This window comes from Ictalurus punctatus, chromosome 10, assembly GCF_001660625.3.
Source record: "Ictalurus punctatus breed USDA103 chromosome 10, Coco_2.0, whole genome shotgun sequence".
NCBI lineage: Eukaryota > Metazoa > Chordata > Actinopteri > Siluriformes > Ictaluridae > Ictalurus > Ictalurus punctatus.
The window spans coordinates 6,331,560-6,403,648 of NC_030425.2; the positions used below are offsets into that span (position 1 = coordinate 6,331,560).

The following is a 72,089-nucleotide window of genomic DNA, read 5'->3' on the forward strand; positions in this document are numbered from 1 at the left end:
TGACAAAATTATCTTTAAAAACCCTTTTTTTCTTTTTGTGCAGGACAGACAGAGTTTGTGTATGCTCTGAGGGCTTACAAAGTTTTTCCATCTACCAGTATTTTTTTTTTTATTGTTTTGGATTGACCAGAAGTAAATTTACAATGACCAGAAATACAAAAATAAAAGTTTAAATATCATAAAATCCATTTATGTTTGGTTCACGTGGAAATGATTTTCCATCTTAAGGAAGCTCCGATAAAGGGTGAAGGAAATCGATTTTACAAATAAGAATTAAGAAGTATTTTAGGCCATTTTTATTTTCTATTTTAGTCTCTGTGTGTGTGCGTGTGTGTGTGTTTGGCTGTCGGTGTTTTAATTATATCATCTTGTTCCAGTTTATATTTGTGCACTGAGTAGCTAATGGAAAAAAAGAATTCGCACATCTTTTTAACGCGAAATTCACTTAAAATTTTGCCAAAAAAATAAAAAAAATACTTTGAATGGGAACAAAGTTGGAGTATATAAGTATATAGCACTTGCAGACTGTACTGCCAGAGGCATTCTTGCTCTGAGGTGCCTTTTCACTGAGGGAAAAAAAGAGAGTTTAGCATAATGCCTGACAAACAGGAATAATAGCTAGCACCTTATCTGTGCAATCAGGAGAGAATAGATGGTGTTGTCAAATTCCAGCCAGAGAAGTACACAAGGACTTTTACCCAGTGGAAAACAGCCCGTGCTTATTAACTCTGGTTCATACAGTCAAAGCACCGATACATGAGGCTGAAGCAGTTGGTCCTAATCAGTGAGAAATAAATACAGTGAAATAATGTCAAACTGTGGAGAGCTGGGAATCTATTCAGCCTGGAATTACTCAATACTGATTATGAAGCACACTGGATGGAGATTATAGTGTGTGCTCCAGTACATTAACCTATACAGACCTATTGTAAGAATGACGATACTTATATCCATTATGAAACAGCACTCATACTCGAGTACTCGAATCAGTATTCGTTTAAAAAAAATCTTCCATGCAATGTTACATACTGACTCTTAGTCATTTCCTGTCTAGGATGCTGGTATATTTAGCACCCAGGTCACGGTGCATCACGACAGCCGTTTGGAGTGGTAGTTCTGGAGACGAGGAGCCGAGTGACATTGATGTACGATCTCTGTTAAAGCAGTGTCTTAGTCTGTTGATTACCATGGACTGCGACTCCTCAACTGTTTTTGCACTTGGGAAACACTGATAGTTTTTTTCTAATTAGCCTTAGGAGCATTTTCTGCTCACTGGCAATACAGAAGAAGAAGTTTATTTAATATATGCTTTGCTTTCTATTGCATGGCTTTTTAGAGGACGTCACTGATGGCTCCAATGGCTGTTACAACATAAACGGATTTTTATATCAAAGGTTAGATTGTCTCATTCTGGTCAATGGGCTCAGACGTTCACTTCGTTCTAAAGGTTATCACCCTTTGCAGAGGACATTTGAGAACGTCCTGCACCATAAACTCAACATTGCTATAAAGATGTCTTCACATGACACGGAGACCCACAGATCAGCAGTCCAAGCTGGCCGTTTCCAGGTTTTTATCGGAGCTCACAGCAAGCCCAGCGAGGACGTGTCAGGATGTGCTTCTGCACTCAGTGCATTTACAGCGTGGTATTAAAAGAGAAATGTTCAACCACTGAACATCACCCAGAGCAAAACCATCAAATCTCTCAGGAAAGAAATGGATCAAGTGAAATATAATGTGGTCGCAGCCTCCCTCCAGGCAGTTGCACTTAAAGCCTCGCATTACAAAGTGGATTGCAGCATGGTGCTGAATTGTGTCTGGGTTAGGGAGATGATGAGGTGCTGTGCCAGGCCAGGCCCTGAGCACCGAATGTGACATAGAGAGAGAGAGCGAGAGAGAGAGAGAGGGGACCAGAGTAATTCTGCCTGCTGGAACGAGTTTTCTCTGCCTGAAGAGCCTGGGCATGTGTCCATCGTCTATCTCACAAAACAGCATTTACACACTCAATTTTTACCCAGAAGTCCCATATTTCGGAGAAGTGTTTCTTTTTCACTGACTAAATGAACGAGTATAGGGAGAACGGGAGATAGAGAAGGAGAGGGAGTTAGAGTGTGCATTTGGCAGTGGCGATAAGACGTCAGAAGTGGGTCAAGGACTTTCGCGGCTCGACAATTCTCTTTAATTACAGAACTCCCAGCACCATAAGCGGGAAGATCAAATCCGACATGCGATTTGGGAATCCATTGTGTTCCCCCTTCTCTCTGTTTCGCTCGTTAGCCGGGCTTTTTTTTGCTGGATTTATTTGCATAGCCATTTGTAGCCAGTTTGTGTAATTTAGACTGTGCAATGTTCTAAATATAATAAACAAGTCTTCAGTTTTGCAGGGACAATATAAATTCATGGAACCATCCTTTTCATAAATAATAAGGAATTTGAAGAATAGTCTTTTTATTTTTTATTATTTTTTTTGTTTTTAAATGGCCATCAACAAACAGTTCAATTTTATGAGCCACCTAATTCCCACTATTTGAAGCTGAATAGCAATGGCACTAAAGCTCAATGACGGAACACTGTTCCACAGGTAGGACAGCATTAGCTACTGTAATGCTTCCCTCTGGCTCCAGTGCAAGGTTGTTGCCTTGACAACACTATTGGCAGGTGGAATTGACAAAGAGGCGTTCAAGCATTAAATGTTACACGTGCAACACTTCAGAAGTTATTGAATATAATACCTGCACGTGATGTGCTGCCTGGGGCTTTAATTACCACTGTGCTTCCTTCAGAAAGCATTTGCAGACAGCTTCGTTATTTTTTCCCCAGCCACAGTCCATTGTTCCGACCTTTGTGGTAGGGGATTTGAATGACAATCACATTTGTGAGTGTGGATATTCAAGCTGGTGATTTATATATATATATATATATATATATATATATATATATATATATATATATATATATATATATATATATATATATATATATATATGTATGTATATTCACTCCCTGGCCAATTTAATAGGATCACCCGCACTCCTGCTCATTCATGCAATAATCCAATCAGCCAGTCATGTGGAGGAAGTGCAACACATAAAATCATGCAGATACAGGACATGAGTTTCATTTAATGTTCACATCAACCATTAGAATGGTGGAAAATGATCTCAATCATTCTGACCGAAGCAGAGTTGTTGGCACCAGACTGGCTGCTTTGAGTATTTTATAAACTGCTGATCCTAATGGGATTTTCCATACATGACAGCCTACACAGAATGGTGCGAAAACCAGAAACATTCGGTGAGTGTCAGTGATGTGGCTTGAGTGTCAGAAATGGCTTGTTGATGACACTGGCCAGAGGAAAATGGCAAGAGTGGTATGAGCTGATAGGAAAGCTACAGTATTGGAAATAACCACTCTTTATAACTGTGTTGAGCAGAATAAATTGCACTGCTGCCACATGACTGGCTGAGTGGATAATTGCATGAATGAGCACGTGTAAAGGTACTCTTATTAAAGTGGCCAGTGACTGTAGATTCATAATTCAAGCAGAATATTTCCATTTAAAAAAAGTATTTGTCATTTGCAGCTGAGGTCTTGGCATATACAGTTGAAAAAAAGAAAAAAAAAAGTGAATCCTTTTGATTTCTGCATTAATGACTTTTAGTGTTGGTGTGTAGTACCTTTACACTCCAAATATAACATAGTACATTTCTGTCAATGTTTGGAACTTTGTCCCAGAATCATTAAGGAACATCAAGGTCTTCTTTTGCAAACTTAACATACACAGAATTGTTTTCTTTTTCTTTTTCTGTTGGTGGTATTGGTTTACTCTGTGGTGTAATTTCATCTTGAAGTATGGTGGAGTTTCAAAAAGTGTGGGGCTAATTTTGGCGCTGCCTGGACCGCTTTCAAAAACAGGGGAACAATGAATTCAAAATTGTAACAAGAAATTTTACGGGACAATATCAGGGTAGTGGACCGTCACTTCAAGCTTAATAAAATATCTGGAGGAATGGCCTTAACTTACTCCTTACCATTGTCTAGCAGCTACAGGAAATCTTTGGAGGAGATTTCTACTGCAAAAAATGTTTCCCCTCAGCTAGAGTAGGATTCTCAAACACTCTGAATCAACGTGTTTGATAAAGATCTAAAAATTGTGTTATTATTTGAAATCCAGGTAGATTCACTGTTTTTCTTGCAGCTGAATATACAGAGAGACGCAATGTGCGTTATGTTTTGAGGAAACAGTAAGGCTTGAAAGTGCAGTAACTGGAAAGGTATAAAGATACAAAAGCATATTTATCAGTCCCTCCAGGATTTTGCTATTTTCTGAACGCAGAAATTAACACAAGATCAAGATAACCCCGCAATATTTGGAGGAGCTTGCAAGTGATCAAAATTACAGCAGATTTTCTGCAGATTTGGCCCAAGACGCTTCATGTGATGTCATCACAACGCGTATTCAGCCAAAGCCCTCTTTGATTCCCATGCATTGAACATGAGTACAGCTAAAAGGTATCATTTACTAACAAACATCACTGTGAAAAACGATTTCGTGCGTTTGCGATTTCGCAGTAGTTTTCCGCAAAAAAAGCACAAAAATCGAAAACCTGTATCGACTCATTTATTAAATAAAAGGATGAATTTTGTTTACCTTCTCACAGGTGATCGGACCATCATGAATGGGAGCAGGAAGCATTTCTGTAAAGTCTACTAGAAGTTTCTAATACAAGAAAATGTGTTCATTCCCTATGAATGTGAGAGGTAGCAGAGATAACAATGAATGAGCAAAGGATCTAAAAGGTTAACTTTTGCATGTTTGTACCTTCCATAAATATGCTTTAACAATCAGCAAAAACCTAAAGTGTTCTACAGAATATATTGGAAAGGGCTCTGAAGCAGAAGTGTAACCAAGGTTTTAAAAAAAAACAACAAACCTTCATTATGAGGATGACAGAAAGCAGCTGTCAACATTTGTGTGAAACATACTCGAGCAAGTGCCATCATTTCCATGACCTGTCCTGGTTGGACAGAAAACCCACTCATAGCCAGTGCTGGCTATCCACCACGCTGGATTGATAATGCCTGTCTGACTCTGCATGAAATTCAAAAGGTGCCCGGCCGCCTCCTGGTGCAGATGGATTCAGAGAAAATTAAATCGATTGGGTTGTGCAGAGACAAGTCGCTCCAATGGCCTCTATCGCACTTTTGTCAATAGGCCTCTACCTTTATTGATCCTGAGCGGGAAAACTTCTGCTGGCACGCTCACCAGTCTAGCTGATTAAACTGCTGTTGAAAACAAATGAGAGATTTGATTAGAAGAGAAAAAAATGCTGAGGTTTTAAAGCAACCAGTCACTGAGATAAGAGATCTCTTATTTATGATTCATGGGCAAGAGTGGTTCAGAGAAGTTCTTCTGATGCCAAAGATGTAAATTCGGGGACAGACTCACTTTTGCGACAGAAATGGCACTGCAGAAGCACAGGTCACTTCCAAGGGCAGCTATTTTCTCTGATGCCTCTTAGTTATTTTAATATCTCTCCACTAATATTAGGCAATTAATTATTCCAGTTATTACAGAATTGTGTTCATAATGTCCAGGATGGAGACTCTCCAGGACCAGGATTGAGAAATTTAAATTACATACAGAACATGTTCAAAATTCTAAATGATGAGGGTTTTTTTTTCTCAGTGCTGGCAACTATACATTAGGGAAAGTTATTCATGTTCAGACTTAAAGTTACACAGGTGCTTAACTTGATTGTCTAGTGGACCATTCAGATTCACTGCACTTGGACAGATCACGCTTCCAAGGTTTGCAGCGTCACACTGTACAGATTACATGCTGGTAGGTGAATTGAATATCTACTAATGCTGCAGAGGATATGCTTGTTCTTCAATAGAAACAGAGTTTTATGCACATAAGCTAACTCTCCAAAAGTTATCATTTTCCTCAACAACAGCAAAAAGAATCATAGTTAAAATCTTTGCTTAACTCTGAGTAAGAATGAAAGCTGGTGATCGCATGTGAAAAAGAAAACAGCATGTTTGTATGTGTCCCGTGTGTGTGGAACGAGTACGTTGTTATTAGGTGAAGAAGGCGACTCGTCTTCCCTGTGGGTGAGTACTTTAAATAGTGTAGGAAGTGGCAGACTTAATTTCCCATGCACAATTACACACACCACCTCTCACTGGAGCCATCAGGCAAAAACAGAAGAGGTAGAAAAGAGGCTTAATAAAACTTTTTTTGTTTTGTTTTTTAATCCCCCATCGTTTTTCTTTGTTGGTTTACGCTGCATGGTGGTCAGAGTAGAGTTATGTTGGTTTAATGTAGCTCAGGAGGTGAGTTGAAATCTTTTACAATGTACTTCTCACAAAGAATAAAACACATTTGCAGTTTCTGAACAGTGTTTAATAGATTTTGGTTCTGGTTGTGCCCAGCAGTGGCTCATTTGAAGCAGTTTTAGAGGTGCCTTTATACGTTCAATGAAGATTTGCCATTTTGTTCAGAAAACTTCGTAGCTGAACTACATCCATGCCACAACCCCACAACTGAAAAGTTGTAAAAAAAAAAAAAAAAAAAAAAAAAAATCAGGCATGAGACACAAAGTCACCATGGTGCAGACGTATTACTGATGTATGTGTGTACAGACAGTATCCACTCCATAATCCCCCTTTCCCTCTCCTAATCTTTGCAATAGACTGTACTTTAGAAATGTTTATTTACGTCATAGACACTTACACTTTGCCTTTGTTTGCAGAAATTTATTTTGATTTAATTTGTGACTGTTTGCTATATAACAAGATCTTAGTGTGAGCAGGGTATTTTTTTTAAATAGCGTAATTTGGAGTAAAAACTGCAACCCTGTCATTAACTCTCTTATCTTCTGCTTCCCCTCACAAAGGCCGCATGATTCTTGCCCAAATGTGCTTGCTGCGGTTTCCATTTTGTATGGAATTATATGGGGGCATGCTGCCCAATGATTGCGCAACATCTAGAAAGGCAAGCAAATGAATGGAACACCTGCTGTTATCTTATCTTATATCTGTCAAATAGCAGTAAAAAAAAATATTTGTCAATCAATAGTATTAATATTTCAACAGAATTTAAAATGAGTTTATGACTTTATGAAGATTAACATTTGTTGAAAGGTTGATATACAGTGTCCTCTACTAATATTGGCACCCTTGGTAAATATGAGAAAAGAAGGTCTTTATTGTCTCTATCAAACAACTGCAAACACAATACAGGTTTATAAAAAAAAACAAAAACAAACTTACAAACCTCAATTATTGGCACCCCTATGAATTCATATGAGAAAAATATACTGCAAGTATATTCCCATTGATGTTTTAATTTTTTTTTCTCTAAACCTGTGGTGATTAGGAACAGGAAATTGTTCAACCACAACTTCCTGTTTCACAGGGTATAAATATAAGGTAACACAAAGGCCAAATTCCCTTAGTCATTCATAACAATTGGTAAGACCAAGGAATATAGCTGGGATGTGCGGCAAAAGGTTGTTGAGCTTCACAAAATGGGAAGTGTCTATAACAAAATAGCACAAGCATTGAAAATGCACATTTCCACCATCAGGGCAATAATTAAGAAGTTCCAGTCAACTGGAAATGTTATGAATCAACCTGGAATTGGATGTGTGTCTATATCGTCTCAACGCACTATGAAGAGGATGGTTTGAGTGGCCAAAAGATTTCAGAGTATCACAGCTGGAGAATTACAGAAGTTAGTTGCATCTTGGGATCAGAAAGTTTCCAAAACTACAAGTCACCTACATCACCACAAGATGTTTGGAAGGGTTTCAAGAAAAAAGCCTCTGCTCTCATCCAAAAACCAACTCAAGTGTCTTCAGTTTGCCAGACACTACTGAAACTCCAAATGGGATCAGATTCTATCTTCAGATGAAACCAAAATAGAGCTTTTTGGCAATAAACACCGGAGGTGGTTTTAGCGCACACAGAGAGGTAGCCATATGGAAAAGTACCTCATGCGCATGGTTAAATATGGTGGTGGCTCTTTAATGTTTTGGGGCTGTTTTTCTGCCAGAGGATCTGGACATTTTGTTAGGATACCTGGCATCATGGACTCTATCAAATATAAACAGATATTAAATGAAAACCTCACTGCCTCTGCCAGAAAGCTTCAAATGGGCTGTGGTTTGATCTTCCAGCAGGACAATGATCCAAAACATACATCAAAATCAACACAAAATGGTTTACTGACCACAAAATCAAGGTCCTGCCATGACCATCCCAGTCCCCTGACTTGAAACCAATAGAAAACCTGTGGGGTGAACTGAAGAGGAGAGTCCACCAGCGTGGACCTCGAAATGTGAAGGATCTGGAGAGATTCTGTATGGAGGAATGGTCTCAGATCCCTTGCCATGTATTCTCCAACCTCATCAGGCGTTATAGGAGAAGACTCAGAGGTGTTATCTTGGCAAAGGGAGGTAGCACAAAGTATTGACTAAAGGGTGCTAAGATTTTTTATTTATTTTTTGGATAATCCTGTGTTTTGTTTGCAATTGTTTGATATCCATAAGAGCAGAGTATTTTTTTAAATGAATTTTCTAACGAAAGACAGTTTTTCACAGACTTCTTTGCTCATATTTACCAAGGTTGCCAATATTAGTGGAGGGCATTATATATACACCAATTAGCCATATCATTAAAACCACCTACCTAATATTGTATCGGTCCCCCTTGTGCAACAAAACAACTCTGACCCGTTTAGATATGGACTCCACAAGACCTCTGAAAGTGTGCTGTGGTATCTGGCACCAAGACGTTAGCAGCAAATCCTTTAAGTCCTGTAAGCTGCAAGTTTGGGCCTCCATGGATCAGACTTTTTTGTCTAGCACATCCCACAGATCTGAATCTGGGGAATTTGGAGGCCAAGTCAACTCCTTGAACTCTTTGACATGTACCTCAAACGGTTCCTCAACAATTATTGCAGTGTGTCAGGGTACATTATCCTGCTGAAAGAGACCACTGCCATTAGGGAAGACTGTTGCTGTAAAGAGGTCTACTTGGACTGTAACAATGTTTAGGTAGGTGGTACGTGTCAAAGTAACATCCACATGAATGCCAGGACACAAGGGTTTCCCAACAGAACATTGCCCAGAGTATCACACTGCCTCTGTTGGATTGCCTTCTTCCCATAGTGCATCCTGGTGCCATCTCTTCCCCAGGTACGCGACATACACGCATGATGTCCACATGATGTAAAAGAAAACGTGATCCATCAGACAAGGCCACCTTCTTCCACTGCTCCATGGAACAGTTCTGATATTCACGTTCACAATGTAGGCACTTTTGGCAGTGGACAGAGGTCAGCATGGGCACTCTGATCGGTCTGTGGCTATGCAGCCCCATACGCAACAAGCTGCAATGCACTGTGTTTTCTCACACTTTTCTATCATAGCCAGCATTAACTTTTTCAGCAGTTTGTGCTACAGTAGCTCTTCTGTGGGATCGGACCAAAATGGCTAGCCTTTACTCTCCACGTGCATCAGTGAGCCTTGGGTGCCCATGACCCTGTTGCCGGTTCACCGGTTGCCCTTCCTTGGACCACTTTTGGTAGGTATTAACCACTGCATACTGGGAACTCCCTAGAAGACCTGCTTTTTTGGAGATGCTCTGACCCAGTTGTCTAGCCATCATAATTTGGAGGATCTGGAGAGATTCTGTATGGAGGAATGGTCTCAAAGTCTCTGAGATCCTTGAGCTTGCCCATTTTTCCTGCTTCTAACACATCAATTTCGAGAACTGACCGTTCACTTGCTACCTAATACAATATATTCCACCCCGTGGCAGGTGCCATTGTAATGCGATAATCAATGTTATTTACTTTACCTGTCAGTGGTTTTAATGTTATGGCTGATCAGTGTATACATCTTGTGAGTACTTGTCTGCTGGGAAAATGCTACTTGAAAGAATTTCCCTAGAGTGTTGCAATGTTGTCCTCAAGTGAGTAAACCCTGGGTTTGATGAAAGAGCTAGTTTTGTGGTAAGGTGCGGCATGCTGTATAGGAATGATGTATGGTCCTGCGGCTGGATGATGTGTTTGTTTGTTCAGCGCACACGTGAGAAGAATCTCGCTGCGCTAAGACGCTATTAGGACCCAAGCTCACAGTCTTATCTCATCTGATAAGACACACACTGAGCAAGAGATTGCTTCCTCTCAAATGCGGCGCAGACAGAGGAGAGTGGAGTGGAGGAGTGGAGTGTCCTAGAAGATAGGACAGGTGAAGGAGAAAGGCAGCTCTAAGATGGGGTGAATCTCTCTATGATGAACTGTATGGTGAAATGCTTGACACAATCCTGTAGGCTGTTGACTGTCTATCCCAGGTATCGAATTTTACACCTTATAGCGCGGACTGGCATAAAGAGAAGAGTGTGTTCATATACTTGATGACAGAGCAGGATGTGTATGAAAGATAAGTGCAAGTATTTTGGAAATAAGTGAATTATTAATCTTGTGGTGAACTCATTTAGAGATAAAATGATTCAATGTCTAAATACGCTTCAGTATTATCTTTTTGGAGCACAATAGGTTCTTTTTAACTTGAACTCATAAATCAATGTACCCAATTTCATATCTGTATGTGGGCAAAGCTTATCGCAGACCTCCATTGGTGCGTTTTGCACTGCTGGAGAATCAAACTACCTGAGGAGTGGAGTTGATTCAGACCTCTCCCAATCTAAAACTCTGCTTCTCGTTATTTGTCTCTGTTGATGCCCTATGTGAACAGTGTGCAGAATACAGATGAAGGATGAAGTCATATTTTTAGCCAACCTATCAGTTTATTATTTACCAGATACAGACTTGAAAACTGGACAGACTGACCCATTGTTGTAGTAAATGTAGACCACTTAATGTATTGTCTCTGCTCATAAATCCAGAATCTGGTTCCCATTCCTTGATCCTGAAGCCGATGTGATGACGTTTGAAGCTTTTCTATGGACTTATTTCCATAGTTATTTCAGTTTGCATTATATTACCACCTACTGTCTCTTCTATGCTTGTGCAGCCTGCCGATGTAGCTGATCCGGCATAGCTAGTCATAACGATTGTACTAACTCTATGATGCTACTTGTACTCAGCTTGATATAAGTTTGAGTTTGGTCCTGTTCAGCTGGTTGGGACTAATAGAAGATGACAGAACAGCTCAGTTGTGGGGCAGCTCGCACAGATGTCAGTGATGATTTCACTTAATTTCAGACCAGACAGAATAGAATCTGACAGATTAAATGACTAAAATGAATTAGCAGAGGATGCAGCTGGGTTTGGGTGACTTAAGCCGGCCCACATTGTTGTCGCCCTGTGATTTGATATCCGCTCACAAATTCTAGGCAATTCACGATACTGTACATCACTGAGGTTTATGACCAAAATGTCTGCACGATTCTCTGTTCTCGGAAGATTTTAATTTATTTACAAACCATTCAGGACACAGTTATGACCTACATATCACAAAATAGTTATATAACTGTTGCTGATCCTCATGAGGCAATTTTTTTCGTGTGACTGAATTAAGCCACACACAATGTCAGTCCAATGTCTGGATTTAAACAAAATCCAATGGTAGTCAGCCTCAAGAAGAGTGATGGGCCAGCGTCATAAAATAACCAACAACACCAACATGTAAGTTTACAATATAGACAAAAAAACCAAAAACTTGATACTGCACTAACATAGTGCATAAATGGACTTTTGTCTGTTTTGACCCAAATGAGTTCACTTAATCCGTTTTCAATTTTTCATTTTTCCTGTGACAGTTCTCTAGCTGTTTTTAGCCCATTGTACATTTGTTCTGTAAAGATCAAACCACAAAAGCACACACACTACATGTAGACGCGCAGGGCTTGGTTTGAAACAGCACGGCTCTTGCAGCTGGAATGACCTTGGTTTGTCTCAGGAGGTCTCTGAGTTGCATAAACTGGAGTTGTAGTCTCAACGGAAGAAAAGTCACATGTCTGCATCTCCATCATAGGCCAGTGCTAAAGCCCTTTGGGTCCTGCTGGAGTTTGGATCATCCTTTGGGTTTTTGCTGGTAGAATACAAACACATGCACACATTAATCAAACAGGAAAGAGTATTGCATGCACTTCCAATTTACACCACTAGAGGGTAGCACTTTACTAGGAAATGCTGTAAAATGATCCAGGACTATAACAGGGTCTCATTCAAGTTTAGGGGTTTATTGCCACATTTAGCTTTAAAGTCTATATAATATACCTGCCAAAATGTACGGCAACATTTTTATTTAGCCCTCTACTGCATGAATTTTTACATTTACATAAAAAAATGTTTTTTAAAAAAATGGATTTATTTTACTTGAATAAAAGCAGCTGGGGGCGGGGTGGGGTAGGGGTAAATTATTGGTAAATTGTTGCAAACAACAGTGTGCAATGGTGGAAAGTATCATATAGTCAAAAATAACACAAAATATATGAGATTACAAGTCCAATTACTGCATTTTCCAGACTCTAAGTTGCAGAGTTTTTTTTTTTGCCACCTAGTAAGGATGTAAAAGTGATATCTTCTAGAAAGGAATCACAGTTGCAAAAAGTATGTGGATGGATTTACTCACTCAAAATACATAGAAAAATAATATCCAAACATGTTTGGGTGAAGTATCTTTTTAATTCTTTCCCTTGAATTTCTTCTTGTGAAACCTAAAATTTAGAACAAAAGGTGCAGTTGCAAAATGTCAATTGCAACATTTTTTCTATCTATGAATGTGAAGAAATGTAAATATGCTATTAGGAAAACCTAGTGTCTTTACTATGTAGGCCTGTTTCAATTCATGAAACCACAGTTCCATTATCGCATGTTGTTGCCATATGGCAACAATTACGTTTTACCACTTAACAATATACTCAAAATATATAAGCTTGTATAAATGACAAAACAACAAAGTTAAATGTCTCAGATAGTGTTAATTTTTTTTCCTTTAAGTGGTTTTGCTTAAATATTGAACAATTAACCAAATTTTGAGAGCCATGCCATGTGATTGCAGAAAAGGTCATCTGACATGGCATTTTTTTGTTATGTCAAAGTTAAAACCCCTTTTTCCAGTTACATAGGAAAATAGTGGTTTCCCCTCAACAGCCCATAGCGTGACACCACACGTTCCTGGTTGTCAGTGACAGTGACTTTGTTTACAGTTACACATGTGTTTTGTTTTGGTTTCTGTCCTGTCTACACCCATGGTATGCTATTGTTATTATTACTATTGCTATTCTTCCCTAATGTCTCAGCTGTTTTATGTTATCCTTCTTTGATTACATTAATTATTTAAACCCCTTGTGTGTCTTTGTTCGGGGCGAAGTATTGTTTCTGTGTTTTCCGCCAGACCCGTACTAAGCCGTTCATCCTCACTTCTCGTTCCATGGTTTTTGATTCTGTTTTCGTCCGCATGTTTCTGATTCTTATTTTTGTCTAGTATACCCTGTTCGCCAATCTCCTGACCTTTTGCCTGTTTTTGACCACGAGTTTGCCATATGATTTGGATTTGTCTACATACCTCTCTTCTAATAAAGCTCTCAACTGCACTTGCATCTGTCTGCACTCGTGTTACATAACAGTTGGCATACAGACGCCGCCTCTGACAATTTTAATGTCTCACTGATATAACAAATGACCTGATATACAGTATGTCACAAAAGTGAGTACACCTCTCACATTTTTGTAAATATATGATTATATCTTTTCCTGTGACAACACTGAAGAAATGACACTTTGCTACAATGTAAAGTAGGTAGTGTACAACTTGTGTAACAGTGTAAATTTGCTGTCCCCTCAAAATAACTCAACACACAGCCATTAATGTCTAAACCGCTGGCAACAAAAGTGAGTATACCCCTAAGTGAAAATGTCCAAATTGGGCCCAATTAGCCATTTTCGCTCCCCAGTGTCACGTGACTTGTTAGTGTTACAAGGTCTCAGGTGTGAATGGGAGCAGGTGTGTTAAATTCGGTGTCATCGCTCTCACACTCCCTCATACTGGTCACTGGAAGTTCAACATGGCACCTCATGGCAAAGAACTCTCTAAGGATCTGAAAAAAGAATTGTTGCTCTACATAAAGATGGCCTAGGCTATAAGAAGATCGCCAAGACCCTGACACTGAGCTGCAGCACGGTGGCCAAGAGCATACAGCGGTTTAACAGGACAGGTTCCACTCAGAACAGGCCTCGCCATGGTCCACCAAAGAAGTTGAGTGTGAATGCTCAGCGTCATGTCCAGAGGTTGTCTTTAGGAAATAGACGTATGAGTGCTGCCAGCATTACTGCAGAGGTTGAAGGGGTGGGGGGTCAGCCTGTCAGTGCTCAGACCATACGCCGCAAATTGGTCTGCATGGCTGTCGTCCCAGAAGGAAGCCTCTTCTAAAGATGATGCACAAGAAAGCTCGCAAACAGTTTGCTGAAGACAAGCAGGCTAAGGACATGGATTACTGGAACCATGTCCTGTGGTCTGATGAGAACAAGATAAACTTATTTGGTTCAGATGGTGTCAAGCGTATGTGGCGGCAACCAGGTGAGGAGTACAAAGACAAGTGTGTCTTGCCTACAGTCAAGCACGGTGGTGGGAGTGTCATGGTCTGGGGCTGCATGGGTGCTGCCGGCACTGGGGAGCTACAGTTCATTGAGGGAACCATGAATGCCAACATATACTGTGACATACTGAAGCAGAGCATGATCAGTATGCAGTATTCCAGCATGATAACGACCCCAAACACACCTCCAAGACGACCACCGCCTTGCTAAAGAAGATGAGGGTGAAGGTGATGGACTGGCCAAGCATGTCTCCAGACCTAAACCCTATTGAGCATCTGTGGGGCATCCTCAAAAGGAAGGTGGAGGAGCACAAGGTCTTTAACATCCACCAGCTCTGTGATGTCTGTGATGTGAGTGGAAGAGGACTCCAGTGGCAACCTGTGAAGCTCTGGTGAACCAAGAGGGTTAAGGCAGTGCTGGATGAAATAATGGTGCCACACAAAATACTGACACTTTGGGCCCAATTTGGACATTTTCACTTAGGGGTGTACTCACTTTTGTTGCCAGCGGTTTAGACATTAATGGCTGTGTGTTGAGTTATTTTGAGGGGAAGCAAATTTACACTATTACACAAGCTGTACACTCACTACTTTACATTGTAGCAAAGTGTCATTTCTTCAGTGTTGTCACATGAAAAGATATCATCAAATATTTACAAAAATGTGAGGGGTGTACTCACTTTTGTGAGATACTGTAAATAAGCTATACTTTTTAAAACTTGATTATTTATAACAAATTATTTATGATTATTATGAGTATGATTAGGGCAGTGGCAGCTCAGCGGTTAAGATGTTGATCTATTGCTCAGAAGGTCAGGAGTTCAAGCCCCAGCACTGCCAGGCTGCCACTGTTAAGCCCTTGAGCAAGGTCCTTAACCCTCAACTGCTCAGTTGTATAAATGAGATAAAAATAAAACACTCTGTGTAAGGGCGTCTGCCAAATGCCATAAATTATTATGATTTTATGAAAACCTTTAATAATGCTATGCCATTTATTCATCATTCATCTTCAGTAACTGCATTATCTTGACCACACACACTCAGTCACACTTAATTCACTAAGGTCAATTAAGAGTTGCCAATCTACCTACTGGAATGTTTTAGAGTCAAAGTATCACTTTTGTGTCTTTTTCAGTTGTCTTGTTTTTGTGGAGCAGTCACGTTTATTATTTAAGATAAAAAACATTACAGTCTACAAGCATTGATAGCCCTACATACTGTTAATACAGATTGTACTACTGTATATACTGCACTTACCACAGTAGAAAGGACATTGCGATGATGAGGAGGGTCATGATGAATCCACCTGCCATTAGCCCATACACCCACAGCCTGACTCGCCCATCTGGTATTTAACAAAAAGAAGATCACCCTTTACCTGCTGATCATCTGATACTGAGCAAATCTATGCCTTGAATAGAGAAAGCTGGTTTTCTAAGACAAGAACTCAGTGGTTTGCAGTCCCGATACTGTTTTCCCCTGCAATAGCATGAATGATTTAAGAGGATATTACACAGAACTTCCAGAACTCAGGATGGTGTGTATAGAGCAGGGAAATCATAGAAATATGCAGTGCTGAACAATGAATGAGAACCACTGCAGTAGTATAAGGAGATAAATGCAGCTTTTTCCACCTGGGCCGAGAGGCTGCAGAGTCCAGGCTCTGTTCTCGTTCTGTTTGTGCATGCGCCTCAGACGTCCCCCGCTTCTCTTCACATTTGCTTTCTTATAGTCTGACCCTGGGGTTCTCATACAGTAATCCAAGAAACCATTAGAAGTCATGACCTCTGTGAAGCCCTTCTCACAGCCACACATCCCACTCTGACAGAAAAAAAAGCAGAAAGAAACTGCTGTCACACTTCTGTGTTGCAGCTGTGATTTTCTTGTGTGTCAAGTATTGTGAGGATAATGCTCAGATGTGTCCAGTATTAATGTAACAATGAGAACTGAAAAAAAGGTGTAAGTTATCACACCAGATGCTTTACAGATGTAAGATGATTAAAGTTTAGTGTGCTTAGCAATGAATACAAGTCATCTCTAACTACTGTGAGAACTGCAATATACTGATGTGTAATGCTAAAACATACATGCCTGCTTGTTCATTGATAAATGAATCAATATGCGTATTTATCTTTATATATCAGCAGGACTATGCAAACAATGATGTGGGCCATTGATGCCAAAATATGTTGGAAACGAAGTAATTGGTTAAGTGATAAATCTGTCACAGTGCCACAGTATTGGTTACCTGTGTACAGAAGGAGAAGGGCTTGGTACATGGTGGATTGCACTGATGCACAGTGGAGGGTTTAGTCTGAAGGAAACACCCCCCTAACAAGAAAATTACACGTTATCATAATCATTCACTCATTCATCTTCAGTAATCAGAGCCACAGTATGTGTTTGTCTGTTTTTTATAGTAATATGTAAAAGATTTTAATCTAGAGATGCACCGATGTACGATAAAGGCAATTTTTCACCCTTTAAAATCATATGATGATCAGTGCCAATTATATCCTTTCAATCAAAAGAGGGCGGGAACACACATCAAATTTGTGCTGTGTGTAAAGAAGATGTTTCTTGTGTGGAATGATGACAAAACTGCAGTTTGTAATCTCTGTAATCTCTGCACTGATAAAATTTTACACCGGATGCTGCAGCAGTGAAGCGGGAGTTTCAGTGTCGAGTCTAAATTTATTTTTGCTAAGCAGATTGAGCTGAATTACAGCTCCAGTACACTGCTGAAAGATTTAAATGAAGAAGAGTTGACAAAAAAATCATATAAATATGCTTTACAGAAAAATATATTTGTAGAGTAGTATATTTCATATCCAGTTAATGTTAACATGAAAAAACGTTGATATTATATATTACCAGTTTGATGTTAATGATGAAGTAGAAATGCTTATGTTTGTGGTGGGTGATTGTCATGGTCTCCCCTTTAGGCAGTGTGCTTGGAGAGCCGCAGGGCATGCGTGTGCACGAGCAAGGTGCGCGAATGCCCGCTCTTCGAATGTGGACAACCGTGACATTATTTACTATGGACATGTTTGTTTTGTTTCTGTTCTGTCGCCCCCATGTCCTGTTATTGGTTGTTGTTTGGGGGTGTGTCTTCATTGTTTTCAGCTGCCAGCGCTTAGCGCTGATTATGTTCGGGATATATACCGCTCGTGTCCCTGTACACCTCGCGGAGTATTATAGGTAATATGGTTAGATAGATTTAGTTAGTTTAACGTTAGATTAGTTTACCTAGACCACACTGGGGTTTTCTGCTCCCAGTTCATAGTCATAGTTCATGTTTCTTGTTTAGTGTTTTGACCCTGTTTTCTGTGACCGCGACTTCAATTCCTGCTTTGCCCCACTTATACCTGTTTGCCGATCGCCTGACCCACTGCCTGTTTTTGATTACGCATCTGTTTCATGTTTTGGATATGTCTGTCTGCCTCCTTTAATAAAAGCTCCTAACTGCAATTGCTTTCGTATCCTACTCCCTTACGTCTCACGACGTGACAGAATACTCCACCTAAACATCGAAGCAGCAGGAGAATGAGGAGAGCATCACGGCAGTAAATATACGGATTACAGGCCATGTTTCTTATCAGTCCAGTTTCCCCAGAGGACTGCTGCTGAACTCCCATTGGAGACGTATGGGTTGGAGAGCTACCTGATACTGTTCCTTTTCCACAGCCAGGTAAGTGAAACTTACTGCCACAGCCAAACTGTCACTCAGTTTGTGGAACTTTTTCTGGAGGAGTTCACGCAGCCTGGGCAGCTACACGACCTGGATTTACTGGGGGGAAGAGTCAATGGGATGACCCAGGCTGACCCGCCATTTCACCTCTATTACAAGTGGATGGACATGGTAGAATCCGCAGCTTCACTTCAGGTTCCGGCCAACGTGGTGGAGGTGACACCGATCTGCATGGCTGAGGGTTGCTGGAAAGAGGCTCAGCTGCGGTGTCCTACATGCAAGAAACTAAGTATCCCGGAATCATTTTTCTACACAAGAAAGTACCTGCAGAGCTCCAGCCAGAGATCAACGTGGCAACCTCAGAGCTCCAGCTTGAGACCCTTGAGGAAGTCTCGCATGCTGAGTTCCAGTCAGAGGTCAATGTGGCGACCTCAGAGCTCCAGCTTGAGACCCTCAAGGAGGTCTCCCACAACTTCGATTCCTGCTTTGCCCCGTTTATACCTGTTTGCCGATTGCCTGACCCACTGCCTGACTACGCATCTGTTTCATGTTTTGGATTTATCTGCCTGCCTCCTTTAATAAAAGCTCTTAACTGCAATTGCTTCCGTATCCTACTCCCTTACGTCTCACGATGTGACAGTGAATGTTAGACTAACAGGAAGTTTTTTTAGAATTCAGTCAATGGTAATATGAATTAATAACATTCAGTAAGTTAAGAAATCTTACTTTAATCTTCAGAATTTAATTCATTTGTTAATGTTAATAAGAGTAATATGTTGAAATGGAGAGAAAAAAGGTTTTATTTGCATCTCTTTCAGAATTGTGGAAAAAATTATTATTAATTTTAAAAAAGGCATAAAAGGCAGAATCGGTTATCGGTATCGGCCGATATCACTCTGAATAATCGGTTATCGTATCGGCTGAGAAATTTAGTATCGGTGCATCTCGAGTTTAAACATTGACAAGCCTTCCCCCACTGAACCCACCACACCCTCTACAGCAACTACATACAGAGCATTGCATAACTAATCAGCTCTTTAGTCATTAAGAAGCAAGAGACCAATATGATGCTACTATCACCATGCTTCACTGTGAAGATGGCGTTCTCGGTGTTTTGAGTGCTTTGAAACTGTATGACTCATAGTTCTGGAAACACATTTAAAAATGACACTCTGAACATTTTAAACACTTTAAGGCTGTCTAACAGTAGGATTTCACTGGAGAACGTTTCACTATATACAATACTATAATAGTTCCTACTGCAATGCCTGCTTAAGAATCATAAGCTCACATGGACCGTCTACAGGGAAAACTACTCCGACTGGCACTATATGATACTTAAATAATGTACAAATAGCATTACTACCAGTGACATTAACCCCGTCAGAACGCTGACACCACACTGCTCTCTGATTATCTTTCCATTCGCCTGTGACCCACTCATAACTGAGACAGGTTCCTCCTGCACATGGACACACACACACATACACACAAATGTTAATAAGTATGCATTACTAATTTAATTTCATGGATATCCAGCATTGACTGGCAGCTTGCATAATGCCATCATGGAAATGCAACTCTAGTGCATTAGCAGGCTCATGGCTGCCATCTGGCTGATGCCACTAACCACTCACGTTGGCACGGTCGTGTTTCATAGACTTGACTTGGACAGGAGGCCTTGTTCTCTGGGACCTGGACGATCACAGCTCTGGATCGAGCCTGGTGCCCCAACATCTCAAAGCTCCGGCCGTCCAGACAAAGCAGCTGGCACACACTCCATGGTGACCAATTGGTCAGATGACAGTCTCCTGATGAGATGTGACAAGCACGGAATGTGATTAAAGTTTATGTTCAGGGTAAAATGAAAGCTTCATTAAATTAAATAAGGTGATTTAACTCCCATATGACATCAATCCTATATCTCCACATCCCCAAGAATAGAGTATATGTATGTCTGTATATTAAAGTAATAAACTGTCTGTTTATTAACTGATCCTCTATCACTGCTCGACTGGTCTTTCAGGGTACAAGGAAGGCGTTAATAAAGACTCTTCTCTTTTCTGACAACTAGGTGGTGGGATGAACTTCCTCCAGATGTTGAGTCAAATGACAACTAAAAACCTACCTCTTCCTAAAATACTTAAATTACTACTTTATTTAAAAAAAAATCTTATGTTGTCTGTGTGCTTTTCTTAAGATATTACCTCCCAAAAGAGTTTTTTTTTCTTTTAGATGGATAGTATTCTTAGTCCAGGATGTATTTATTGATATGGAAAAACTTCAATGCACTTCTACTCTGGATAAAGGCATCTGCCAAATGTCATAAATGTAAACGTAAATCTAAATATTATTTAGACAGAGACTATTTGCACCTGGGTGAAACTAGAAATATGTGCTGTGTTTTTTCAGCCTAGTCCCTCAGTTCCATGTTTTACCATAAAAAAAGACACACTGTTAAAAAGACACACTACCATAAGGTAACAGAGGTTATACACGTAAATAACTATTGTAATTAGCCATATTTATTTAATTGCGACTACACAATACTCATGTGTTGGAACACTGTAGTACTTACAGTGGAATAAGGGCACTATAACATAAAGTGGTAATGGACTTTAATGGCTAATGTAAGAAAAAATATTTATTTATTTATTAATTTATTATTATTATTATTATTATTATTATTATTATTATTATTATTATTATTATTATTTTACAGTTTTCTATTCATTAGTAGAATACATGTTGGCTAATATCAACAACAATGACATTAGAAGTGTCTTATTTGGTGAAATGGTGAATATTTAGGTGGGACACAATATCGAGTACTTTATTATTTAACCACAATCTCAATGAAAGTATTCTCTCCCCCCCCAACCCTTGGTTATGTAACTCGGATAATACTGATTTTGCCTCTAGTTGGGGTCTATTTCCATCACAAAACAGCACCACTCTGGGAGTGTGAGTGCTACTCTATTGTTAACTAGTTTGCTAGCAAACTATGCTAATAATTTGTCTTATTAATATCAGTTTACCTTAATATAAGCAAACTTGTAATTTAACTTGGCTACTGGTTCACACAATATAATAGGTAAATATTTCTAGCTTGCTAGTAATTTGTTTTAAACATAATGTAGCCTAAGATCACCTACTGCTCGAGCGGTAACATTAGCTAAACCAACTAGTTTTTTGTTAGCTTGCTACTGTAGCTGACATGTACGTTTTGTTACAAGGTTGGGCTTTTTTGGTGTTTCATGATGATGCAAATTGCTGTATTGTGTGGCCTTCTACAGTAGGTGGCAATAATTGCGATAAAGAGAACCTTTTGAAATATTAGCCTTGTCATCAAGTAATAATGAGTCTTCATTAATCACATATACATTACAGATCAGTGGAATTCTTTTCTTCGCATACCCCTGCATGTTAGGAAATTGGGGTCAGAGCACAGGGTCAACCATGATACAGCACCCCTGGAGCAGAGAGGGTTAAGAGCCTTGCTCAAGGGCCCAACAGTGACAGCTTGGCAGTGCTGGGACTTGAACCCCTGACCTTCCAATCTGTAACCCAGAGCCTTAAATGCCAAGCCACCTCATATGTAAACTGCTCAGTCTTTTTTTTTTTCCAGGATAATGTATAAGTAGTGTAGGTGAGTTTTTGACCTGGGCAGGGGATGGAGCAGGGCTGATGTAACTCTGTCCCGTTCGCTTTGCTTAGTCCGTTCTCCACGCAGTGCTCCTCCTTCACTGCTTTGGGATGAGGAGGCTCGGAAATGGAACCCCAGTGCACTACACACGACACATTCCTCTCTCTCACCCCGTCACCACACTCCGCACCCTAAATATGTGCATACACACACTGGCAGGTTTATTATGGTAAAAGCTTCATGATATATTTGAAATGGTTATCTGGACAGTATATTGGAGGAGTACTATGCACAAGGGTTTATTAAGGGTTCTGTGGATAATTAAATGGTGTTTTACACTCGCAGAACATAAGAGTGATAATCTGTACACTTTGTGCACCCTTGGTATGTATTTTACCAATGTAAGGTGCACATAGTACTTTCAAACTAGTACCCTTTTTTCTTAGCGTGTACTTGGAACACTTTCTGAAAGTGAAATCCTCTGCTGTAGGATAGAGTTATTACACATTATTATGAAAATATTTCATCACTGACACACCAGTTTACATCCAGAGTTATAGTAGTGTTTACTGACACATTCTACTTTGTTTCACATTTGCTATTTTCTCATTTTGGACTTTTATGTCTGCAGTGGGCTCGTATGAGATTAGAGCTGGAAAAATTTACAAGGTACATATACTTCAGTAGTGCACTTAAGGGTATAATCTGTAATTTCTTAACTTGTTTGAAACTCACAACAATTCCAGCCCATTCCTTCAGAATGCCGCCAAAGCCATGCAACCAAATCACATGCAAATCACATAGTTAAATAGGCAACATTTTTGTGCAACATGTAATTTTTCATAAAGATATTAAACAGAATTGAAAAATAATTATGAATTTATAATGTGCACATTAGGCTATTTAAATTTGTGCTTGAACTCTTGGACATCGTATTATAATCGAAGTATTGGACGAAGTATTTTAATCTTTGATTTGCAAAGATTACATATAAAGGTGTAAGATTTATTATTTGATTCCTAAAGGCACATGAAAAAGGCCATGGGTCGTTGGTTTTCTCATTATCGGAATCAGTCACCATCTCCTGCTCTATCATGGATAATAAGGATGAATAATCAATACTTCTGATAGGCCAATAATAATACATGCAAGGATTAATAATAATAATAATAATAATAATAATAATAATAATAATTATTATTATTATTATTATTAGTAGTAGCAGTTTCTTATTTTTTTCTCTCACACTAAATGTGCTGCTCCTCTCTGCCACTCACTGAACAGAGTAGCCGCAGAGAGAGCTGCACCTGCGGCAGGTAAACAGGACCTCACGGTCGTGGGGCGGTACTGGTGACTCTCATCTACAGAAAGTAGCTAAAGATTGTAAAAAAAAAAAAGCTAAAGGAGTCCGGAACTGTCTTATTCACGATGAGTAAGTGAATAGTGGAAAGAGAGGGAGGGGCTGCATTGAGGAGTCATATTTTGAGTGAAAGGATCGTATTCATGTTCTATCGAAAATTAACACTTTAAAGTTTTCAGCGATTTCGTGTTTATTGACTTTTTATAATTCAAACACTTTTTAAGCACCACTAGATAAACAAATGGCTGTTTTCCAGTACTTAAATTTAACAAAGCCAAATTCAAGTACTTCGAGGACTTCAAGCACCTTGTACGAACCCTGATTTAAGCACTTTAAAATAGACGGAGTTACTCTGCCCTCCACTAATATTGGCACCCTTGGTAAATATGAGCAAAGAAAGCTGTGAAAATTGGTCTTTATTGTTTAACCTTTTGATATTTTGTTCAAAAGATTCATAAAAATACTCTACATGGATATCAAATGATTGCAAACACAACACAAGTTTATCAAATTATTGCAAACACAACACAAGTTTTATTTTTTTGTTAAACATAGGTGTGCAACAATTATTGGCACCCCTATGAATTCATATGAGAAAAAATATATTTGAAGTATATTCCCATTGATATTTAACTTTTTTAATACACCTGGGTGACTTGGAACAGGAAATTGTCCAACCATGACTTCCTGTTTCACAGGGGTATAAATATAAGGTAACACATAGGCCAAATTCCCTAAGTCAGTCATAATAATGGGTAAGACCAATGAATATAGCTGGGATGTGCGGCAAAAGGTTGTTGAACTTCACAAAATGGGTCTATAAGAAAATAGCACAAGTATTAAAAATGCCCATTTCCACCATGAGGGATAATTAAAAAGTTCCAGTCAACTGGAAATGTTACGAATAAACCTAGAAGAGGACGTGTGTCTATCTAGTCTCAATGCACTGTGAAGAGGATGGTTCGAGTTGCCAAACAAACCTCAGAGAATCACAGCTGAACAATTGCAGAAGTTAGTTGCGTCTTGGGGTCAGAAAGTCTCCAAAACTACAATCCGAAGTCACCTACATCACCACAAGTTGTTTGGAAGGATTTCAAGAAAAAAGCTTCTACTCTCATCCAAAAACACACTCAAGCATCTTCAGTTTGCCAGACACTACTGGAACTCCAAATGGGATTGGGTTCTATAGTCAGATGAAAGCAAAATAGAGCTTTTTGGCAATAAACACCAGAGGTGGTTTTGGCACACAGAGAGGCAGCCAAATGGAAAATTACCTCATGGCCACGGTTAAATATGATGCCGGCTCTTTAATGTTTTGGGGCTATTTTTCTGGGATTTTCTAGGATACATGGCATCACTGATATCAACAGATATTAAATGAAAACCTGACTGCCTCTGCCAGAAAGCTTAAAATGGGCTGTGGTTTGATCTTCCAGCAGGACAATGATCCAAAACATACATCAAAATCAACACAAAATGTGGTTTACTGACCACAAAATCAAGGTCCTGCCATGACCATCCCAGTCCCCTGACTTGAAACCCATAGAACACCTGTCGGGTGAACTGAAGAGGAGAGTCCTTGACATTTGAAGGATCTGGAGAGATTCTGTATGGAGGAATGGTCTCAGATCCCTTGCCATGTATTCTCCAACCTCATCGAGCATTATAGGAGAAGACTCAGAGATGTTATCTTTGTAAAGGTTAGCACAAAGAATTGACTAAAAGGGTGCCAATAATTGTGGCACACACATATTTAATGAAGATATTTTTTGGATCAATCTGTTTTGTTTGCAATTGTTTGAAATCTATGAGAGCAAAGTATTGCTGTGAATTTTTTTTTTTTTAACAAAAGATCGAAAGATTATACAATAAAGACAGTTTTTACCAAGGGTGCCAATATTAGTGGAGGGCACTGTATATTAAATAAGACTTATACTAGTCAAGTGTAAATCTATCACCACTTTACACACTCACTGGCCTCTTTAATAGAAACACCTTCTTCTCAGCCAATGCAGATACAAGTCAAGTTTCAAATACTGTTCACATCAAACACCAGAAAACAGGGGAAGATGTGATGTCACTGATTTTGGCCATGGAATGCTTGTTGGTAGCAGTTTGAGTATTTCAGAAAGTGCTGTTTTCCTGTGATTTTCACACACAACAAAAAATCTCTTGAGTTTTCACAGAATGGTTCAAAAACAAAACATAAAAAGATCCAGTGAGTACCCCTCCCCTGTATCTGCATGATTTTATGCATTGCGCTGCTGCCACATGATTGGCTGATGGGATGACTGAATGAATGTGCAGGCGTTCATTCAATAGGACTTCCTATCAAAGTGTATGCTGAGTGTAGTTCGTTATTACTATTAACATCTGTAAACGGTGACTTTTACAACAAGGTGTAAACTGTTATTTCCTGTGAGTGTGTATGTGTGTGTGTGTAAACAGGAATTGCACTGGTACCTCCACCCTGCAAGAGTTCCAGTCTCCCAGCATCCAGCTGTAGCAGGGCCTAATGGGACACGGTTTTGTTTGAGAGAGCTGAGAGGAACAGGGCCTACCACCTTCTCCTGCCTGGTGTAGAACTAATCTGGAGCGTGCCATCTGACCTGAATAACCACACACACACACACACACACACACACAAACACCATTATATTCCCAGAAGCAGCATCATTATTTATGTAGTTAGTTGTAATAAGCACCTGGGGAAGTTTCCTCATTGGAGTGAATCGATGGCCCACATGAGTCGATGCTTTAAAGGATTATGAATCTATGTGGCATTAAAGCTAATACTGTTTTTAAAAAATATCCTTAAGTGCATACACATGCTCAGCCAGATAAAAAAAAGAGAAACATTAATAGATTTTAGTGCCATATAAGTTCACATTATTGCAATGATTTTAACACAAGCTCATTTTCAATGAGAAGGAATGCTTACGTGCACCGTAAACTTGTAGTATATTTTAAATTGTGAATATTTTAAGTATTTGCAACACTACAAACAATACTTAACCCAAGCATTAGCTTTTATGCACAATACACTTTTTAAATACTTTTGACTAAGCAAGAAAAAGACCGAGCATTTATATTTATATTAATATGCTATGTTTGACTAGTTATCCTCCCAGAACAAAAATCACACAGTTATTAAATAAAATACAGGTATGACAGCTGACAGTGCTGCTTGAAAGTTTGTGAACCCTTTCGAATTTTCTATATTTCTGCTTAAATATGACCTCAAACATTCCACACAAGTCCTAAAAGTAGACAGAGAAAACCCAATTAAATCAAATGAGACAAAAACATTATACTCGGTCATTTATTTATTGAGGGAAATGATCCAGTACTACATATCTGTGAGTGTCAAAAGTATGTGAACCTTTGCTTTCGGTATCTGGTGTGACCCCCTTGTGTAGTAATAACTGCAACTAAACGTTTGGGGTAACTGTTGATCAGTCCTGCACATCGGCTCGGAGGAGTTTTAGCCCGTTCCTCAGTACAGAACAGCTTCAGCTCTGGGATGTTGGTGGGTTTCCTCACATGAACTGCTTGCTTCAGGTCCTTCCACAACATTTATTGGATTAACACCAGGACTTTGCCTTGGCCGTTCCAAAACATTAACTTTATTCTTCTTTAACCATTCTTTGGTAGAATGACTTGTGTGCTTATGGTTGTATCATTGTTGGTTGATCACTCCTGGAGAGGGTAACAGTGGTCTTGAATTTCCTCTATTTGTACAAGATCTGTCTGACTGTAGATCGATGGAGTCCAAACTCTTTAGAGATGGTTTTGTGACTTTTTCTCACCTGATGAGCATCAACAACTTGTTTTCTGAGGTCCTCAAAAATCTTGTTCATGCCATGATACACTTCCACAAACATGTGCTGTGAAGATCGGACTCTGATAGATCGCTGTTCTTTAAATAAAACAGCGTGCTCACTGACTCCTGATTATCATCCAATTGATCGAAAACACCTGACTCTAATTGCACCTTTGAGTTAAACTGCTAATCCTAGAGGTTCACATACTTCTGCCACTCACAGATATGTAATATTGGATCATTTCATCCTTAATAAATAAATGACTAAGTATGATATTTTTTGTCTCATTTGTTTAACTTGGTTCTCTCTGTCTACTTTTAGGACTTGTGAACAATCTGTGAAAATCTGATGATGTTTAGGCCTATTTCTGCAGATATATAGAAAAATCTAAAGAGTTAACAAAATTTCAAGTACCACTGTATGTGTTAGACTGCTAATTTTTAATATGTGCACTCTATTCAGCATATGTTTAATGACAGATGACAGAAAATACTCATTTCTGATTGGCTGGGAGGTGTCCATTATTATCTTATTTTCTTAAGGAATTCCTTTAACAAATATTTGGTCAAAAATTATTGCATTTCAAGTAAGTGCTCCTGACAGTCATTTTCTACTATACTGAAACGCAACCAAGACAATGAGCACAATTAACATCTTGGGCTGGACCGATATTTCTGTTTGCCTGTTCAACCACTATATGAATATTAGTAAAAAGGAATTTCAAGGAAGTATACAGCAAGTAAGTATGTAATAGTCTAAAGCAGATGGAAATGTTTTAATTAAAAGTAACAAGAACAGAATGACATAACACTCTTTGTAACCACAACAGCTGTACAGAAAAAACAGTATGTACTGATGTGGCAGTGGATGTGAAAGCCAGGTAAATAAAATAACACAGAGTTGCTCTTTTAATTATGATTAATTAAGTGAAACATTAATTAATGTTTGTTCATTTAAATGATGGTAAGTTACACCAGCCAAAGCATCAGAACATAATAAGTTGCTTCTTTGCCATTGCCTCATCTGTTATTTTCTATTTTTCATAATTATTGGGACACTATGTTGGCTGTTCATCATTTACAGTATTTATACTATAGTATTGTTAAATTCTCCAATCTGATTGGTTTGTCAGTTTTCTATGACAGCAGCTCTGACAATATTGTGTGAACAGATACATGTGTAATTGTTCATGTGGTGGTTTTCTGTGAGGAGATGTTTATTTAACAGTTTTGGAAGACGTCTTATGAACTTTTAAAGACAAATATTAGGCTGGTGAGACTGGGAATGACTCTTTGTAATGGTTCCACAATGTCAAATGTAACTAGACTATACTGCCAAACATATGTGGACACCTGGCATACATATGTGCTTGCTAAACATATTATTATAGATTTGGTCCCCCTTTAATAACCTCTAATTTTCAGGGAAGGCTTTCCACTAGATTTTGGAGCATGCCTGTGAGGATTTGTGCTCATTCAGCTACAAGAGCGTTGGTGAAGTCAGGCTGATGTTGGGTGAGGAGGTCTGGGGTGCAGTCGGTGTTCCAGTTTATCCCAAAAGGTGTTCATTGGGGTTGAGGTCAGGTCTCTGAGTTCTTCCACTCCAACCTTGGCAAACCATGTTATCATGGACCTTGCTTTGTGGACAGTAGCACTATTTTGGGCCTCTTATTTCCAGTAAAGGAGAATTCATAATGCTACAGCATACATATACATCCTATATAATTGTGTGCTTCAAACTTTGTGGCAACATTCATCCTTCAATCCATTTTCCATACCACTTATCCTACACAGGGTCACAGGGAGCCTGCAGCCTATCCCAGGGAACTGGGGACACAAGGCAGAGGACACTCTGGGGTGGTGGTGGTGATGGTGGGGGGGGTATGGACCCATCAAAAGCCACAATCGCACACACAATCACACACCCATTCACAGACTACGGACAATTTGGAAATGCCAATCAACAGAGTACCTGGAGGAATCACCAAAAGCATGGGGAGAACATGCACACAAACTGCATGCACACAAGGCAGAGGCAACATTTGAGCCCTGACCCTGGAAGTGCAAGGCACACATACTAACCACTAAGCCAACCTGCCTCCCTTGGTGACAACACTTTTGTTTTGTTATGGACACATATGGGTGTGATGATCAGGTGTCCACATACTTTTGGTCATACAGTGTATAAATGGAAAAACATATAGAGAAATAAAACACAATGGGCATGCGGTTACAGGAGAATAATCAATGGTGGTGTGGTGTGATGCCACCCTGAAGCTAAAAATCTTTGCTATAAAATCTATATATAAAATAATAATTATAAATAAATGATAAATACTAAGTGTGTAATAAAAATAAATAATAATAATAATAATAAAACATACACTAGAGCATACAGCAGTGTCAAGTGCCTGACAAGCAGAAATTAGTATGTAATGTGAGAAGACAATATGGCATCTGTCATGACAACAGCAGGACAGTCAGTGCCATACCAAAATCTGTCAAAACAACACTATATTTGAAGTAGGATAGGATTAGAATAGCAATAACATGACAAGGAGCATTTAAAATAAATCTGCTGAATTGTGTCATCATACTTTGCGCTCCACAGGTGTGTGAGCACTCGGACCAGAGTGACCAGTCAGACAGCAGACAGTCCACAGGACAGCTCACTTCACATGGAGCAGATAGCTTCCCTCGTGAGGGACCCCACTGGTGTTAGATCACAGACAGGAATTGTATAGATCAGTGTTTAAAATTCCTCACATAGACACATTGGCAGAAATGATTTAGTAGGACGTAAGAACAAAATAATGGTAGAATACTGGAATGTAATGTGTTCGTCACCTCCTTGCACATGCTGAGTTCCACAAGCTTTCCATCACTATCGATGCAGTTCAGCAGGCGCGTCTTCGTTCCTTGGCCACATACTGCATTGTCACTGAGCTGACAACTGCTCCAGTCTTTGAATCATACACACATATACAGTATAGTACCTATAACGTTATATTATAATAGTTTATAACACTATTAGAATACTACTACTATAAACACTACCATGTTCAGTGTTTAAGATGTTGGACTTCTGCTTGGAAGGTCAGGAGTTCAAATCCCACCACTACCAAGCTGCCACTGTTGGGCCCTTGAGCAAGGCCCTTAACCTTTGACTGCTCAGTTGAATAAATGTAAGGTTCTCTGGATAAGGGCATCTGCCAAATGCTGTAAATGTCCTAATTTTATGGAAAGAACAGTGTGTTTTTGGGTACAAGTACCTGAATAAGCATAGGAGTATGAGAAACAGGTAGTGTTGGTACAGAATTGTGTCTGATTCAGCTCAGGGCAGGTGTGTCCTCTTCCTGGCATCCTCAGTACTCTTTTACTCCTCCATCTTAATTCCTTCTCATTACAGCCCTGCAGACACACACACACACACACACACACGGACATATGTCTTAATAAGCTACTTAATGCTACTCTACACCTAAATCTAACCACAACCTTAACCTCAGTAACCAAAAGGAAACCTTTTCAGCTCTTTATGTTGTTGTAGTTTTTGTGAAAAGGCAGTTTTCAATGTGTGGACCCTGCTAAATCACGCCACAGAAGTCAAAACTGTCAGACATTCCCTATCCTTTCAGAGACGTTGATATAAGAACATCAATCGGTCACTCACCATAGGGCATTCATTCCACGGGCTCCATTCTGATGTAACGCATTGGCCAGGGCAAGGCAGGTAGCAGGCTTGAGCAGTGATTGGCCGATCATCCTGGCCACACAAAGAGTCATTCACACTGCTGCGTCTGTCCTCTTCCTTCCTCACACACCTAACGATCCCATCATGCAATGGAAGATTCATGAAACTTTATTCATGAGCACAAAGGTTTGTCTTCATCAGTGGTCACCAAACACTTCCTTGAGATCAACTTTCCTGCAAGTTTCTTCTCTAATCCAAATCTAATGCAGCAGTTTTAGTTGATCAAGAACTTCTAAAGACAAAGATGTTAGGTGGGCACCATTATGGTTGGAGCTAAAGTCTTCAGGAAGGCAGATCTCCAGGAACAGGTATGGTGACCACTGGTCTAGGCAATATAATCATAAAGACAACAAAATAAACATTCATAGAGTGAGTTGTTCCTCTTATAGCAGGTATTTAAATTAAAGATTTGTGATACTACAAATATCTGCTACAAATACCTACTTAAATTATCCTATGTCTTATGGAAACCTAAGTCGCATGCTAAATAAGTCTCAATGTCATAGATGTTGTAGCAGCAGTTGTAACCTTAGTCCTTTGTGAAAAATAGGACTTTGTCCTCATCAATCTATTTGTCAGTGTTATATCCTGTTCTCCATTTTGAACACAGATTTATGAGCCTATCTATTCATATGACATGGACAGGATGTCTCCAGTCTTTAAAAAAAAAAAAAAAAAAAAAAAATTTAAAGAGCTGAATTTCAATTAGGTACAGCTGTGGTTAAGAAAGTAATTCTCAAAGTCAGAGCACACAGCAAAAAAATCAGTGATGAGTATCGGCTTAGCCCAAGGGGCTGGGAACACTTTGAGCATCGGCGATGATGCAAGAAAATGGCAAGTGGGGCATGGTGATGAAGTGAGCTCACCTGATTTTCCGGGTCTGGACACCCTCTCCACATGATGGCTGGGTTTGGCTCATGATGCTCATAACGTTGGGTGGGTTGATAACACACATGGACCACGGCTCAGCATCCCAACTATATTGATTGCACTCAGAGTAACAAGGCACTACCTCAGACACCTGGGAGAGAAATACATGATTAATCACACCAGCCTGGCCAAAAATACAGATGCCGACATTCATATTTGGAACGGCAGCATGCATTTCTGAGTATAATCACTAACCTGAGCCTTTGTAGATGTGCGTACAAGCAGTGTGAGAAGAGGGAAAAGGAGAGAGAAAGTTTCCATGAATGACTATTTTGAACTTTTTGTTCCCTTTCTTGGTGACCTTGGGTCAGTCTTTTAAGAGTTTATTTATAAGAGTGAAACTAAGCTAGGAAAATGTCTCCTGGTTGTAATAAAACATTAATGCAGTTCCACCTGGCCCGATGGAGCACAGCATAGGGCAGTAAGGTGCAGCATATAAACAGAAGAGACAGAAAAGAGATGATGTGCGATGAGAACTCCAGAGAGACATTAACTTATTTAGACTTGCTTTACAACAAAATGACTTCGGAAACTTCCAGTCGACGTTTAACAGTGGGGGCAGCTAGGGGACCAGCTTGATCATAACGTACTAATAACTGCACTTTCACACCCCATTCTCTTGTGTGCGGTTTTCTCTCATACTCACACAGACTTGTAATGCACTCATGAAACTGTTGTTCTATTTTCATCCAAGCACAAGCATAAGCAATTTTTATTTCTTTTCTCCTCCAGTTGCTATTTTCATGGGCAGAAATACACACATCAGAGCTGATGCAGGTCGTGTAGCAAAACAAGAGACATTCGAAATCTGTCAGCACAGTGGGATTTTTGGACCAATATTATATCAACCTTTTTGGGACCTTGTCTTAGCCAAAACAATGCCTGACGTCAAGCAAAGCCTTCTCGTCCCATTTCATACAACCCGACTAATAACTAAATACAACTGGCTCAACTGTTTTATCTGTACAAAAATAAGAGCAAAACTTCTCTGCAGCTTCACACATCGAACATCATATGATTGTTGTGATTAATAGAAGGCTAACAAAACTCACCATGTTTATTACCATCATCCAGATAAGAAATTTACAGATATAAATGCCATGTCCTAGAGATTCACAGACGTAAGTACAAGAATACCCTAAATGTATTTATTGTATGTTCTGCCACCCATCCAGTTATTTCAATGGGTGGCAATTGCACGGGTGTAGGAGCCATTATACATGGGGGGGTGGGGGGGACGGGATGGGACATAATTCTACTAAAAACCCCCCCAGAACTTTCGCTATAATAAGCACAGAGGTCAGACTCTAGCAGCTAGGGCTCGCTGAACCGTTTGCCTGTTGCCAAGCTTGACGAGAGCAAAGTGTCTGTCACTGCAAGGTAACAAGCAAAACCTAGTATGATTTTTCAAAGAGGTGGCTACTCTTAGACAGTGAAAGTGAAATGGATTGATTTGAAGATGACTCGAATATTCCGTGACCATCTGTGACAAAAAACCTCACATCCTGAGGTGAGAGCGGTTACAACACAGCATTCAGACACTCTCTAGCACACTAACGTATAGCTGAATGATTTAGCACTTTGTATTTGAGGTAGGATATCGTAGCTATTTTAGCCCATGAAATAACTGATTGCTTGCTGGTTTTGATCGGCAATTTTGTTGTTGAAATAATTATATAGCCTGTGAAACTGTCAAATATGCATAAGTTTGCAAACTAGCTAGCACACCAAAATTGTGTGTATGTGTCATTGCTACATGTCCATAAATGATGTAATGGTTAGTCAAAATGTTAGTCACACAGAGATGAGCATCCTACAATATTTTAAGAGGAAGAGGACAGGGGAGGGTGAACAGCAGGTCATAGGAGTAGAAAAGACTGAGGAGGATGAGCTTGTAAATTGTATGGATAGCTACCAGTTAGCCAGCAAGTTCATGTCACACGATGTTGGATGTTTGGAACGCTTCAACTCACCAACATAAACAGCAATCGTCACAGGATAGCACCCATGCCTCAAGAAGTACTGCGGTTAGCTACATTAACTAGCAGCTGTTCTTAATGAGTATAGTAGCTAGTGTTTTAAATGAACAAGTCTCTGTTTGGAGTAATATTAATGAATAAATTGAGCTTCATTAAGTGCTCAATTACATCAGAACATCGTATCTCCATATTTCGTCATTTTTATTTATTTTCATAAATCAGTGCTACTGGTCACCCTTTACGATTGATTGTTTGATTTTACAAATATTTAACCAATGAAAAGTCATTAGAAATGAGCATTTAAGTGCTTTATTAAAAAAAAAAAAATTCGGGGGCGCTTGCCCCTGCATCAATGACATACTACAACAATGACATACTACAACAACATACAACATACAAAATCAACTGATGAAGGTGCATCACAAAATGTACAGTATATAGGCATTATTTCAATAAATAAATCAGATTTGATCAAATCTGCAGTGGGTCTTGAAGAGGCAGACTAAATTAAAACAATATATAATGCAGGCAGATGAAAACCATAAGGAAAGTTATGCAGCTCATAAACAGTATTCCAATAGGAATATTAAAGGTCCACTGCTTTTTATAGATTTGCAGCCTTTATGTTTATGTTGTGCCATTTAGTTTCTTGTAGGTTTATTTTATTAGCAGTTACTGCAACTTTAAATAAATTCTGTTCATAAAAAATGGCTGGTGGTGGTTGGGTTATTGTTTGTTTACGGTTTACGTCCTCTGGGTTCTCTGGTTTCTTCCAACTGTCCAAAAACATGCAGGTGGATTGGTGACTCTAAATCGGCCCAAGATGTGAAAGAGCATGTGAATGTGTGTGTGTGTATGGTGCCTGCGATTGACTGATTTCCCATAAGGGCTGAATTCTTCCATCTTGCGCCACTATTCCCGGGATAGGTTCCGGATGCAACACCAGGATAAACTCTGACCGTGTTAAAGCGGTTAATGGAGATGAATGAATGAACAGTAGCATCATGATTGTTCAGTCTGTTAATCAGTGGTGTAGAGAAAGAGAACCAATCCGACCTAAACACCCACCTAATAAGATTAAGCAAAAATTTACTCGGAGCAACGCTATTCTCACCTGATTTTTGACGTTCAGTTTTGGACATGGTCGTCCTCCATTAAAAGGCTTCTCTCTTAACCAGCGAGCACGCACTTTTACTCCCCCACCACAGGGGGCACTGCACGAGGACCAGGCAGACCACTCACTCAGCCTGCAGTCGAGAGGACAGGGCACTACACACTTTTCCTCTTCAACACCTGGAACACAATACCTGTTAGTATTTGCAGAGTCCAACAAACATGTGCATCTTATTATTCAGAGACAAATTATAGACATGTATATAGAATCATAGACATATTCATGCCTAAATTATTGAGTTTACAACCACGAATTGCTTTTATTTCTGCAGCTATGCAAGATTTCCAAAAGCCAGTGATTTCCAAAAGGACACTTTTAGAGATTTAGAGCTTAATTTACCTTGTAGAACTTAAAAAACAAGTTACAGGTACACATTTATTGACTGCTGCATAAAGTGCCTCTAGGCTTCATTATAAGTGGGTTATGAGTAAATGGGTTTTCCCTTCTTTTCTCAATACAGAGAAAAGTCTGGTCAAAATTCTTATTCATGGTAATCACCAAGATGCTACAAAAGCAGTAGACAAAGATTAGGTTGAAAACATGTCAAGTATTATTTTAAGACAACACAAGAATTTAAAACAGCAATTACTATTGTCATACTGACTACATCATTTGAAGACACTAACAAACAAACAAACAAACAAACTAACAAACTAACAAACTAACCAACTAACTAGAGTTTTTGCAATAATATTATGTTTTTGTAATTATGATGCTATTACTGCAGGAACGTTTCATATTTAAATTTTTGCTGCACAATTCCACTTCTGATACCAACAGCATTCAAAGAACCTTTAAAAAGGTTTTCATTCACCCACATCTTATATACAGAACACTTCATGTTGTATTTTGAATAATTACATTTCCCCCCCCCCAACGTGTTTCATTGCCTGTAATTGGTTTTACACTTGAGTTTCAGGTTTAGTTTTGAGAGTCTAACGAGGACAGTCAACACACAGAAATTATTCTAATATTGTTTTCTCCCCTCCCATCATTGCAGATAACAGTCACTTAGGCAGTTATTCTTTGTATATCACCTGCCAGCCTAACCTCATATGCAATTTATAATTTACATGCAAATTAGTGCAGTTTTAGAATCTTAGAAAATTAAAGCTGATGTGTATACAGAATAAATCAGGTATATATCAGTTTCATACACGGGTTTATCAAACAGCTGAAAAAATATATATATATTCAGCATTTGTGTATAAGTAGTAACTGAGCAAAATGTTTTATGTTTTTACTTTTTAGTTTTATTTTTTGTAAATGCTACAATATTTTTTGCCTATTAGTGGACAATGGTGTATATACCCTACTGTGTACCAGGTAAATGACTTGGGTAATGCCTCACCGCTGCTATTGCAAAGAGCAGGATTAACCAGACGCTCAAGATGGTCCAGACATGCCAGGGCTCTATAGCGCCACCCTTGCCCACACTCCTTGCCCTCTCCATGTATATGCCAGCCCTGGGTGATCCTCTGAATCAGATGGGAGCCCCTCTTAGTAAATGGATAGCCCACAGGTTGGTGGAGCTCAGGGAGCAGGCATGGAGACCATGGTCCATGGACTTGTGTATGATACTTAGAGCAGGGACATGCTTCTCTCTCCACTAGTGTCTCCTGCTGGCAGCGCCACCATTTCTTACTGCGGCCTGGAGGATAACAGGGGACATGGGTGGTGTCATTAGAGAGATGGTTTCATTGCTCAGTCTACTCTAAAACCGTCTTTTTTTGGGTGAAGAAAATGGCGCCCAAATGAAGACCAAAAACAGACCCCTCTGTAACAACCTGGTGATTTCAGTATCAGACACTCTACTAGTATATGCAGGGCTATATTACTGCTTGCTGCTGCAAACAAAATTTATAAAGACAACTTCATAACCTTTTTTTAAATTAAAAGTTGTAATGGTGTTCAAAAAATAGGCAAAAGTTTCACTATTAGTCTGATGAAAGCACTGCGCAGATGTCAATGTGCTAATAAGATTCTGTTAGTTGTAGCCACGTACAGCATGTAACTGTACAAGTCAAAAACTATTATATTCATTTATTATGCGTTTATTCTAGTTACAAACAAGTTGTTTCTACAGATACACAATTTCAAGTGTTAATTCTCTGCATTTTAATCATAACTATAGGCTTACAATAAGATAGACTGGTATCCCATACAGACTATATTCCTATCTGTCACCAAGTATTGCCAGGATACACTCCAGATCTACCACAACCCAGACCAGAATATATGAATATAGGCTGAATAATGTACTAAACTATGTATTTATTATTGTATAAAAAAAATCCTCCAACTTCCAGCTTACCTATTTTGCAGAACATTCATATATATATATATATATATATATATATATATATATATATATATATATATATATATATATATATATATATATACATACATACATACATACATACCACGGACCTGGCAACCCATGGGCAGACATGTGTCAGTGAATGTGCTCGCGTGTGATACTGTACCAATGAGTGAACGAGTGCGAGTGCGCCAGCCTCCACAGCCCTGGCACTGGGAGAATTTGCTCCAGGAGCTGAAGATGCAGTCATCTTTGCATGCCACCCTGCATTGCTGCACTGCATCGGGCATCACCCCAGCCCACCGCACACACTCTGCCATATCTGCAGGAGCATCGTCTATCCCAGCACATGTCACTGCTGTGGAACAGAATGACAGATACCCAGAGTAAAAATGAGTAATACTGACGAATGAGCAGAAGGAATGAGGAACTGTTCATAATTTGAAAGTATAGTTTTTCACCACTAAAACATAAAATGAAATACATTCCTATCTGATGAGAAATTTCAGAGTTAGTTAACAATTTCAATCCCAATTTGCTTAATTCTCATTCACTAGTATGACATGACTATAACAAACAGGAATCAGGGTGAAGACTAGTATATGCATCCTCCAGAATATGTAAAGCTAGTCACTGCATCTTTTCCAATTCACTTTTCCAATTTCCGTGGAAAAGGTGTTAGGGTGACCGCTTATCTGATGCAGTTAACTCCTTTTTGCAGTTAACTCCTTTTAGTTAACTCCAGTTAACGCCTTCTATACAAACATGAAACACACTCAAACACTGGCAGCTGCTCAACATTACAATAATTCTTGTTGCTAGGTTTACATAGTTGGCTACATCCCTGGTGTGTGCTAACTGGTCCCTACTTACATTTAAATGTGCATAAAATGCACCGTGGGCCTAATTATAGTGAGACAGCATGGTGATGATGAGCTATGTAAAAGTTTCTGTTTCAAAGATAAAGTCAGTCATTACTTTCTTAAAGACCATATATATACAGTGGGGAAATGAGTATTGAACGCGTCAACATTGTTTTCAGTAAATAAATTTACAATGAGGCTATTCATATGAAATTTTCAGACTTTGGTATTAACTCAAGAAATCCACACATATAAAGACATCCAAACATAAAAGTCCATAAATGAAGTTATGTGCAATAAAGTGGAATGACAAAAAATATTGAAGACACTAAGAAAAAGCAGTTCTCTAAGGCAAGGTAAGGCAAGGAACGAGCTGAAATCTGTAAGTAATTATCTGTGCAAATTAATATCAGCTGGGTTAGTAAATTGATTTTTTGTTACCAAGGTGTCACACAAGAAATAGCTCATGATGGGTAAAAGCAAAAAGCTCTCCCGAGACTTTCGCAACCTTATTGTTGCAATACATATTGATGGATTCAGATACAGACGTATTTCAAAACTTCTGAATCCACCGGTAAGCACCATTGGGGCCATTATGTGCAAGTGGAAGCATCATCACTCCGTCATCACCCGGCCATGCACAGGAGCTCCTCGCAAGATTTCTGACCCAAGAGCCAATGACCACTCGGAAAGAGCTCCAGAAACACTTGGAGGCAGCAGGTACCATCGTCACAGAGAAAACAATAGGCAATGCACTCCACTGCTCACGCTCATCCCACAAGACTCCATTACTAAAGAAAAGGCATGTCGAAGCTCGTTTAAAATTTGCTACAACTCATTTGGACAAGAATATGAAATACTGGGAGAGTGTAGACGAGAGCAAAATGTAACTTTTGGCTGCCATACTACACACCATGTTTGGAGAAGAATTGGCACTGCACATCACCCTAAAAACACTATACCAACAGTGAAGTTTGGAGGTGGAAGCATCATGCTGTGGGGCTGTTTTTCATTGCATGGTACTGGAAGACTTCAAATAATTGAACAAACGATGAATGGAGCCCTTTACCGGGAGATTCTTGAGAAGAATCTGCTGCCATGCACTAGAATGATGAAGATGAGACATGGGTGAACCTTCCAGCAGGACAATGATCCAAAGCATACAGCAAAAGAAACTCTCAATTGGTTTCAGAGGAAAAAAAAAATCAAGGTGTCACAAGGTGTCAAAATCAAGAATGGCCCAATCACCTGACTCGAATCCAATTGAACAAGATTTAAAGACAATATGTTTAGAAGAATGGGCCAAAATCACACCTGAATACTGCGGACCTTTAATTTCTTCATACAGGAAGTGTGTTGAAGCTGTCATTACAAACAAAGGTTTCTCCACTAAGTATTAAATACATTTCAGTTAGCGTGTTCAGTACTTGTTTCCTGTGTCATTCCTCTTTATTACACATAACTTTATTTATGGACTTTAATGTTTGGATTTCTTTATATGTTTGGATTTCTTGAGTTAATACCAAAGTTTGGTGAATATTTCATGTGAATAACCCCATTGGAAATATATTTACTGAAAAGAATGTTGATTCTTTCAATACTTATTTCCCCCACTGAAGATATTCATTGTATTACTGCATAATGTGTACAGATATACAGGTTTCTTATCTTTTTAAGAACCAAAAATGTGGATTTTATTGCGAACATTCATTTAAAACATTTGAGCAGTAAGTCAACCGCCCTGGTAGTGCTGGTTTAATCCAGAAATTACAAATATTCACTCACCTCTGGTCTGCAGACCAAGCCCACAGGTTTCACTATGGCTACTGACTGCCTGTCTCACTGAATCAGGGACCAAAATGCATTGATGCCAACGGTGTGTCTGCCACCTGCCAGAAAAAAAAACAGTTCTGAAACATTACAGTAAGGAACATTACAGCTTATAAAATCATACAGTTTGTGCATATAGATCTGAAAAATACTAAGGAAGAATAATGAAAAAACCAATGGACAAAAATAAAACTAGTCTGCTACTCTGTGGGTGTCACAACAAATACAGGACAGTAGCCCTCCCCACCAGCAGAGGTCAATGTCTCCAGAATCCTAGTCAGTTGCTCAATTCCTGTTTCCTGTCTAATTCTATATAAGTACATGCCTTTCAGTTATTAATCACAAAGTCTTGCCATTTGCAATTGTATATGTTCTCAGGTATGTTTTCCCTGATTGCTATTTCTGCATCCCTAATTGATGATTAATGCCTAATATGACTTTTATAATATCTGCACATAGATCCTAATTCTTCTGCTGAGTATGGTCTGTTACAGTGTCTATGAACCAGAATTCTAACTTGCCAAGATATACATCAGAAATGTTACTGCAATTTCAGTCATCAAACGTTATATTTAACATTATACACAATTATTATTTCATTTGAGCTTTGTAAACATATATTTCATGGATATATTTCAGCTTCATATTGCACCTGTATGTTGGACACAGAGGTTGCAGGTCACATTCTCTCTCCTCGAACAGTGTGGCTGGACATTCCTGACCACCCCTGGCTGGCCTCTGAATGATGATCCGATGTCGGGATTGGGTGCTAATGGTGGTGTTCACTGAGAAAACAGGTTCTGGTAGTAATCAAACACACAAAACTGGATAAACATTGTACATTTACCTATAAACAGATTTGTATCTATATTTACTTGGTGAGCAGGAGGTTGGACAAGGACTCCATTCACTAAAAGGTGTAACGATGCAATCCACCTTGCGTGGAAGAATACAGGAACGCTTCTGGTCTGGACGGGTTGATTCAGGACAGCTAGAGAAGTCAATCATATGAACACATGTGGATTTTAGTTTTGAAATTATAACAGAACCTGACATTTTTTTTTCTTCAAAAAAAATCCCTGACTGGAATATGCCACTGATGTTTAACAGTTAAAATTATGCATTTATATGGAAACAAATAATTCACAATATAAAAAAAAGATAAGGTTTGATTAAACAGGAGGCTGTATTCAGGGGGCTGTATTCAGAGTTGGCAACTAAAGTTGGCAACCTAAGTCCTAAAATATGGTCCAAAAGTAGTCAATATTTATGCGAATGTGTTTATTCAAAATTTGGCTCTGCACCTGCTTAGTTATCCAAGATGAGGTTTTCAATTAACATCTAGACCACTTTCTTTAAACATAAGCACTTGCCTTTACAACTGAAAAAAAACAACAACAAAAAAACCAAGGATAAAAAATATGGACTGAAGAAAGAAATAACAAAGTTTTTCATTTAAGTTTTTAAAAATAATATATATATATATATATATATATATATATATATATATATATATATATATATATATATATATATATAATATTAGTAGTAATGTAGTAATTATAATATAATTACTATATTAATCACTGTGTCACAACTTAATGAACCATGAGTTACTAAATCAAAGTCATGAAATCCTAATGTGTGCATGGTATATATTTTTTTTTTCAGCAAAATTTTAGTTTAGATTTGTCAAATGTTTCATTCAAAGCACTTTTCTAGATGATGGTTTCAAGGATACACTGAGCAAGCATTCTTCTGGTACGTTAAAAGTTCATTTCAAGTGTCGTTCATAATTTTAACCATATTTATTCTAGAAAAGAAGTCTCCAGTAAATATATGTGCTCCATGCAAAACAAGAACAGCAAACAAACAAACAAACAAACTTTTGGTGCACTTAAAAGGAACAATATACATAATAATGACAATGAGTCTTTAATTAATTAATAGTGAAAAAATTTATCAGTCTGTCCTGGATTACGGCATTTTGTGGTCGCAGAAATGAATGCAAAATCAAGTAAACTGTGAACTATTCGGAAATAAATATATAAACAAACAGATAAATAAATAAATAAATAAATAAATATGCAGCTTGCAATTTTTCAAAATGCACATAGATTGTCTGTAGATTTTGATCAAGATGTCATGTGATGTCATCACAATGTGCATTCAGTCAAAGCCTTCTTCAATTTACGTCTGTCGAACATGAGTAGAGCTAAAAGGTCTCATTTACCAACAAACATCACTGCGAAAGACCGTGCAGAATAATTTCGTGCAATTGCAATTTTACTATTTCAGTAGTTTTCTGCAAAAAAGCACAAAAAAGTCTGCAAGTTTCAAATTTAAAAAAGAGCCACAGCAAAATAATTTATGGCTGCAACAATCACAAAAAAACTCCCTAAAATCCTCTCTAGAATGATTTATGTACCTAGTATTGGCCTTGAACGGAATTTCATTAAAAAAAAACAACCAAGTGTATTTACATCCCAAAACATGAATTTCAGAGTGACACATTTTGTATAAATCAAACTGTTGCACTGGACTTGCAGCCCAAAGAGAGAAAGAAAGAAAGTTCTTTATTGTTATACACATACACTATAATGAAATGCTTTCTTCGCTTAGTCCAGCTTTGAAAAGGATGTTGGGGAGTCCCTGGAGCAGTTGAGGATTAAAGACCAAGTTCAAAAGTCCAACATTAGCAGCTTGGCAACACTGGCAATACTCTCAACCTTAGGATCAATACCCTAGTACCGTAACCGCCCTCTTCAATTATCTGTTTGGCAACATTGCAGGCTTGTAGCCAAGTGTTTCTCAAGAAACTTTATATTTTTTATTTATAGCATTAGTGCTATAAAGACTCAGTAGAGTAGATTTTTAAGATTTTTTATGAATGGACTTTGACCCCATCAGGGCTGTGAAGAGAACAGTAGATATGTTTAGATATGTCTTTAGGAAATAAAATAATATATTTGAATATCTTTATCAACGAATGACAATATAAATAGAATACATACAGTATAATAGAAAAGCTGAAAAGTTAGTGTTAGAAAATTGTGGGCATTGAATCCACATTCTAGCTACAAAAACGAGACAATATACTGCAAAAGCAATGACATGGAACACATTTATTAATTAAATTCACACCAGTGCATCATGTAAATCATGTAAGCACTATGACTGCACCTGTATCCAGAAAACTAATGGCCAAGTGTCCAATTTTATCGATAATTTGAAAATTTTTAATTATAACATAGCTCAATAAAAACATAACATGAGACTACGGGGCACAAAAGAAACTGCAAATGCATCTCTTTTGCGTCACCCATGAATATCACTACCATACACACACTTTGCTATTCAAGGACAGATTGCACAATCATAACATCTTTGTAGATTATGAGTTTAAACAAAGATAAAACAGAATAGTGAACATATGGTTGTGTTGTTTCTGCAAAGCTTCACTTGCACATGTGAATGACAAGCAGAATATAAAACATACGCAATGTAACAGGCGTGTCTATGTTTTATATGCTGCTAATGCAGCTGGTGTGGATTGAAATGTTTGTTTTAAATGGATATGTCTGTGATGTAAAAAACAAACAAACAACAGAATTAATGAAAGCAGTTCCTTCATTTATTCATACAGATAATTATTGAAATTCAAGTTATTGTAGTATCTAGCCAGTTCACCTGATGACAGCCTTTGCATAGTAAAATGAGCATATTCTTGTACTGCACACATTTCTTGGTGAAAGATGACTTATTTACTGTAAGTAAACAAAAAGTTTTTACTTTCTAAATTTAACTAGAGTAATGAATTTGAAGCGGTACTTTGACTGTTACAAGTATTTGTTCAGCACTTTTACTCTAACTTAAATAAGACATTTATTGTATGTACAATATTTGTAGAACATCTGACACCCCTGCTCTATATTCCTTGTAGTGTGTACCTGTTTGGCTCCACCTGTCCACCATCGACTCTCCTGCAGGACACACGGCGAGTCTGTATCCCAGTGCCCCAGGCCCGTTCCTCCACCTCTTCCTGCTCTGTGCTGTTTCTGTATGTGCGAGAGTCTGGAGTGCAGGGGCCCCACGGAGAAGTATACCAGTGGTACACTGTGTATCTCTGGGTACCACAGGCTCTCCATTGCTCCAATACAGGTGCAGGCAAGCATCCCCTTCCCTCTGTATTCACAAAGTAGGCTCACTGACTAATGCAATACTTTTACATTTGCAGTTCAACCTGGTGAAAACACACTCTATAGCACACTGTATAGTGTGACATAAACAATGAAGTCTCGCTGAGAGGTAAAATCTCTCACTGGGTGTTAGGAGTGTACATCGAATTTTCAAATCGAATTCCATACAGTCGGGTCCATAAGTATTTGGACAGTTACACAATTGTCATAATTTTGTCTCTGTACACCACCGCAACGGGATGGAAATGAAGCAATGAAGATGTGATTGAAGTGTAGACTTTTAGCATTAATTCAAGGGGTTTAACAAAAATATTGTGTTAACCATTTAGGAATTACAATATATATATATATATATATATATATATATATATATATATATATATATATATATATATATATATATATATATATTTTTTACGGAGTACCTCCGGTTTCAAAGGCTCAAAAGTAATTGGACAAACTAACATAAGCATAAATATAAGGATTATTTTTAATACTTGGATGCAAATCCTTTGCAGTTATTAACTGCCTCAAGTCTGGAACCCATGGACATCATCAAATTCTGAGTTTCCTTCAATGAGATGCTATGTCGGGCCTTTACTGCACATAAAATACATGAATTGACTTGATTACAAATCCACTGTGGTAGTATACAGAGGCAAAATTATGAAAATTGTGTCACTTTCCAAATATTTATAGACCCGACACTATATGGCATCACAACAGTTATATATCACTACAGTGTATATATATATATATATATATATATATATATATATATATATATATATATATATATATATATATATAGGTCTAAATGTGTAAGAAAAGCATTCAGATACATTTTTAATTCAGCTGTCAGTAAACAAAATATTTTATCTCGTCTTGAACAACAGCACTGTTCTACAATCCACTAAAATTAATAAAGTGGGACAATCAGTAATGTCCATTTCCTTTTCAATCTTAGACATAAATAAGAAATGTTTCTACTTTCATGTATAGGTATGCATGAGTGTAGAAATATGTGACTCTTTCAATCATTACTCATTCTAGCACATTAAAATATTGTGTAACTCACTAACCGTGCATAATACCGACAATTATCCATAAAAGTATTCTCTCCACACATAATATTTGCCAATATCTACTGCCTAATAGCAGATACCATTTGTGACACGTTGCACTTTATGGATATAAAAAAAACCTCAACAAACTAATAACTGCTTTCAGACACAAGACATGCAAACAAGTTTATTTGCATGATATCCACCCACTGTTTTTGTTTGCCATCCATTATTTTGCCACAGGACTGGCAAGTGGTGCATTTTAATTTGAGCCCTCAAGCAAATCAATAATTTAAGGCTAGTTTCACACTTGGTGTTACATATTCAGTGCAGTCGTACTTGCCATAAATTATAATTAAGATTAGTTGTCCCCTACTGTGGCATTCGTGATGTGTTTTAAGAGAGGTAGAAATGTCTTACGCTCTCCTGAAGGTGCGAGAATGACGCGGGAACGGTTTTGTTTGCCCTGCACTTGTTTCCTGGAGCAGCAGTAGGAGCAGGAGGACCAGGAGCTCCACTCTCCCAGCACGCAATCATCAGGACACAGCATCTCGCATGGCTTCTGGAGTGATGGAGGATCCCCTGAACACCGCTCAGTGGGAACAACGTCTCCTGTAGGATGAGAACGTGTTATCAAGTCTCTGCAAAATGTTCTATTTCACTTGTTTCATTCTTACTTTCTTTACGCTAGATTGTTACCTGTGTTAGAACTGAGGGCTTTATTGACATGAAGAATCAAAAATACAACAAAAGGTGTGCACATCCAACGCACCATAATTGGGCTCAGGTGCAGGACAACAAAAATAACAATATGGATAAAAGAAGCGTGATGAATTTACAGCTCCAAACAACTTTTTATTAAAAGCACAACATTTCGACTGTCAGGTCTTCATCAGACACAATGTTCCTGATGTGCCTGATGAAGTGCCTGATGAAGACCTGACGGTCGAAACGTTGCTCTTTTAATAAAGTTGTCTGGAGCTGTAAATTCAGTGTGCGGACATCATGCTTCCTTTTTCCATGCTATATCAATATGACTATTACATAATTTACAGTATTGGCAAATACATTTTCTACAAATAGCAATGAATATGGTCACAGACACTTGTATTTATACACTCAATCTTACACACGCACAAGAAGTGAGATCAATATCATACATACTGGCACATAGAAACAAATCACATGTAGAGGGATAAGCCTCTTATTCAGTGGCTCTACTTGTCTTTAGAAACCCACAGTGGGTAACATCTCTCCAAGTACTAGTCCTCTATGGTTACAAAAAATGTGCAAATGGAGACCTTTTGTAAAACTGGAAATCAATTTGAAAAATGTGCCATACTAAAATGTAAATTTTATGAGCCCCGAAATTACCACTGAGTCTGTTATTTTATAAGGGTGTAATTTAATTCCTCTCTGGAAAATAGCACAGCGTCTAGATTTTTAGAAATGGCTGTGCTGGACAGGGTCGTTTTCCTGACTGATCAAGGAGAAGGATATTAGGCATAAATCATGGAGGCACAGGGGAAAATGGATAGAGAAATGTCTGTATACAGAAAAAAATCCACATAGTCTTGTTTGGTATCGGTTTCTCTTATATTTGTGTAAAAAGAGGTTAGCTAGCTGCAGAGGTAGGTAGAGTAGCCAAAGATTTTACTCAAATACAAGTAAAACTATTCATAAAAATAATTACTCAAGTAACAGTAAAAGTAATAATGTTAACAATTACTTGAGTATGAGTAATAAATTATCCAATGAGAAGACTACTCAAGTAGCAAATTACGTTACTTCAGATCTGATTAAAATCTCTCTCTCTCTCTCTCTCTCTCTCTCTCTCTCTCTCTCTCTCTCTCACTCACTCACTCACTCACTCTCACACACACAACACACACACACACACACACACCAAAATACAAACATTTTTCCGAGAGTTGACTTTCTTAACATGTTAGCAACACAAGTTTGTCAGCATCTGCAATTAAACAAGACAACAGAGAACAAAAGAACAGACTATGGTGAGAAAGTGTGTGTAGAGCGAGAGAGTGAGTGTTTGTGTGTGCTAGTATGTTTGTTTGTTTGTGTGTGTGCATGCATGTCCTGCCCCCGTCGACATGCTCGCTTCTTCCTTCTCTGCAGGACTGAGACGCTAAAAAAGTTAGCAGTTGCGTTCGCATTCAGACCACTGGAGCGTAGTTCAGACTCGTGACCTCATTTTACGTGATATAAACTAATGATTAAAACGACATATATTCATTAATATTTAACAGTAATGGAGAAATGACACTGATTGTAGCAAAGTAAAAGGACATTTCTGTGATTAAAAATTAACTTCAGTAAGAGTATGGCCAGTTTGAAACAGTGCCAAAAGTTGAAATACTTGAACAAAGCCACAAGAAAAATGAGCTTTTTCAATCATTTATTCAAACAGAAATATCAGTAGATGTGATATTCTTCTGTGGAAAAAGTAAGTTGGCCTCAGATTCTAGTATTGCCCTCTTTAGCAGAAATAACTTCTTGTAAGCATTTTGCATAATTGTCCACCAGTCTCTGAAATTCCACGCTTGATGGAATTTTTGACCACTCTTCCATGCAATATTCTTTCAGTTGCAAGATGTTTGAGGGTTTTCTTGCATGTTCTGCCCGTTTCACACATTTCACACAACCCCCCCCCCACAACATTTCAATGGGATTCAAATCCAGGCTTTGTGTAGGCCATTCCATAACCCTCCATTTCTTCTTTTTGAGCCATTCCTTGGTGGATTTGCTAGTGTGCTTAGGATCATTGTCCTGTTGAAAAGGTCCACTTTTGGTTCAACTTCGATTTTTGGACAGATGGCCTCACGTTATCTTCAAGCACTCTTTGATATGATGCAGAATTCATAGTTGAATCAATGAATGTAAGCTGTCCAGTCCATGAGGCGGCGAAGCAACCCCAAACCATAACATTTCAACCAACCTGCTTCACAGTTGGTATGAGGTGCTTCTTCTGAAAAGCTGTCTTTTGTCGGTGCCAAACATGTCTGCTGTTACTGTGGCCAAACAATTATATCTTTGATTCGTCTGTTCAGAGCACATTATTCTAAAAGGCGTGGTCTTTGCCTATATGATCATTGGCAAACTGTAGTCTTGCTTTACTGTTCTTTTTAGACAACAAAGGCTTTTTTCCTGACACGCCTCCCATGTAGGTAAAATTTGTGCAATCTCTTTCTGATTAAAGAAGCATGCACTTTGACACCAACAGTTGCAAGACTTACTAGCAGATCCTGTGATGAAATTTTGGGGTTCTTGCAGATGGTCTGCTCTTGGGCTGAATTTGTTGGGACGGCCAGTCCTGGATAAATTGGCAGTCGTCTGAAATCTGCACCACTTGTAGATGATTTTCCTTACAGTGGAATGATGTATTTCAAATAATTTGGAGATCTTTTTAAATCCCTTGTCAGACTCATAGGTATCCACAACCTTTTTTTTCTGAAGGCCTTACAAAACTCTTTAGATCTTGGCATGATGACACCACACACCTCAATAACAAAGGTAACACCAGACACTAGATATGAGAAGGGTATAAATTAGACCGGTTCCACCTGCACTCCCTAAGCGGGTTCTAATCACTGGCACCCAATCTTGAATTTTAACGTGTGATAAATGTAGGGGTATACTTACCCCTATCTCTACAATTTCGTTGTATATTTGTACAATTTCATGTCATTTGATTGAGTGAATCACCTTTATTAATAGTCTTTGTTTCAAAGAGGATCAATGGTTTGCTTGTCCAAATATGTCAAAAAAAGCCAACAATTTCCATGGGCTGTACTTTTTCACACGGCTGTATATATTACAGGCTATACAGGTTAAACACAACATGCGACAAAACAGAGAACTTACAGTATATAGGGGTGCTAATTATGGGAAACACGAAACGAGTATGGATGATTACAGGACACATCATGGGGTCATGGGATTTGCAGGGCTGCTGGGAAATCCTGGGAGTCCTTCAACAGTGCTGATGTGACACCATCTCCTACGAATTCCAGAAATGTTTGTTGGATAGAAACATTTAATCACAGTATTAAATGTCTGTAATGATTTGAAATAGTGAAGTGGATCTAGAGATACATAAATGTCCATTGCGGAGATGGTGGATTGTTTAATATGAACATTAATGGGATAATGAGTTGACATCAGAACCATGATGTTACATTCTAATAGTGAAAGGCGTTAGTAAGAGATTGACTAATATTGCAACATGTTTGTTTAATGATTGTCTAAGTGTATAAATGAAGAATATTTTGCATATTGAATTACTGTCACATTCTTACTGGAATATATCATAAAAAATCCCTTATTATGGAAAATCCCTTATTAACATACTAAATATAAATAAGATCCCAAGCAATGCTAGCAACCTCCAAAGCTGAAATGAAGCCTACATCATGGACAGTCACGGCTGATCTGAGCACATGCATGAATGCCTTAGTTGGATTTTTTTCCCTCAAAAAGAATATACAGTCTATATTTCCTGCAGTGACCATCCATATTTGAATGATATCTGGGGAGCTTTGTGACTTGCTTCACACACTCAGAGGGTTTAAAAGTGTCTAAAGTGCTTGCATAGTGTGTGTGTGTGTGTGTGTGTGTGTGTGTGTGTGTGTGTGTGTATGTGTGTGTGTGTGTGTGTGTGTGCGTGTGTGTGTGTGAGATTGAGAGAGAGAGAGATGCTACAGACAGTCATGAGACATCTGTGCCCCTGACTGAAACCCCAAAGGAGCCTTCAAAACATGGCTGGAAGCCTTTAGCTATCATCTCGGGGACAAAATGTATGGAGCTCTGCTCACGCTGGTCACAGAGGCTACTATGTACACGTCTCTTTGTGTCTAATGACAGTCATTAGCAGAGTGTCCCATGATGTCCTGCTCTCTCAAAATCAGTGTGTATTCTGATAAATGAGCCACATTTATCTCTGTGGGGATGAGGTCAGTCGGGCCAGCGAAAGACAAAGAGGATGAAAGCAGAGAGAAACATGATGTCTAATATCATGGATACAACTCTGTGTATATAGGATACAGTCCTGCAAATAAAAAAAAAAATAGCCATGGAAGGTGGAATGAAAGGACAAAAGAGCAAAGAAATTTTTTTAAGTGTGACGTGTACCTGTCACAGCAACACATTCCACTGTCTGCTCTTGGGCTCCACGGCCACAAGCTCCATCTTGAGGCATGCATGATCCTTGTGATGTCACACGCCACAGGAAGCTTATGGGGTGATCACAGGTCATCGCTTCGCTAACATGAGGGCAACTCTCGGACTCACCCCGGGGCTCCTCAACAATAAAGCGCATTCTGAACTTGAAACCTGAGAGAGAAAAACTGGATCAGTGGCGTGATGTGTGTGTGAGGTGGAATGCAATGCGTGGTAAATGACAAGGTAAGTATGAAATGGGGAGCTGCAGACGTCAAACACCAGGAGCATTTTTCTCATTATACTCATGCCATTACATTCAAATTTGAGCAATTTGAAAACAACAAACAATCCAGAGGAGATTGCACTCATCTAATGTCTCACACAGAAAGCAATCTGAAGCTGCAGATGAAGTTTTACTTTTTAATGTAATTTTTTTTTTTTTATACTTGCATAATGATTTAACTGGTACAATGGAGACAAACAGCAGTGAAAGATCAATGCAGACCAGTGTATGAAAAGAGAACAATGCATTTCATAAATCAGGGGAGAAATACAGAGAAAGCTGCTAATTAAGTATAGACTAATTGACCCCTGTCTACACATCATAAAGATCAAAAGTTCTACACTGAGTTGTGTTGAAGCATAGTTTGAAGGTAAATGGCCACTATATTTAAGTTACACCAAGTAACAAAGTTTCAACACAGTTATAATTTAAAACTTAAACTTAAACCTACCACCTAATAGGTGTAATGTTCACAGCAAATAAAACTACATTCTGTTCACAGAGAACAATGCTGTCATAAGTAGAGTAAAAAAATGCATTTGCATGTAGTATATATCCTTTTTTGTTTTCTTTGTTATTTTATTCAGTTGGATATTTATGGCATATGATCAGAGGACATGGAACATATAAACTGCAGAGATTATAAGACTTCATATAGGCAATATTTTATATATCCGCCAGTATAGTAAACTCTTTCTACTATAGTGGAAAATATCATCAAATTGAGATATGGGCATGGTAACAAACACTACAAATGCTTTAAAACAATTATTACAATGTTTTTTTTTTTTTTTTTTTTTTTTTAGATTAAATGTGCAGTTGTTATTTTTTCATTGCTATGCATCATTACTAAAATACAAATGCAAAATTGGTGATGGATAAATTTAGTCAGTACTTTATTGTGGAGCACAATCTTTTTTATTTTTTTTTATTTTCTCCATTTTAAATATAATTAGCTTGAAGTAAATACATTACACTAAAGAAAAAGTCAGACAGTACCCACTTCAGTGGGTCTCGATCCCAGATGTAGTGTGACCTATTTCCTGTTTATGTTGTATAGTGTTTCTGATGTTCCAACATGTGCAACAAAGTTTTGATTGACGATCACTTTGCTAATAGTTGCAATGTACCTTAAGTGTCTGTGGTTCAATTGAAATTCTACACCATGCCGGTTTTAAACTTGCTAATCTCAACATATTGATTGGGATAAACTTTTACACCAGGACTAACAATCAACCTTAAGTTCGGCTGATGCGAATGACCACAAGGTTAAAAAAATCCCAAGTGATAAATGACAAATAGAGGTACATTTTATTCTTTAATGTGAAGAAATGTATAATTGGCCTATAATTCTTTCCAATGCAATATTCAGTATTGCTTTAAGAACCTTGTCATACACTCCCTTAACAGTTAACAGTCTCCCTTCTCATATTCTTTTCATTTTCCCAGACACTAATCACATCTTTGTTTCACTATGTGTTAAGATCTTGTTATACGTGATATATGTCTTGTAAATATCATACTGTTTTTGCTGTTATAGTAGTTATCTGTATTGTTAAGCTTCGACTTTTGATGTCCTATGTGTTCGCGACATTGTCCAACATACAGCCAATAAAACTCTAAAATAGAGAGACAGAATAAACAGGGGTTAGGAGTATATGATGAGGAGAATTCTGTACTATTGACATTAGCACAACCTCAACAGGAAATTAGTTTGTGCTGGAAAAGTGTGCGTATACTTAGATTAAATTCTCTCATGAGCTTTGAGTGGGATGGTTCATCTCTCACCTTTTGTTCCAGGATGATCTATACTGTTGTCATGGATACAAGGTCCCCAGGGTGACCAAGGGGAGAGTTGGCAAGGTTTCGAACAGGGAATGGAACAAAACTGGATCAGAGATGGAGGAGGATTGGAGCAGAAGTTCTGCCCAACAGGTCTGGACACTGTGCAAACAGAGAGACCGATGTTATTACATTAATACAATATAATAACTTGTTAAAATATAAGCAGTCCTACCTTTTCAGAAGGTCACTATGAAATAATGTTTCAGACAAAATAAAACACACTGTATGACCAAAAGTATGTGGACACCTGACCATCGTACACATATGTGGGCTTTCCTCAAACTGTTAGCACAAAGTTGGAAGCACACAATTGTATAGAATATCTTTTTATGCGGTAGCATTACAATTTCCCTTCACTGGAACTAAGAGGCCCAAACCTGTTCCAGCATGACAGTGCTCCTGTGCACAAAGCAAGCTCCACAAAGACATGGTTTGTTAAGGTTGAAGTGGAAGAATTTGAGTGGTCTACACAGAGTCCTGACCTCAACCCCACTGAACACTCAACTAGAATGCTGACTGCACTCCAGGCCTCTTCACCCAACATCAGTGCTTGACCTCACTAATAGTCTTGTGATGCTCCAAAATCTAGTTTAAAGCCGTCCGAGAAGAGTGGGGAATGTATTACAGCAAAGGGGGATTAAATCTGGAATTGGATGTTCAAAAAGCACATTTATTTTATTTATTGCAAAAATATAAATAAAAGTTTTTAAAAATTTTATAGTGGCACTAACTTTATGAATGTGTTTATTCTTGACAATATGTACCACAACAAAATCCTGAACTTTATACTGTCACTTTTATTCATCAGTGTTAGTACACTCTTAAATAAAAGTGTATTAGTTCAATAACATTTTTTGGTGCCCAAGAAATCTTTGATTAATGGAGCATTTTTGTTGTTGCCACAGAGAACACTTTTTCCCCCACCATAAAGGTTACAATGATTTGGACATACCTTTGTTGTGAAATATAATTATTATGTGATTATTATGTTCACTGTGGCAACAACAACAAAAATGGTTTTCAGGAAGTCAAGGAAGAGAAAATGGCTGATAAGTGCAACTTATCAGTAAAATAGTCTAAACTGAGAACTTTGTTCAAAGTCCTAACACCACAAGACAAAACAAACAAAACAAACAAACAAACAAAAAAAAATCCAATTTAAGTAACCACACATTAACCAGTATCTGAAGAGAAATCACATAAACACCCGTGGCAGTGCTGCAGTATCATCTTTCTGAAATTTTATTATATAAAATGATATAACTCCCATATGAAGCTAGCTGTTTTTATAAGAGTGTGGAATAGCATGGTGTTAAAGAGCCATTTCATGAAACATTAAGGAACTGGCCATGCAATCATAATATTCACAAGAACACATGGCACTGCATAACAATTCAGCATTCCTAACTCTCAGGATTTATGTAAAGAGTGATGTTCTTACTGTTAGATTTTGTTGTGTTGTCAAATATCCTGACACAGTAGGCCTCCCGGGTCTGGATCCCACCTCCACATAGAAAACTGCTGTTACCATGGCGATGATCCTGCTGACTGATAAGAGGTCTCACCTGACATGAACCCCAGTTCGTCACCTTCCAATCATACCTACATTATGGACATGTGAGATAATTCCAGTGTGTTAGGAGCAAGGTAAACACGGAAATGTGAAGTGTAAGGGAAACACACACCACACCACACACAAGTCAGAATTTTAGGATCAAATAATTCTATACACTGGGGGTAATAAGTATTGGACGTGTCAACATTTTTTCCGCAAATATATTTCCAATGAGGTTATTCACATGAAATTTTCAGCAGACATCAATATTAACTCAAGAAATCCACAAATATAAATAAATACAAATATTAAAGTCCATAAATAAAGTTATGTGTAATAAAGAGGAATGACACGGGAAAAAAGTATTGAACATGCTAACTGAAATGTATTTAATACTTAGTGGAGAAGCCTTTGTTTGTAATGATGGCTTCAAGATGCTTCCTGTTAGCCATTTGGTTTTAAATCTTGTTCACTTGGATTCAAGTCAGGTGATTGACTGGACCATTCTAATGCCTTGATTTTTTTTCTCTGAAACCAATTGAGAGTTTCCTTTGCTGTATGCTTTGGATCGTTGTCCTGCTGGAAGGTCCACCCACGTCTCATCTTCATCATCTTGGAGGATGGCAGCAGATTCTTCTCAAGAATCTCCCGGTAAAGAGGTCCATTCAGCGTTCCTTCAATTATATGAAGTCTGCCAGTACTATGTGATGAAAAACAGCCCCACACCATGATGCTTCCACCTCCAAACTTCACTGTTGGTATAGTGTTTTTAGGGTGATGTGCAGCACCATTTCTTCTCCAAACATGATGTATGATAGCCAAAAAGTTACATTTTGTTCTCGTCTGACCAGACTACACTCTCCCAGTATTTCATAGTCTTGTCCAAAAGGGTTGTAGCAAATTTTAAACAAGCTTTGACATGCCTTTTCTTTAGTAATGGAGTCTTGCAGGGTGAGCGTGAGCAGTGGAGTGCATTGCCTATTGTTTTCTCTGTGACGATGGCACCTGCTGCCTCCAAGTGTTTCTGGAGCTCTTTCTCAGTGGTCCTTGGCTCTTGGGCTACTCTTCTGACTATTTTTCTGACTCCCTGGTCAGAAATCTTGCGAGAAGCTCCTGTGCGTGGCCAGTTGATGACGGAGTGATGTTGCTTCCACTTGCGGAATGGTGCTTACTGGAGGATTCGGAAGTTTTGAAATCTGATTCCATCAATATGTTTTGCAACATTAAGGTTGTGAAGGTCTTGGGAGAGCTCTTTGCTTTTACCCATCATGAGATGTTTCTTTTGTGATACCTTGGTAATAAAAAATCCATTTACTAACCCAGCTGATATTAATTTGCACAGACAGAGGGTATGATTATTTACAGCTGGTTCCTTGCCTTACCTTGCCTCAGAGAACTGCTTTTTATTTGCGTGTTCAATACTTTTTTCCTGTGTCATTCCACTTTACTACACATAGCTTTATTTATGGACTTTAATGTTGTGAATTCTTTATATGTCCAGATTTTCTTGAGTTAATACTGATGTCTGGTGAAAATTTCATGTGAATAGCCTCATTGGAAATATATTTACTGAAGAAAATGTTGATGCGTCCAGTACTTATTCCCCCCACCGTATATAATGAATATTTCTGACAGTTTACCTGGGACAAAGGGGAAGTAACTCTTCCACTGTGTTACAAGTCTCTACTTCTTCTAGGGCAGGACATTCTTCTCCTCCATCAATAGGAACTGTCCTCACACTGCGCGTCCTGCTCCTAAAGCCTGGTGATTGGTCTGTTGTCCTACAGGTTTTTGAGCACAGACTCCATGCTGACCAACCAGAAACGTCACAATCTCTAGGCATCACGCAAGAGCGAAAGTTTATAGGGGTGCCAGCATGGTCACAAAGACTGGAAATGGAGAAAAAAAGCTCATGATCATTATTCACTGTAGAGAACTGCTCCAAGTCTCAAAGCTTTGAAGTGTTATATAAAACTTATTGATACTAAATTCCAAACTATATTTCAGTATGAGGCAAATATTTGTTTTCTGGCATCTGGCACATCAGACAAAAGATTGCTTTAGAAAAAAAATTGCATTAAAGAAAATAAATGAGGTCTCAAACCTGAAATGTTCTGCATGCCCACTATACTTACCTAGGTACCACTAAAAAAAATTAACTTTTGGACTTAAGTTGTAAATCTAAGGAATATGAATGTGCAAAATGTTTATATATGTTCATGTATCAATTGTAATGTGCTATAGAGATCAGTTTTTGTTCCAAAGAGCTAGGATCATCCTGAGCCGAGACATCGAGGTTTCCATAAACAGATGTATAACCAACATTTGTTGTGCGCCATGACTCAGAGATAGCCGTCATAGTTAAAGAAAGTAAAGTTGAAAGAAAACTGATAATTTTGCAATTCCAATACATAGAGATAATCACTCAAAAAAATAGGAAAATTAAAAACAGTTGAGCACCCAACTTTGCAATTATTGGACCACTTGAGATCCAATAAATAATAACAATAAAAAAAAACAACACAATAATAACTGTATTTACACAAATGAACTAGTTCAAAAGTTTACACACGCTTGATTCTTAATACTGTGTGTCATTATTTGGATGATCAACAACTATTTTTATGTTTTATGATAGTTGTTTGTCCTGAGCAGTTAAACTTCTTCAGAAAAATCCTCCAGGTCCCACACATTCTTTGCTTTTCCAGCATTTTCTGCATATTTGACCCCTTTCCAAAAGTGGCTATATGATGGTGAGATCCATCTTTTCACACTGAGGGACTTGTATACGACTATTACAAAAGGTGCCAACATTCACTGATGCTCAAGAAGATAGAACAATACACTAAGAGCCAGGGGGGTGTAAACTTCTAAACCGGATGATCAGTGCAAATTGTTATTATATTGTTTATTTTGTCCCTGTACACATGTAATGATATTTCATTATTAAATGGTATATTGGCATCGGAGCAGACATATTTAGTCTACTGCAAATTTATGAATACTGCATGAGCCTAATATTTACAGGTGTACTAATTTCTTTTCAAGATAACATAAATACATAGCTATTCAGACGAAAACAGATAAGATAGGAAAGACTTAATTCTGCATTTATTATTCTAATTTTGTGAATTTTCTTTTAGTTCTTCTGAAAAGCAAATGTGATGCAAATTATGATAATAGTAACAGCTAATACAGTTTATAGACACAATAAAGACATAATTAATCAGGATAATAAACTGATTGGGCATTTCCAAAAAAGTTAATGACTTTCCTCAGTAATTACATTATAATTTATAAACTAAGAACAACTAAATTTGGCAGAGACATTCAAATTTTTCAGTGTTAATATGATTAAGCATCTGCTTGAACATTTTAATAGGTATGCTAATTAACTCTCATAGAGTTTAATTTAAGGATCAGGAGAAAGTGTAGGAGTTGTACTCAGTAGTTAGTTTTGGTTCATGGAAGTCTATATTGAAAAATGTAGATCATATATTTTACTGGTGGCATTCAGTTTGAGGATCCTGAGTTTTGAGACATGCTAATAATATGCATGGTGGATCAAATATTAGCTGAAAGGATATGAAAGCAAACACTGATAGATGCACTAAATGCATGGTTCAGATAAAAAAAACCCCTATTTTTTCATTATTATGCTTGAATGCTTGAATCTCTCTCTCTCTCTCTCTCTCTCTCTCTCTCTCTCTCTCTCTCTCTCTCTCTCTCGCTCGCTCTCTCTCTGTCTCTCTCTCTCTCTCTCTCTCTCGCTCTCACTCTCTATGTTGAGCTACACAAGATAATCCCGAGATACCTGAGATCCTGACCCCTTCTGCACTCCGGACCTGCCTGATCCATCTTGATGCCTACTTCTGCTTGTAGTTCTCATTACTTGGAAATCACTTGCGGCTGACACGGACATCCTAAAGATACATGAAGATGCCTTTGGACTCCAATTGATATTAACAGTTAAGCTATGATGGCTTAGGACCACAATTGCTAGTTTTAGAACCGTAATTGTCACGAACAGTTTTGCAGTCAAGTCTCCATCGATGAACAGTTGTTAACTTGAATTTCATGAATTTCCTGGTAACACAATTGCACTTTTTGACCATCTAGTACACAGTTATAGAATGGAATTAATTATAATTGCACTATCCATTGTCATCTAGATGAGGATGGGTTCCCTTTTGAGCCTGGTTTCTCTCAAGTTTTTTTCCTCATATCGTCTCAGGGAATTTTTCCATGCCACCGTTGCCTCTGGCTCGCTCATTAGGGATAAATTGATACATTTCAAATGTATATCCTGAATTGATATATTTCTGTAAAGCTGCTTTGTGATAATGTCCATTGTTAAAAGTGTTATACAAATGAAATTGAATTGTACTGAATAGCATCTTTACATATTTGCATTTCACATTTTATTTGAAAATTTCCTTGATTTTTCTCCCCAATTTGGGCACCTGCTAATCCCCACCAACCAGCAAGCTCTCCTCATCATACGACAGCTTCTAACTAGAGAGGGTTAAGTGAACACATTCTTCCTCCATGACACATATGCCATCCAACCAATCTTCATTTTCAACTCTTGTTTTATCCATGCAAACAGCAGATACTGTTGATTCATGTAATGTTGCTTCATTCGTACATCCTACGCATTCATATTGAATAATACTAGCCAAAATGTTTTGCGTATATTTATCATATTACTGTCTGTGAGAAACAATATCTTAGTAGAAAATGGAGAAAAATGAATTTTTGGTGAGTATGAAAAACCTCATAATAAACATATAAATGTACACACACACACAGACACACAGACACACACGCACACACACACACACACACACTGCACACACTGCACACACTGCACATTTCATATTAGACCTGTGAGAAGACTAAGAACTGCAAACAGAACAGAGAGAAATATTCCTGCACTCAGTTGGCATTTTCCAAAACAGGCACAAACAGTGGTGAGTATTAACTTTACTGAAAGGGCTTGGATGAATTGCTGACATATACAAGTGAGAACAGTGTTTGTAATAATCCAGCATGCAATAAACTGAAACTAAACATTCAAACTCATATAAGACTGGAAGCTAAAACATAGATAGAAGACTGTATGTGAGTCACCAAGTTACAGAAAATCTGTTTGGCCTGTTAAGTGCATCCTGGAGGATATAGATTGACTAATTTATTAATTTATTGATTATTTTAACTCACCTTAGCATGGCATTCTTGCCATCACTTCTCGTACAACGAACTTGGCGTGTTTGGTAGCCGACGTGAATATCCCACGATGCTTTGAGGCTTCTGTGGTGAACATGGTGATGATGCTGAAAATGGATATTCTCAGCATGGTGCTTGACTGTATGTGATGATTTTACCACTATGTGTCCACTCAGACTATTACTAAAGTCCACTGTGGTCCTTCCACTGGGCATTGTGCCTTTGCGTCTGCAAGGACTCCAAGGTCCTGCCCACAAGCTGTAACTGTGCTTCTGTTGGTCGGAGGGACAATGGGCAGTGTTATGGCTGCAAGAACGGACCTGCGTTAGACTCGGACATGCAGCTCCACCATAAAGAGGCGGGGCCAACACCTGCCGTATACGGTACTGTAGAGCAGGAGCACAGGTACGGCTGCAAGGTGACCAATGAGAGAAAGTTGAAACCACACAGTCGAGCGGGCATGGCAGCAGACACGCCCGCTCCAGCTCTGGTGTTGGAGAAAGTGCTTCGCACATGTGCGAGCTCACAGTAGTGCTGTTCAACTGAAGTACACACATTGCAGTGCGCCTCTGCAGGCCACGCTGTGCCATCACACACTGCTCAGCAGGCAGGGGAGGACCTGGAGAACAAGGACCCCATGCAGATGGTTGCCATTTAAACAGCTGGCGCTGCCACTCACACATCTTCACACATGCACGCTGGAGAGCTGGGCGCTGCCAGAGGTAACAGTTGGACTGGTGTGTGCTCCAGCCTTCAGCGTGAACACACCACACAGAGCGAACCTGCAGGCCTGTAGAGCCACACTCTGAAGCTATGCACCCACCCCACATGCCTTTAATGGGAGACAGAGAGAGAGAGAGAAACATACAGTAGCTGTTCTTATCCTTAGTTCTGTTCATGACCTGAAAGGTAGACCTAAACTTAATATAAGAAAAAAACATGCACAATTTAATAGGAACACCTGTACACCTGCTCATTCATGCAGTTATCCAATCAGACAATCATGTGGAAGCAGCAGAGTGTATAGCCATGCAGGTGCAGGTCAAGAGCTTTAGTTAATGTTCACATCAAACATCAAAATGTGATCTCAGTGACTTTAACCATGATATGGTTGTTGGCACTGGTGGGTTGGTTTGAGTATTTTTATTATTTTTTAAAAAAAAATGCTGATTCCAAGGGCTTTTCATTGTCTTCTAGCTGATCCACCTCAAGGTTTAATGTGTTTCTGAGATGCCTTTCTGCTCACCACAGTCATTATTTGAGTTACTGCAGCCTTTCTGTCATTCTCATCTGACCTCTCTCATCAACAAGGCACTTGTACCAACAGAACTGCTGCTCACTGGATGTTTTTTGCACCATTCTGTATAAACACTAGAGACTGTTTGTGTGAAAATCTCAGGAGATCAGTGGTTTCTGAAATACTCGAACCACTCTGTCTAGCACCAAAACCCATGTCACAGTCAAAGTCAATGAGTGCACGTCTTTCCCCATTCTGATGTTTGATGTGAACATTAACTGAAGCTTTTGACCTGTACTGCAGCTGTATAATTTTATGCGTTGCACTGATACAACCTGATTGGCTGATACAACAGGCTGATTGGGTAATTGCATTACTATGCAGGTGTACATGCATTCCTATGAAAGTGGCTAGTTAATATATATTACATATGAAAACATGAAAATCATGATACTAGATGGAAAGGAAACAATATTATATTGTAAAATATTACATCAGTGAAACTCAGCCTGCTATATCAGATTAGTGTCGCTGTAATGAGAGAGGAAGGGTGTGGGCTATAGAGGTTATAGGGGTTATACAGAAACTGTATGCTTCCCAGAAACTAAGAAAGTGACATCATCATCTGCTAGACCGCATGGAACATTAAGGCCTGAGCCTCATATCACTCCCAATTCCCAAATCACAGCCACATTAAGGAGGTCAAATCAGAGTGTGAAAAAAGATTCAATAAGAAAGAGAGGCATATGGAGATCACATTACTATTGTCAGCCTTAAGTGGGCATCTCAACAAGGATTTGTTCTTGTCTAGATCATCAGTTATTCAAAAAATCTCCTTCTATTACCCTTTGATACAGTATATATGATCTTTCTCTACATGCAAAATATTTCAACCACAGTCATCTGGCATCAAAACTTTTTTGGTTATTAAAACATTGCACCCACTCTTTTAGAGTTAACATGCTAATTACTATCTTAAAACAACCTCCAAAGCATTTAACTTTCTGCTCACTAGAGCCTGCTAATTACTCCTAATGAGCTCTTTGTGCTTCAGTCTAATAGTATTTGAATTGCACTTGGTTATAGTTATAGTCCAGTTAGTCATGATAATAACACAGGGACCTGCATTAAAGCTAAAGTTGGGTGTTTGAGTGGGACATGACTTTTCACTTTGGGTTTGGACATCATTTCTGAAACATTTCGGACAGTTCCTAAGCTATGGCTGGGCAGTGTTCATAATTTCCGGCCCATGAAATCTCAACACTGAGATTTAGTCTGACCACTCCATCTATTCTGAAGGAAAATACCTATCACATGTAATGGTTGTAAATATACTGCTAACAATGGGTGAAGGATGTACCTAAAGCTGTAGGAAGCCGTAAAGCTAATAGAAAAAGAAGTCTGATGAAAGAGAAATTTCAGAGTGGCTGAGTCTACAAGAATGCCAGCACTATACAAGCAGAGTAGTTTATTAATGAATACTTGAATGACAGAAGGCGCATTATCAAGCCCTAAAGGCATTACTTGGTATTCTTACTCTCACTAAACCTTGGCAGAACATTCAATTCTACCCTGCAACAGTTCATTTGGACTCAATTTCAAAAGTCTGAACAATCCTTTATAGCCAACTTTCTTATAGTATAGCCATGCATGTGGGATCTGATTCTCCAATGGTGACCTCCTCAATATCTCTTACACCAGGCAACTGACAGGTGAAATTACATCACTCCGTGCTCTAGGATTTAAATTGTGGAATTTGTTTGGCACACTTTACCTTTTCTGGTAGAGGAAGAGACACCCAGAGGACCGATGATCAAATGTTATTTTACTGAACAAATACAGATGGGCTACAGTCATTAACTATGTTTATCCCTATAAAGTGTATTTATTTGGAAGGTTTACCTGATAAAAATTTAATCAGCAGAAAATGTGGCTGCATACAAACATGGACCAGAGGTTCAGTTGTTGTACAGACCAAGCATCATAATGTTGAGGAAACAAAAGTGGCTTTAACTGTGCAACGATTGTTAGGGCCAAACAGGCTTATTTTTTTTGGTAACTATATTGAGAAACTGCTGATCTCCTGCCATTTTCCACACACAACAGTCTCTAAAGTATGGTATGAAAAACAAAATACACTGTGAACAGTATTAAAGTCAGAAAAAATGCCTTTTAAACCAAATGAAACAGAGAAAATGGACTTCTCAGGACAGCACTAGTAACCAGGAAGGTACCAGTAAGATAAATAACCTACACTGTGTGTAGAAGAGCATATGTGAAAGCACAATACACTGAAACCTGAACCTTCTGTCAGCTAAGAATAGGAAAATGATGCTACAGTGCACATGGACTCTCTAAAAATGAATAGTTGAAGATTGTTTTTTTTTTTTTTTGGCAAATCTCAATTTCTGCTGCAAGTAGCATGTGGTAGGGCTACACCAAGAATTTGATGAAACAACATTAAACATGGGTCCATCCTTCAATGTGTCAACAGGCTAATCTGGTGGTAGTGGTATAATAGTGTTGGGAATGATTTCATGACATACGCTAGATTCTTAATATCAGTTGAATGTTGTTTAAATGCCACAGCTATTGGTGCTGAGCATGTGAATGGTTTATACCCATTTTCTAATGGCTACTTCCAGGAGGTTAATTTGTCACAAAGCACATAACATGCTAAGCTGGTTTTACAAGCACAACAATGAGTGTACTTGCCATGAATTACCCATCTCAGCTCACAGCACAGCAAGCGCTGCTGACATGGCATTTGTTTTCAGTTTTCCACATGGTATTTATTTATTTCTTTATTTATTTGGTTCAAATTTCTCCTCCCCTGTTAGTTCATTGGTTTTCCCTGTGATTTGTTATTAGTTAATCATACATGTGCATATATTCCTGGTTTATGTTCCTAGTCATTATGTGTTCTTATTTCTTGTTTTATGCTTCTCACCTATCTAGTTACCTAGCGTGAGTGTCTTTTCTGGTAGTCCAGTTCTTTCTTTCTTTTCTTTCTCTCTCTCTCTCTCTCTCTTTTTTTTTTTTTTTTTTTTTTTTTTTTTTTTTACAGTCGTTTTCTTTTATTAAAACCATTGTGTACTTATGTCTTAGCTTGCTTGTATTTCCTTGTTTTAAGTCATCATAGTCCTTCAGTGAACCTACAAAGTAACAATAGTATATTGTGGAACAAAAAAATTGCAGCATTAGTGTACAGCCAACACAGAATCATGTCATCATTGGCCAGAAACTCTAATAAATGTTCCCAGCATCTTGTTTTATCCATACCATAAATAATTCACTGTGGGCTTACACCAATGCAAGAAAGGCAAACATTATAAAGTAGCAAGAGTCCAGGATAATCCTATTACCTGAACTTTTTTTGTACAAGTTCCTATTCTATATTGAATAATAACTCAATTTAGGATACTGCTAAGAATTATCTGTGGTACTACAACAAGCTATATTTATTGATATTACATGCATGAGTTACTCCGTGCTTTTTTGTTTATTAGAGTTTATTTTCATTTTTAACAAGCCTTGAGACAAGTACTAACTCGTTCCCCTCCTTGAGCTTCTCCCAGCAAAACAAATATGTAATGTTTTACTATCACTTACTTTAAAACTATAATAGCTTACATTATTATGCATGTAACAAGTGGACAATAGAGTCAAATGATGAATTGCTGAAGGTCAATTGCAGTAGAAAAATTTTAGGGAACACAATTTTGAAAGTGTCTGGCAGTTTCATGTGGAATTAACTTTGCGGTAGAAGTAGAATAATTAATGAATAGTAATTAGAGTATAATATAAAAAAAAAATAGTTAAGGTGAAAAATGATCAGATTCTTTAAAAAAAAAAAAAAAAATTGGTGTCCAGCTTTTGGAAGTGAGGCATGCTCTTGATGGATCCTGATCTAACATAACAGCTAGCAAAATCCATGCCCATTTTGTCAATCAGGCCATTGTCATGGTAGCAGCAAGCAGACAGATGGAGAGAGAAAAAGGAGAAAAGGATCATTCTCTTGCCAACGTGCATGTTACAGGAAAAGAAACCACTGCTTGAGGCAGGTGAAAGGTAATGATAATTATGTGCAATGGAGACAGCAAAGCCTATACTACAGGGTCCTATAAAGCTTAGTACACCATCTGCTGAGAAACCAGGTTTGTAAGGTCTGTCTGTGTGTGTATGGTTTACTGTATATTAATTATGTAAGCATAGCTAACTCTGTAATTGTGTGTGAAATGGAGAGAGATTATTGCAAAAGATACGTACTTTAGTACTTCACGACTTATAATTGATGAATTTTGACAAACAACATGAACGGGTCTATCAGGTGAGAAGCCTTGTCGTGTGATAATGTTTAATGTAATGTTAACAATGACTATAATTAATAATTGTATTTTAAAACCTGGCTTACATAAACTTAATCTCTTCTTTTTTGGTTGCTGTGAATTTGTAAAAGGGCTTTTGTTGAATGTGGTACTTAGAAGTGGTGGGGCCACTTGGGTGGCCAATCATATTTCAATAGGGGTTGGTGCCCCATTGACCCTTCCTATAGATCTGTCCCTGGTTATGCTAGATGGAAAAAAATTACCACTGGTATAAAGTATAATATATAGAGTGTAAAATGACTAGGCCAGGTATTTCTTATCAAAAATAAAACCGCAAGTCAAAACAATTATAAATAACTTATTTCTCCACAGTCTGCACTCTCTCTCAGGTGTGTTGCACTGGCTTTTGTTAAGACTTCTTGGTGCTGCAATAAAGCTTAGCCACAGGATTATGTGAACAGGTGAATAGGTGGAAATAGGTGGGAATAGGTGGGACAATAAAGAATATGTGTATGCTGCCTTCCAAAATCAGAGAAAGGGGTAAGGACTAGGAATAGATGACACCTAAATAAGATCTACATATTTAACAACTGATATACAGTCCCCTCTGAAGCTATTGAAACAGAAAGGCCAATTCATTTGTTTGTGCTATACACCACAGACATTTGGGTCTAAGATGAAAAAGTGGATATGGTATGAGAGTTTAAGATTTCAGCTTTTATTTCCTGGTATTTACATCTAGACGTGTTAAGCAACATAAAACATAGAACCATTTGAATCAGCCCACCCAATTTTTAGCTGAACAAAAGTATAGGAACAGATACGTCTTGCAGTAAATTAAAATCTATAAGACTTAATATTTGCTTGCATAGCCCTTGCTTGCAATAACTGCACCAAGACTGTGACTCATTGACATCACTGAATTGTTAGTTTCTTCTTTTGTGTTGCTTTTCCATGCTTTTACTACAGCCTCTTTCAGTTTTAGGGGGTTTCTACCTTAACCCTCCACTTCAGGAGGTGAAATGCTGCTCAATTGGGTTAAGATCTGGTGATTGACTTGAGCAGTCCAAAACCTTCCACATAAAGTGCTTTGTTGAGTTGGCAGTGTGTTTTGGATCATTGTCTTGCTGCATGATAAAGTTCCTCCCAATAAATTTGGATGCATTTCTCTGTTAACTGGCAGATAAAATGTTTCTATAAACTTCTGAATTCATTCTGCTGCTCTGTCCTGAGTTACATCATCAATAAAGATTAGTGAGCCTGTTCCAGAAGCAGCCATGTAAGCACATGCCATGACCTTCACCATGTTGCACAGATGATCTTGTATGTTTTGGATCATGAGATCTATTCTTTCTCCACACGTTGGCCTTTCCATCACTTTGATAGAGGTTATTCTTGATTCTAGAACTTTTGTGGCTCATCTCTGCATTTCTTTGTGAATTACAATCTGGCTTTCTGATTCTTCCTGCCGATGAATGGTTTGTATCTTGTAGTATGGCCTCTAGATTTCTGCGCTCTAAGTCTTCTTCAAGCTGTGAATTTTGATACCTTCACCCCTGCCCTGTGGAGTTTGTTGTTGATGTCGCTGATTGTTGTTTTTGGGTTTTTCTTTACAGCTCTAACGATGTTTTTGTTATCAGCTGATGTTGTTTTCCTTGGCTGACCCATTCAGTGTCTGTTGCTCAGTACACCAGTGGTTTCTTTCTTTTTTTTAGGACATTTCAAATTGTTGTATTGGCTATGCCCAATGCTTGTGCAATGCCTTTGAGTTTCCCTCTTTTCTCAGCTTTAAAATGGCTTGCTTTTCTACCATAGACAGCTCCCTGATGTTCATGTTAGCGGATCCTTTTTAAAAACAAATGCAGTCTTCACAGTTGAAACTGAAGGGTAAAACCAAAAGTAGATGATCAGAGCTATTTATTATTTAAACATTCAATCTAACAGTGCACACCTGGGTAACAGGAAATACCTGTCAGTCACATGTTCCAACATTTTTGCACACGTACAAATTGGGTGGTCTGATACAAAATGTGCTATGTTCTATGTCATTTAACACATATACATATAAATACCAGGAAATAGACACTAAAATTCTAAACTCTCTTCTCATATTCCTATTGATCTCAACCCAAACGTCTTCCCAAATGGCCTTGCGATTCCAATAGTTTTGGAGTAAATCCATATAAATATTTTTAAAGCCTTATTTCAAATCTTTCATCAGTTTTTATGTCAAGTTGACAAAACACCTTAGTATGTTCTTTTTTACTGACATAAGGTTCTGTTATGACAATTTCTGAGCGGACAACTGACTTTGCCACTTTGTATATTTATGGTATATTTCTGATGAGATATTATGGGTATGTATAATGTCATAAAACTGTTGTGACATTCATTCATTCATTCATTCATTCATTCATTCATTCTCTTCAGTAAATGCTTTATCAGCTGCACCACCATGCATCATGAGAGAGTTATTTCCCTCTTTTTATTGGCCCAGATATACAATGCATTTTATATTTCTGCTTACAAGTCTTCTGTGAATACTTCAGACATGATCCAGAGCCTTTCTGGCTAAAATACAGCATCAATAAACAGCATGTATTATGTTTGAGGCATGCTTGAGGAATTATGAAAACCTTGGGCTATATCTAGTGTTAATTGGGATATGTTAAATTTCTGCTGTGAATTTCCTTGTAGTTTTTTTTCTGCTATTATTTTTGCCAAACATATAAATGGGGAGAATTTGTACTCAAAGCAATAGCTGTGTGTCATGGCCCCCAGGGGGAATTCTGCCACCCTGACTGTCCTTGCCGAACTTCTTCTTCTGTTGTCTTACTGATTTCCTGTCTCAACCATTCCCACCTGTTTGTTATTTCTTGATTAATTGTTCTATTTAAGCTCCTTGTTTTCCCTCTTGCTTTGCTGGAGCATTATGTTCAGGTTATGTTGTGTTTTGTGTTTGTTTCTTTATTTCCATTTGACGTTATTTGTACTATACATAGTCTTTTTGATAGTTTAAGTATTTTCTAGCCTTGTTTAAATAGTACTGCTTAGCTTCTGGTTGTTTTGGTTCCCTGGTTTTCTGCTGTTCCAGGTTCCTAGTGTTTGTTTCCCTGTGTTCAGTTTTTTTATTTAATTTTTTTTTAAATTTTTTTTTAAATAAAGAAGTTCTGCATGGGCATCCACCTCCATGGACTCTCCCCTGTGACAGAATGCTCCAGCCACTGAAAACGATGCAGCAGAACTTCAGTGCTGAGGCAGGAGTGGGTTCTGGCTCTTGAGGTGAGATTTACCTTAAGAACCTGTTCACCTACAGGAGGGACATTTGGGGCAATGAGATAGATTGGATTAGGAGAGGGTTTGAGGACACCGGCTTCCGTGTTTCGCTGAGGTTACCACTCTGCTTCCGTGTTTAGCTGAGGTCGCTGCTCAGCTTCCGTGTTTCGCTGAGGTCACCACTTGGCTTCCGTGTTTCGCTGAGGTCGCCGCTCGGCTTCCGTGTTTTGCCGAGGTTGCCGCTGGGCTTCCGTATTTCGCCAAGGTCGCTGCTCGACTTCCGTGTTTCGCTGAGGTTACCACTCTGCTTCCGTGTTTAGCTGAGGTCGCTGCTCAGCTTCCGTGTTTCGCTAAGGTCACCACTTGGCTTCCGTGTTTCACTGAGGTCGCCGCTCGGCTTCCGTGTTTTGCCGAGGTTGCCGCTGGGCTTCCGTATTTCGCCAAGGTCGCTGCTCGTATTCTGTGTTTCGCCGAGGTCGCCACTTGGCTTCCGTGTTCCCCTGGGGACATTATTCGGCTATTGGGGTTCCGATAAGGATGTCGCTCTGCCTCTGTGTCTTGCTCAGGTTGTTGCCCTACTTCCATGACTTGCTGAGGATGTTGCTCCACCACTGTGTTCTGCTGAGGACATCACTCCGCTTCATGGTCCCATTAAGGTCATTCTGCCTCCCGAGAGATCGTCACTCTCCACCCTGGCCTCGCTGTCATTGTCGCTCCCCCCTCTGGCCTTGCTGCAGTTACTGCTTCAGGTCCCTCTGACTGGTGGCGCTTCAAGGGGGGTGCTGTCATAGCCCCCCAGGGGTAGTTCCATTCCAGACCATTGTTTCCTATGTAGAACTTCTTCTTCTGTTTCCCTGATTTACTTTGTAATACCCATGTGTTATTTTCCCTGCTTGAATAGTGCTCTATTTAAGTTCTCTTGTAAGTTCTCGCATTACATCAAGTCAGGTTATGTTTGTGTGTCTCAATTTTTACATCTGTTCTAGTTAATTTATGCACTTTTAATATCTATCTATCTATCTATCTATCTATCTATCTATCTATCTATCTATCTATCTATCTATCTATCTATCTATCTATCTATCTATCTATATTTCTTTTTTTTTCTCTAGTTTTAGTTTTTTTTTTTCGTTAGTTTTCGGAGTTTCTGTTTGTCCAGGTTCCCTAGTGTTTCCTATTCCTGGAGTCTGTTCCCTGAGTCTGTTCCCCTGTGTTTTGTCTGTAAAAAGAAGTTCTTCATGTGCATCCATCTCCCTGGACTCTCCCTTGTGACACTGTGCCTTTTAATAATGTTAATGTAACAATGTAAGTTCTTCAATGCTTTAAAATGTTGCTGTTGGTTACTAATGTTACAGTTATAAGACAATTGTTGTTGTTGTTGTTGTTATTATTATTATTATTATTATTATTATTATTATTATTATTATTATTATTATTATTAATTAATTTGTTTTCAGTTCCAAACAGTGTTATAATACATGTGCAGAGTATGTGGTGCAAATTATTAGTGTCAAGATGATTTCTTACAGAATGTTCTGCATATGTGTGCCTGTAATTATAAGAAGCCTGTCTTGAATTATTTACAGTCAGCCATTGTGGTGTACTGTTATAGCGTGGGTAATTTTATACTCATAGAAGACCCCTAGCACCAGATGTCAAGTATTCATATCAAATTAAAAATAACTAACTACATTGCATCAGGAAAATGGATATGGCCTTGCAGGTGTAGTGGGAAAACAATGCATACAAGAAAAATATAATGAGATGCAAACTGCTGAAACTGTGAAAGGTTTTTTATTTTCTGTGGAGAGTTATTTAGTCCACTTATTAAACAAAAACCCTCAATCTTATTGAAATTACTGGTATGTAAATTACTGGTTTAATCAGTGCTTTTAATCAAGCCTTTTTCCAGTGGTTCTCAAACTTGGGGGCTGCTAGATGGTGCTGGGCGGGGGGGCAGACATAGAAATAATGGTCTTTTTTTTTTTTACCTGTATGTAAATTGGGATTGTGATCCTTTACACTATGATGTACATACAAATGAGAAATCTTAATAAATGAAATCAATTATACATTGCACACTACGACACACCAATCAGAGACATCTGTTGATATACTACAGTACTGCTAGCCACAAGCTGATAAAACCTATGGACTATTTAAAATGCATAAATTTTTAGATTAGAAGACATAGCCTCTTAAAAAAAAAATCTGGCCACAAAGGGATGCACACTACACAAGGGGGGCCTCACCCTGAAAAAGTTTGAGAACCACTGCCTTATTCATTAGAGTGGAGTGCATATTTATAATCAACTAACTTGTTCCACTGCTTTCACTCTTCTTAGTATGAACAATATTTATGTTTGTATTATCTGCTATTTGCATAATTACTTTAAAAGCGTACATCATTATGCATTTAACAAGCAGGCAATGGAGTCAAATTAGTGAGAGCTAAAGGGTGATTGCTGTAGGCGAGAAAAGTGGTAGGAAACACGATTTCAGAATGATGATGAAACAAAGTCCCACTAGAAGAAATATGCAATGCAGAATATTAATTAGAGTATAATGTAGAAAATCTTTATGGTGATGGTGTCCAGCTTGTACAGATGGAATTCAGGCTTGAGTGACCTTGTTTTAGTATAGTGGATAAATAATATGTCTCAGATGTGCACGATATTTCATCCCTGCTCTGTCAATCAGGCTGTTGTCATAGTAATAGAAAGCACACAGATGGAGAGAGGAGGAAAAGGAAAGACGAGCATTCACAGAGTCACAGAGGGTTAAAGCTGAGTGCTTTGATAGGGTTAGTGTGAAGACAGTAGAGGCATGCTTGATACTGATTGACTGAATGGGTCAGATCATTGGATTTCAAATGGTGTTAAAGGAAGGGAAAAAAAGAAACAAGGTGTGACTAGTGTTATCTTTAGATGATTCAGTTACATTTCATATTATATCACATAATGCTGTCTGCTTTTTTAGTAGAGAAGCAATTATGTAATTTGTATTATTTGTATGCTTGGAGGTTCTAACCAATCACATCAACCCTGACTTAGGTAGCTAGCTGCAGTTTCTATTTCAAAATGGTTCATCCAAAAGCATTGCTTTATCTTATTGGACAAGAGATGAAAGCATCAGCCTGAGTCCTTATGTTAAGCTGAAAATTGATTCAGTATTCTCAGAGCTTCTCAGAAGCAACATGTTGAGAAGCAGCACAGCTAACTTACTGTCCAAATCAATCCCCATTTACCAGCAGCAGGTTTTCTCAGAGAAAGCACTGTAAAGGATTAAATCATGTTAACTTTCTTATTGTGTTAGTACAATAAGTGAATGATTTGCCAACAGCGAAATCATGTAATGATGTGTGCTTACTAGTTGGTTGTGCAGTATGGGGCACATGTTCGCGGGTGTGTATAACAAAATGTAGTGTTGGGTCTGAGTCTACCTTTGTCGAGTTCAAGTCGAGACCAATCAAGTCTGAGTTCAAAAGGAGCCGAGTTCTACTCAAGTCTGAGTCCTTAGTGGCCAAGTCCGAGTCGAGCCTGGCAGTTTGAAATTGCAATTGTAAACTCAACACTGAGCTGTTAAATTTAATATTTTAACCTTCACAAACCAGTGGCAACATAAATGTAACAAAAATACCACTATTAAATCTTGCCATTGCCATTTAATATTTTTAATATTTTTATTTCCTGTCATCAACACCTCAACTAGTTTCCTATCAAAAAATGTTTTTGAAAGAAAAAAAGGGATATAGAGGTATATGTAGAACTTTTATTATATTACAAGTGTATGAAAACTTTTGTGTATGTGACATCATGGAAAGCCAGACAAACATAACCAGATTGACTGACACTTCTTCTTTCACCAATCATGAAGCCCATTGTCAATATGGCATTGAATCATATTTTCAGCGAAAAAGAAAGTGCCAAGAAGATGAAGAGGGCC

The 72,089-nt window shown here is 38.4% G+C and overlaps 1 protein-coding gene across 1 annotated transcript; it reads right to left on the minus strand.

Moving 5' to 3' along the window:
- Positions 1-10,444: 10,444 nt before the first annotated feature.
- On the minus strand, positions 10,445-60,133 carry thsd7bb (thrombospondin, type I, domain containing 7Bb). Its single transcript, XM_017477594.3, has 26 exons — positions 59,298-60,133; positions 55,715-55,963; positions 53,961-54,121; positions 52,463-52,618; positions 50,362-50,562; positions 45,634-45,825; positions 43,901-44,135; positions 40,826-40,941; positions 40,603-40,735; positions 39,906-40,009; positions 37,424-37,615; positions 36,286-36,585; positions 34,875-35,053; positions 31,718-31,872; positions 30,771-30,921; positions 30,370-30,508; positions 29,945-30,060; positions 29,695-29,809; positions 25,738-25,883; positions 21,931-22,105; positions 19,906-20,079; positions 19,635-19,730; positions 16,826-16,908; positions 16,212-16,398; positions 15,835-15,922; positions 10,445-12,068 (listed from the first exon to the last, which is right to left on the minus strand). Exons 1-26 carry the CDS (start codon positions 60,131-60,133, stop codon positions 11,987-11,989), a joined length of 4,761 nt encoding a protein of 1,586 aa, XP_017333083.2. The 3' UTR covers positions 10,445-11,986.
- Between the last annotated feature and the right edge of the window lie 11,956 nt (positions 60,134-72,089).

Excerpts from the sequence above, each read along its gene's own strand:
- thsd7bb (XM_017477594.3), bottom strand. The coding sequence starts at position 60,133 with ATGTGGGGTGGGTGCATAGCTTCAGAGTGTGGCTCTACAGGCCTGCAG. Across the intron at positions 50,563-52,462 it reads AGATCATCCTGGAACAAAAG|GTTTCAAGTTCAGAATGCGC; the intron begins GTGAGAGATGAA and ends TTTCTCTCTCAG. Across the intron at positions 22,106-25,737 it reads GGAACTCTTGCAGGGTGGAG|GGTGCGGAGTGTGGTGACGG; the intron begins GTACCAGTGCAA and ends GCACATATTTAG.